General features: G+C 42.1%; 3 protein-coding genes across 3 annotated transcripts; 2 read left to right on the plus strand and 1 right to left on the minus strand.

The window, feature by feature from the left end:
* Positions 1-40,814: 40,814 nt before the first annotated feature.
* LOC133785788 (uncharacterized) lies at positions 40,815-41,771 on the minus strand. The gene is made up of 2 exons (XM_062225004.1): positions 41,169-41,771; positions 40,815-40,868 (listed from the first exon to the last, which is right to left on the minus strand). The coding sequence occupies exons 1-2, from the start codon at positions 41,769-41,771 to the stop codon at positions 40,815-40,817; spliced, it is 657 nt and encodes a 218-aa protein (XP_062080988.1).
* Positions 41,772-61,231: 19,460 nt separating this feature from the next.
* Positions 61,232-62,822, plus strand: LOC133784368 (brefeldin A-inhibited guanine nucleotide-exchange protein 5-like). Its single transcript, XM_062223745.1, has 4 exons — positions 61,232-61,405; positions 61,570-61,730; positions 61,975-62,056; positions 62,286-62,822. Exons 2-4 carry the CDS (start codon positions 61,619-61,621, stop codon positions 62,578-62,580), a joined length of 489 nt encoding a protein of 162 aa, XP_062079729.1. The 5' UTR covers positions 61,232-61,405; positions 61,570-61,618; the 3' UTR covers positions 62,581-62,822.
* A 596-nt stretch (positions 62,823-63,418) lies between these two features.
* Positions 63,419-67,760, plus strand: LOC133785789 (7-dehydrocholesterol reductase-like). The gene is made up of 5 exons (XM_062225005.1): positions 63,419-63,584; positions 63,683-63,748; positions 63,998-64,111; positions 64,598-64,724; positions 67,699-67,760. Exons 1-5 carry the CDS (start codon positions 63,438-63,440, stop codon positions 67,758-67,760), a joined length of 516 nt encoding a protein of 171 aa, XP_062080989.1. The 5' UTR covers positions 63,419-63,437.
* The last annotated feature ends 4,329 nt before the right edge of the window (positions 67,761-72,089 follow it).

The raw sequence follows: 72,089 nt of genomic DNA on the forward strand, positions 1-72,089 counted from the left end.
GTTTTGGAACCTGGTCGTGTCCAGGATATTTAATTAAAAACTTAGTTCGCATTAGTTTTATTGACACCTCGCATTTTTTAGAAAAACACTGGTTAATTAATTTAACCAACTTCTAAGTTTCGGAACCTGGTCGTGTCTAGGATATTTAATTAAAAACTTAGTTCGCGTTAGTTTTATTGACACCTCGCATTTTTTAGAAAAACACTGGTTAATCAATTTAACCAACTTCTAAGTTTCGGAACCTGGTCGTGTCCAGGATATTTAATTAAAAACTTAGTTCGCGTTATTTTTATTGACACCTCGCATTTTTTAGAAAAACACTGGTTAATCAATTTAACCAACTTCTAAGTTTCAGAACCTGGTCGTGTCCATGATATTTAATTAAAAACTTAGTTCGAGTTATTTTTATTGACACCTCGCGTCTTTTAGAAAAACACAGATTAATCAATTTAACCAACTTCTAAGTTTCGGAACCTGGTCCTCGGGTTGTCTGCTCCCCAAGTAATCAGGAAGTGGACTTTCTGGGTTACTTTGAACTAACATGCAGACGAAACCGTACAAAGATACAAATATACCATAAACATTTTTTTTTATATATATTTCTAAAATTAAATGGCTTTTATATTCGAGCCTTACATAGACAGGTGGTTTGATCACTGATAATACTTTTTCAAATGCATAGCATTCCAGGTCCGCTGTATCGTTTCTCCACTAAGTCGGGCCAATTTAAAAGTACCTTCCTGTATGATTTCCACTATTTGATAGGGCCCTTCCTAGCTCGGGTATCTTTGGGGTCCTTGCCTGCTAAAAATACCCTTCGGAGTACCAGGTCTCCTAAACCAAAGACACGCTTTTTGACCTTTGAATTAAAATAACGAGTGATTTTTTGTTGATATTGCGCGAGCCGTAGCTGTGAATCTTCTCGTTTCTCATCAATTAGGTCGAGAGACGCGCTGAGTAGTTCATCGTTCTGCTTCGGGCTAAAGGTCTGGAGCCTATATGTGGCTACCTTTATTTCGACAGGGAGGACGACTTCACTTTCGAAAGTTAAGGAGAAATGGCTATGCCCCGTGGAAGTTCGGTGGGAGGTCCGGTAAGCCCACAGGACCTGCGGAAGCTGCTTGGGCCATACTCCCTTGGCCTCGTCCAACCTCTTCTTAAGGCTTGCTTTGAGGGTTTTATTCACAGCCTTGATCAACCCGTTGGCTTGCGGGTAGGCCACCGAGGAGAAGCTTTTGATTACGCCATGTATTTCACAAAATTCGGTGAAGAGATCGCTATCAAACTGCGTCCCATTGTCTGATACAATCTTCCTTCGCAATCCGAATCAACAAACAACATTCTTGACCATGAAGTCGATGACTCTTTTTGCGGTGATTGTAGCCAGGGGCTCTGCCTCCGCTCATTTTGTAAAAGAATCGATGGTCACTACTGCATAGCGAACTCCTCCCTTCCCCGTGGGCAGGGCTCCAATTAAATTGATTCCCTATACCGCGAATGGCCAGGGGGATGATATCATTTTTAGCTCGACTGGAGAAGCTCGGGTGATGGTGGAAAACCGCTGGCACTTATCACACTTTTGGACACAAGAGATGGAGTCCTTTGATAACGTGGGCCAAAAATACCCCTGCCATAATATTTTCAAGGCCAGGTTTTGCCCCCCAGTGTGATCCTCACAGAAGCCTTCATGCACCTCCTACAAAATAGTTTTGGCTTCCTTTGGCAGAACACACCGTAGCAGAGGTAAGGAGTGGCCACGTCGGTACAACGTCCTGTCTATGATTGTGTACCTTGGAGCTTGATAGAGTACTCTCCTCACGTCTTTTCGCTCGCCAGGCAATTTTCTTGTCGTAAGATACTTTATTATGGGAGTCATCCAGGTTGATTTGATATCGATAATCTCGACCTCCATCATGCTTTCTGCCACGCTCAGACTTTCTAAGAATTCCATTGGTACTATGCTCAGAGTCTCGACTTCTTTGGAGGTAGAGAGTCTAGCCAGAGCGTCGGCATTGGCTTTCTGCTCGCGAGGGATCTGCTCGACTAGGCTATATTAAAACTCTGACAGCTCCTTCTTGACCTTGGCTAGGTAAGTTTCCATTTGGGCCCCTCGAGCTTGATATTCCCCAGATACCTGGTTTACCACGAGCTGGGAATCGTTGTAGCAGTGGACGACCCTGGCCTTCAACTCATTTACCACTCTAAGCCCGGCCAATAGGGCTTCATATTTGGCTTCATTGTTGGATGCCACGAACCTGAAACGCAGCATGGTGTGGAAATGATGCCCTTCCGAGGATAATAAGATGATCCCAGCTCCGTACCCGTTCTCATTAGATGACCCGTCTACGAAGATTCTCCATAATTCCCGCACTGGTTCTCTCAAGGGCTCTTCCTGGAATCCAGTGCATTCAGCCATGAAATCAGCTAAGGCTTGGATTTTTATCGTAGTTCGGGGTATATATAGTATCTCAAACTGGCTGAGCTCAACCGCCCATTTCAACAACCGTCTCGATGTCTCAGGTTTTTGCAGTGCCTGCCTTAAAGGCTGATCGGTCATGACGTGGATTGAATGGGATTGGAAATATGGCCTAAGCTTCTTGGAAGCAATAATAAGGCAGAACGCCATCTTTTCCATTAGAGGATACCGAGATTCTGCTCTGAGAAGTCTTTTGCTTATATAATATACTGGCTTTTGAACTCGGTCCTCCTCCCAGACCAACACGGCGCTGACCGCATTTTCGGTCACGGCTAAATAGAGAAAAAGGGGCTCTCCTGCCGTTGGTTTAGATAACACTGGTGGCTCGGCCAAATGTGTCTTCAGGTCGATGAAAGCCTGCTCGCACTCCTCAGTCCACTTGAACTTTTTGTTCCCCCGAAGCAGGTTGTAGAATGGAAAACACTTATCGGTGGGTTTAGAAATAAACTGATTGAGGGCCGCCACCCTTCATGTCAGACTCTGGCCATTTTTAAGCGACCTGGGCAAAGGCATCTCTAGTAGCGATCTAATTTTGTCCAGGTTTGCCTCTATCCCCCTAGTGTTGACTATGAATCCCAGGAATTTTTTTGATGCCACTCCGAAAGTACATTTATGGGGGTTTAACCTCATATTATACTTCCTTAGAATTCCAAAACATTCCTTCAAATCGGAGACATGGTTATCGGAAGTCTTTGATTTGACTAGAATATCATCAACATACACTTCCATGTTTTTTCCGATCTGGTCAACGAACATTCTGTTGACCAACCTCTGGTTGGTCGCCTTAGCGTTTTAGCCCGAAGGGCATGAATTTATAGCAGTACACGTTGGTTGGAATCATGAAGCTAGTATGTTCCTGGTCCGCAGGGTTCATGGCGATCTGGTTATATCCAGAGTACGCATCCATGAAGGACATGAGCTCATGCCCTGCAGTGGCATCCACCAACTGGTCAATCCTTGGCAAGGGGAAGCAATCCTTGGGACAGGCTTTATTTGGATCGGAGAAATCGATGCAGGTCTGAAATTTTCCCTTTGGCTTTAGGACCAGGACAAGATTGGCGACCCATATCAGATACTTAGCCTTGCGGATAAAGCCGCACTTAAAAAGCCTAGCTACTTCTTCCTCCAGTGCCTCAGCTCGGGTTGTACCTAGACGCCTCTTTTTCTGGGATTTCGCAGGCATGCTTTTGTCCAAATTTAGCGTATGCATGATGACACTCGGGCTGATTCCTATCATGTCTTCATGGGACCAAGTGAAAATGTCTAGATTTTCTTGTAAAAAACTTACCAGCTCCGCCTTTCTTTCGGTGTCAAGATTTTTCCCGAGCTTAACGACCCTCGAAGCATCTTTGGGATCAATGTTTACTTCTTCGATGTCTTCAATAGCCTGGAGCTCAGATCTATCTTCACCCATTTGAGGATCAATATACTCACTCGGGGTGGCTCCCCTGCAACTGACTGGCTGAGGTTCTTCCATCCAGAATTATCTCTGACTTCCTAGGATTCCTCTCCTCGATCCTGCATGGCGATCGTCTGCTGCCTGGGTTGTGATTTTCCCTTCATGGAAATGCTATAGCATTCCATAGTAGCGAGTTGATCACCTCGGACAGTACATATTCCAGTGGATGAAGGGAATTTTATTGCGAGGTGGCAGACAGAAGTTATAGCTTCGAATGCCATCAGCGTGGGCTTACCCAAGATTGTGTTGTATGCGGTCGGAAAATCTACGACCACAAATTCGAGCAGCTTAGAAACATTTCATGGTCCTTCTCCTAGGGTTATTACCAACTCGATCGTTCAGATAGCTGTCGAAACTTCTCCGGAAAATCCATCATCACGGAGGTTGCCTTTAGTTTGGCCACAGACAATTCCATTTTCTCCAATGTGGACCTAAATAGCAAATAGCAGGTTCACAGAGCTCCCGTTGTCGACCAAGGTCCGCCTAACTCTCCGATTGGCGAGCTGGATGGTTATGACTAGAGGGTCATTATGCGGGAACTAGAGATGACTAGCTTCTTCTTTAGTAAAACTGATCAGTTGTTTCTCCAATCGTTGCTGTTTAGACAAACGATGTTCCGGGACGAAGTCAACTCCATTATGAGACCTCAGCTCATTGACATACCTCTTCTGGGAATTTATGCTCGTGCCTACCAAATGAGGGCATCTAGAGATGGTGGTTATTTCTCCCCCTATTATCGAAGGAGGGGTTTCTTGACTTACCTGGGCTTCGGTCTGATTTGCGGGGGCTTCCGGAGTTGATTGAATGTTTTGCCCAGTGGGCTGATTAGGAGTGACTCGATTTCGGGCATACTGAGCCAGGGGCCCGGCCCTGATGAGAGTCTCGATCTCATATTTCAAATGCCTGCAGTCATCGGTGTTGTGACCGATGTCATTGTGGAATCGAATTTTTTTTTGAAGGGTCTCTCTTCGCCCTTTGATTTTTTAGAGGCTCCGGCTTCTTCCACAGAAGGGGGGAAGAGTTCACCAAGAAGATGTGCTCCCTGGTATCCGTGATGTCGGCGTAAGTCGCGTAGATTGGTTTGAATTTCTCCACGGGCTTATTTTTCTTTGAACCATTCTGGCCGCCTTCGCCATTTCCCTTCCTCTTGCTTCCTCCCCCATGGTTATTCTGGGTAACGGTTTGAGACGTAGCTGCCACGTCCGTTACCTCTCCAACGGGTTGGGCAGGGACTTGGCTGGTTCCTGCGACTGAAGCCCGTGCCTCTTCCAGGTTGATCCATCTCTGAGCCTTGTTCAGGAACTCGTCCACTGTGTTGAGGCCTTTTCTCTGGATCTCTTTCCACAGGTCGTCTTCGACAAGGATTCCTATTCTCATCGCCATAAGCCTAGAGCTTTCATTCGCGTCTCTAGCTCGCGCAGCGATGTTGGTAAACCTACTCAAGTAAGCTTTCAGAGGCTCTCTGGGTTGTTGCTTTACGTTTGCCAGGGAGTCTGCCTTTATCTGAGCTGCTTGAGAAGCCTGGAATGCCCTCTTGAAGTCAGCGGAGAAGCTCTTCCATGAGCTGATAGAATGCTTCTTGTATTGCTTGAACCATTGCCTGGCCGGTCCGACCAGAGTCGAAGGGAATACTAAGCATCTTAATTCAGGTCCGAAGTTATGGGCCATCATTAGGGTACTGAACATCCCTAAGTGGTCGGACGGATCTCCATCTCTGTTGAATTTTGATAAATGGGGCATCCTGAAACCTGGTGGGTATGGTGTTGCTGCGATGTTGGGGGAAAAAAGCTCGAGCTCGTTCCCTGAGTCGTACTCATTTTTTTCCTTTTCTGATAGAAGTCTTTTCATCAGTTCCTCCATCTGGGCCAGCCTCTCGAGGGTTGGGTCCTTGGTTCCCTGGGGTTGTTCAACAGCTCCCATTCGACCTTACGCATTTGACGGGTTATTGTCCCTCCAAGTTCGAGCTTGGTTTGGTGGGGCATTCCCTTTGTCGCGTACTTTGGAAGGACTTCCCTTGTGATGAGTGCCGCTGACTCCATCGTGAGCTGGATTGGTCATTTGTGAGTTTAGGCGATCTCGCAGATTGGTATGTGGATTAACCCGAGGGTTTTGAGCTGAACTCAGCTGATTCTTCAAATCTGCACTGGTCCTACCACTTCGATGATCCTCCGTCCAATAAATTCCATTAGAGAAGCTCAAAGCTTGCGGTCGAGGATGAGGATCTGGAGCGTTCCCGTGTGCTCGTGGGACATGAGCAGGGGCATCGATAGGAGAATTCCTCCTGCTATTTCAGTAGGCAGGGATGTCTCGAGCAGAACGAGGTGAGGACGGATGCCTGATCGGCGATGTAGGGTGTCTGATTGTATAGCTCATTTCTAACTTCTTCTGTATATTTATAATATGTACTCTATCAATTGTGTAATGAGAATCAGTTCGTACCTTTCATATTCCTTATTATTTACATGGTTTTAGAGCCTTTTTGATTCTCAATCGATCCATTTCTTTGCTTTTTTTTTCCAAATCGTTTCCACTCTCTCTCTTTCTCCTTGAAGCTTTCGATCGTCTTGTTCTCTTTGTTTCTTTGTGTTCATCTATGGTGAATCCTACTGGTTCATCAACTCCGTCGTTCTCTCTGGTGGTGTTCTCCCACAATCTCTCCGTCAAACTTGACCCCCACAACTTCCTTCTATGGTGTTCGCAAGTCTATGCAGCTATTCGAGGTCATCAACTCTAGGACTACATCGTTCCTGAGAAATTTCTCTCCGATACTGATCGCACTGCGAAGAAGGTTAATCCAGAATTCAACAAATGAGAACAACATGATCAAATGTTATATTCCTGGTTGCTTTCATCTATGTCTGAAGGAATCCTTACTCATGTCATCGGTGGCAAGACTTTAGCTCAGATGTGGACCATTCTTGATGCCTATTACACTTCTCAAACCACGACCAAGGTAGATCAGTATCTAACTCAACTAAAAAATATCCAGAGAGGATCTCTTTCTTTAAATGATTATCTTCTTCGTGTTAAAACTCTTGTTGATAGGCTTGAGTCTGTTGGTCAAACCATTTCTTCTAAGGAACACATTAATGCCATTTTCAATGGTCTGCCTTGAGATTATGATGTTTTCATCATTTCTATTGTTGACGCGGTTTTTCGCCAACAGTGTATTACGAAAATTAGCTGGAATAAACTAGTGCTTAAGGGTAAACTGTAAGGAGAATAATCACTCTTCAAGCTACTTAGAATGATATAGTAAGAGCACTCGTTCCTTTTTACGTGGTTTGGAGGTTAAAATCCCCCTAGTCCACGAGTCAATATTATTACTGTATGTCTCTCTCTATTTTGACAGAATATTTGCATTACACAGAGAAAACACCACCCTTTTTCTATCTAAGGTCTTGGTATTTATAGGAGAATGATCCCTGGGTAGGTGTTGGGGTCATCCCGTGATCCCTTGATCCCTCACATCATCTATGTGACACTAATGATTAACATTTACATTTTATATTGAAGTGTGGTCTAATCATTGGGTAAAATGGATCATGGCTAGCATGGTCTAAATCAAGCGTGTGATGTCTGATCATGCACATTTATATTGCGTATCTGGGAATTCGGGAGTAAACAGACACGTGATGTCTGTTTACGCACGTTTATATTGCGTGGTTAACTTTATAAAGATCCTGGGGTATGTCAGACCTCTGGCGTACCACGAGCTAGCGTATCGTCAGCTCGTGCCTTTTGATGCTGTACTCCACAAATGGTTCCAGGCAGTATGTTGCTTTGAACTCATCAGCTCGAGCTATTTGTCTAGGGAATCGTGCTAAATTCCCCCGGATGAAAAGTGAACACGTGGAACATCGATTATAGCCTTTTGCTAGCCAGCTGTACCCGAGCTGCCTAAAAAGGTACGTGCTGATTTTCAGGGCGTACATCTATTAACTCTCGAAATCAATCGTATACTGTTGCTGAGATAGAAGCACTCCTCCTGGCTCAAGAAAATCATTTGGAGAAGAATAGTCAAGAACTGGATTCTTCACCAGCGATGTCCAATCTTTCTCAATCTCAGGTCCTCAATGCGTATCCCCATCAGTTTGCTAATTCTGTAAGATGAAATACCAACAATAATTCAGATTGAGGCTATTGGAATCCTTATGCCACAAGAGGTAGGGGTCAAAACCACAACCACTACTCCAATATGCCTGCTCAATCTGCTGGTTATAATCGTGAGGGTTTCAACAACCTAGCAACTCCTCGCCCTATATGTCAGTTGTGCTCCAAACAGGGTCACTTTGATTCTAAATGCTACATGCGGTTCAATCCTAATTTCCCTGGATATGGAGCTCTTTCAGTTGACAAACAACAGTCTAATATGTCTGCTATGATTGCTTCTGCTGATATGCACAATGACCCCTCCTGGTACCCAGATTTTGGAGCAACAAACCACTGTACTAGTGATGAGTCTAATCTGATGCAAGAGCAAGATTACAATGGTTCAGACAAGCTCCATGTAGGTGATGGTACTGGTTTAATGGTATCTAATGTTGGCAAGACAATTTTTCAATCCCATTTATCTCCTAAATTCTTTGTCCTCAATAATGTTCTTCATGTTCCTCACATAACCAAAAATCTGATTTCCGTCTCTCAATTTTCTAGAGATAATAATGCTTTCCTTGAATTTTACCTTGATTATTGCCTTGTCAAGGATCAGGTTTCCAAGGTGGTGTTGATGCAAGGTCATCTCAGTAATGGCTTTTATGCTTTCCCTCCTTCCACCTTGCGATTCACCCAACCAGCACACTCCTCTACTTCAACCTCCATGTTGCAGTCCTCTTCACTTTCACCTCATTCATTTGTTACATCTAAACAATCTCTAGTTTCTTCTTGTAATTCTGAATTTGTTGTACCTCATTTTGATTTTCACTTGTGGCATAGTAGGCTTGAGCATCCAACTGCTAAAACTGTTAAAAATGTACTCTCATTGTGTAATCTTTCAATACCAAGTAAATCTCATTCTGATTTTTGTGATGTTTGATTTCAAGGCGAAATTCATAAATTTCCATTTCCAAATTCTGAAACTACATGCTCTTCTCTTCTCCAATTGATCTATTCGGATCTTTGGGGTCAAGCTCCAGTTCTATCCTCTAGTGGCTACAAATACTACATCCACTTTATTGATGCATATTCAAGATTCACATGGGTTTATTTGTTGAAAGCAAAATCTGATGCATTACAAACTTTCATTAACTTCAAAACACAAGTGGAAAATGAATTTAATTGCAAAATAAAATCTTTTTATTATGATTGGGGGGTGAGTTTCAAGCATTTTCCTCTTACCTTATTGATAATGGCATTACTCATAGACTTTCTTGCCCAACTACACATGAGAAAAATGGTGTAGCCGTGAGGAAACATTTCCATTTAGTAGAACCATCTCTCACTCTTCTTGCAAATGCATCAATGCCACTCAAATTCTTGGATGAGGCAGTTCGAACTTCTGCCTTCATTATCAATTGCTTACCAACCACTGTTCTTAATGGTCTCTCCCCATTTAAGGTATTGTACAATAAACTCCCTGACTATACTCAACTCAAAGTTTTTCATGATAAAGGAGAAACCAGATGGTTCAACTTTGAGGCACAAGGCCAGGCTTGTTGCCAAGGGGTTCAGTCAGCAGTTTGGTTTTGATTTTACAGAAACATTAAGCTCTGTGGTGAAACCAACCACTATCCGTGTTCTTCTCACAATTGCTCTGTCCAAAGGCTGGGTCATTCGACAGTTAGATGTTAACAATGCGTTCCTAAATGAAGTGTTACAAGAAGAGGTCTATATGAGCCAACCTCAAGGTTTTATTGCTCTAGGAACTGCCTCTAAAGTATGTAAATTAAGCAAGGCTATATATGGCTTAAAACAAGCCCCTCAGGCTTGGTTTGAGTGCCTTAAACAAGCCTTGCACAATTTTGGTTTCAATGGAGCTAAGTCAGATCAATCACTTTTTCTTAGAATCACTCCCTTTCATACTACATTTATTTTGGTATATGTAGATGATATTCTAATACTTGGAAGTTCTAACATAGTGATTGATGAGATTGTTGCAGCACTTCATGCTACATTCTCTCTTAAAGATCTTATAGAGGCTCAATACTTCCTTGGTATTGAACTCATCAAAACAACTACAGGCCTTCATCTATCCTAGTGAAAGTATCTCATTGACATCCTTGGCAGAGCCAAAATGCAACATGCTAATGGTCTTCCAACCCCCATGTGCTGTGGTGATAAACTTTCTGCTCAAGGTAGTGAATCCATTGAAGATCCCTCCACTTATCGAAATCTAGTTGGAGCCTTACAATACGCCACCATCACCAGACCAGAGTTGTCTTTTGCTGTAAACAAGGTCTCTCAATTCATGCAGGCTCCTTTGCTGTCTCATTGGAAGACTCTTCGAAAAATACTCAGATATATTAAAGCTACTCTTGACTATGGTCTCACTTTACATCCGAGCTCTTCACTTGATTTGGTTGGTTTTTGTGATGCTGATTGGGCTTCAGACCCGGATGATAGGAGTTCAACATTAGGCTTCTGTGTATTCTTTGGCCAAAATCTTGTGTCATGGTCCTCCAAGAAACAACACACTGTGTCTCGATCAAGTACTGAAGCTGAATATCGCAGCCTAGCTCATCTGACTGCAGAGCTTTCCTGGCTCCAATCCTTGTTGTCTGAACTACAAATTCCTTTGCCCTCTGCTCCTCTTGTTTGGTGTGACAACCAAAGCACTGTTCTAACGGCAGCCAACCCAATTCTTCATGCAAGAACTAAGCATATTGAGCTAGATATGTACTTTGTACGTGAGAAAGTCTCCAACAAGCAGCTCATTGTCAAGCATGTTCCCTTGGCTGATCAAATTGCAGACATCCTCACGAAGCCGTTGACTACTGCTAGATTTTCTTTACTTAGGCACAAACTTAGAGTTTCCTTTCTTTCCCCTCTAAGTTTGAGGGGGGATCTTAGGATTAGTTAGAATTCTGTTTAGTCTTAGTTATTTGTTCAACCTTCTCTAACTAATTGTACAACTCATTTCTAACTTCTCCTGTATATTTATACTCTGTACTCTATCAATTGTGTAATGAGAATCAATTCTTACTTTTCATATTCCTTATTCTTTACAATATAACATGTACAATACAATAGTTGTGACACCATAAACTATATTGTACTCAACCTAAAAAATAAAAATAAATAAATAAAGAATATACACGCAAGAGATATGAAAGAGCTTCACTAATGATTAGTTATTAAAATGGAAAAGAATAATTAATTCCATTTTTATAAATGGTAAATAGAATTTTAACTTCAAAATTAGAAGATAAAAGTAGAAATTTGTACTTTGATAATTTGTTAAAACTTTATATAGCTGTCACAAAAAATGTAACCACGATATTGACATAACTATTAAAATTTATTTCATTTATATATACAGCTAAGTATTTAATGATTACATAAAATATATACCCATAGATTAGTTATCATTTGTCATAGACCCATAATAAAAACAATCTAGTCACAGAACCATAATCTAATGAGAAGAAAAATTCATGAATAATCTAGTTATAGAAACAATGATCAAACCAAAGAATACAAAATACAAAAACTAACCCCCAAAAAATAAGGAATAGATGTTAGAGAATATATTATATTCAATGGAAATAGAGAAATTAAAATACAATTTTAAGCAAAATGTTACAATATACAAGATGATAGATAAATAAGTGTTACAACTCTATTGCAAAAAATGCAAGTAAATAGAAATAGAGGATGATAGATATTGATAATACAACTCAAAGCATAACAATACAAATAAATATATAAGATAGAAGCAAAAATTAAAAGAGCTTAAAGAACAAAATAATAAGAAGAACAATAGATAAAATCTTACACTCACACAACCAAAGTGTAGAGTAGTGGAGATCACCAACTTGAACAAGGTTCAAGACCTTTGTCCAAAAACTTATTTCCCTCTATTCTCTAAGCACTAATGAATCTCTCAAGGAAATAACTCTCTAGAATTATCAAGCCTCTATGGTGTATTTTCCAGCAAAGTGCTTTGTGGATAGAAAATGATGTGTCTTACAAGTGAGCATTAGGTTCATATTTATAGAGTTTGTGATACCCTTTTAATTTTAAATTCCACCAACCTCATGAATGTTACCAATGTTTAATTGGATGTTTATGGAATTAAAATGAATATTTGAGAGTTACTTGGGATGTTAGAACCATTCAAATTGGAAAAAACTGAAAAATGGTTTTGGCTGTCAACCTCTCTGGTCGTGGCCAGGAGTATCAGTGGCTGCAGCCATCGGCCTCTGTTCCCCAACTGCGGCTAGGGATAATCAGTGGTCATGGCCACAGGAAAGTTTTAGCATCCAAATTTTCAGTTTTTCCAAAACGTCCCAAACCATTTCCCACGTGATTTTGTAACTTCCATACACCTAATGAGATTTAAAAACATGTCTCCAACAACCATATTTCATAATGACTTTGTGAAATCAAAACTCAAATGTGTAACATACAATCTACACATTATTGGGTAATATTTGGGAGTTACAAATTTGTAACTGATTTTGTAACTCCAAAATATGTCACATTTGGGCACAATATGTGTCCAATTTTGTGACTCTCAATAATATGTTACAAGGTGTGACAAATCAAATTTGTGCGACAAATCACATTTTGTCGTATTATTTAATCTAACATTATATTATTTAAAATAATATAACATTCCCCCACTTATATTAAATAATCACCATTTGTAATACTTATTTAATCAATCAAACATTATATTAAAATATAATATTCCCCCACTTGATTAAGTAATCACTCTCTATAGAAACATTTGCATTGGTGCATAAAATAAATGTCATTCGATTTGAATTTTACCTTAGTGTAATTATCACAAAGTTTATTGAAATTTTAGTTGCCGAAGCATTGAACCATTATTCTTTGATAACAAACCAGTGATAACACACACACCTTTGCTATGTTCACTTAAGACCTCAATGTCTCACTTTTGCACCGTTAATGGCCATGTGCTTATTCCATTCATAGAATTTTCTTGAGAATGACTCCCAATTCTCATGAGGGGCGAGACTACCCCTAGGTCTATATAGGTAGAACTCTTATAGTATTTTGTTACCCTAAAAATACTTGTCTTTTCAAGATCGAGTTCTATTAAAAAACCTTTCGGTTTTAACCATCATTTTGGTAACACACTAATACTCATATCTCAGTTGGGACAAAATTTGAGTACTACTACTATTCACTTGATTGACTTGCTATTACCTATTGAGCCTAATACTAGTTTAATTACTAGTATTAAGATATGTTACCATCAACCGTGAATTTCTTTAGGGAGTCTAAGTCCCACCACTTGAGATGTAGATATGATTCAATTTGAGTAATTTATTTTCTCATGTATGCATACTTAAACACTCCCATTATTTTATTCAAACTTTGTTGCTAGCTATAGTTTGATTAAGATAATTGCACCATTAAAATAGTGATTTTGGCCATAGTTAACACCCCCACTAATTTATATTTCAATATCCAAGATAAACTTTCTCTTGAATATTAATTCTAGAAACCTATTTGTTTATAAAATTTTCCTTTATGTTTTAAATTGGTTCATTCTTGAATCAAAATATTAAAACAATAACTTTAGACACCAAACATGTCTAGAATTATCCATTCTATAACACATATAACCAAAGTAATTCACATTGTGGAATTCCAAATCACCTATTTTAATAGGATGACCAAATTAATCAACCATTATGAAAATAAATTGATTAATTTTGGAGCATCACCTCCACATTTCTCACATAAAGTGAAAATATCACTTTTAAATAGAAATATCTTTATTTCTATTAAGTCTTTTATCTTCCAAGATAAATCTAGACTTATAATTCACAAAGTTCATCATGAGTCCTTTAAGCTACATGATAAAATCTAAATGGATCAAGATAAAAAATCTCAATGTTTATCTTGATTTATTTACTTGCTAAAGCAAGACACACTTTTTTGAAAGTAACTTTCACTTAGTTTCTTTGTTTTATATATTTCACAAAATAAAAAATGTGAACACAAATGTAATGTGAGAATTTTTCAAACAAATAATTACATTATGGAATAATAGATCTACACTCTTACCTATTATTTTAACAAGTTCATTTGGAAACTTTGTTAATATCTCACACAAATGTTGCATAGAAAAATAAAGAATTATCATAGAATAATACTTTAATTTTTATTGATAGCTTTCAAGAGTACAAGCTTTATTATAGGTCATTACATGAAAATAACCATTTTCCAACAAGGCACACAAACATGGTAATCATGCTAGGATCTCTTCTTCCTTTTCAATAGCATTTACCTCATTCTCATGTGGGTCCTTTCGGTACCTACATACTCTAGCATATTGCCCGGATTCTCCACAAACAAAACAATGACATCTCACGTCTTTTTATTGTCCATGATCTTTCTTTGGACCTAAAGGGTTCACACTACCCTTTTTGTTGTTGTTTCCCTTGGGATGCTTGTGTGAAACCGCATTGGCCTTGGAAGTCTCATCTTTAGGCTCATTCACACCCTTGTCTCTAATTCTTGATTCCTCTTCAATTCTAATGTGTTTTTGGATCTCTTCTAAAGTGTAATCCTCATTCTTACGGAGGATTATTTTCCTATAGCTCCTCCAAGTTGGTGGTAATTTTGCCACTATTGCACCAACTTGAAAGGTCTCGGGAAGCTCTATCTTGAGAACTTTCAACTTGTTCACAATCACTTGTGATATCCAAAAAGCAGGCACGGATGACGTGACAGGCAATTTTTGAACACGTGGCTGACACCTGGCAGAGTTCTGTTAGAGTATCGACTAGTAAGACGTTACAGGCGCGGCAGTTGAGTTTTTATCACGACCAGCATGGTCGTACATTCTGGATATTTCAAAATAATTTTTTAGAGATCATGATCAATTCCGAGATTATCTCCAATGATTCCTGATTATTCGATTAATTAGGAGAGAATATCTGTAACAAATTCATGTAATCCTCCTTGAGCCTATAAATAGAAAATGATAGCTCAAGGAAGGGACTTTTGAGCTTTTGATCAATTGAGATTATAGACTTACGAGAGAATTAGAGCTATTACATTACGATATATTGTTTATTCCTCTGAGGTTGGTGAAACTCATAGAACCCTAGTTCTTTGATCACTCCTTTGAGATCCAAAATCAATAATAGCTTAAATGGACGTAGGTCATTACCAGTTTCTGGGGCCGAACCACTATAATTTCTTGTGTCCTTTACTGTTTTTGTCATTATATTCATTCCAACACATCCATCAACATCAAGCATTTTGACTCCGTGTCAGTTGACTAAAATCAGGGTCAACATTTTGGTGCTTTCATTGAGAGCTTGATACGAAATCGTTGATATAGTAATGGCGAAAACAACAAAGAAGACTGGACAAGCGGCTAGCGCGGCACCATCTCAACCGCCTCCTCCTCCTCCGAACATGGCTGAAAATGAGCCACATTTGGAATTTGATGAGGAAGAATTAGATTCCTAGACGCTGAGAAATACCCTGGGGGTATTGCAGGGTGAACTGGCCAATCTGAGGGCCAGCCAAGAAAGTGCTGCGGAGATTATGGAGCGGCAGCAACAAGAGATTGAGCGACAGTGCCAGGAACTGAGTGAAAGACAGGCGGAGATGGACCGTTGTCAGAGGGAGACCATGGCAGCCCTCGAAGCAGCCCTGCAATTGGCTAGGAATCAGGCTGCACTTTCCTCACAGCCTGATCAACCCGCAAGTGGACCGCCCCAAAGGGGTCCCAATCCTAGCCTGTCGATCCAGCTGTCAAGCCCCTAAAGGCCCGAGCAGCCACCAATGCCTCAGGATGATGTCCCGCCAAGGGATCCTGAAGCGTAGCCTCCATCCCAGGCTGGTTGGGGTAATCCCCCGCAGCCAAGGTAGAATAGGGCCGGGCATCAGCCCCGCAGTCCTAGACGCCATAGGGGCGAAGAGCCGAACCCACCGAGCAGAGGGTAGCGTCCTTCTGGCAATAGAAGGAACTCAGAGATAAGCTCTGTGGTCCAGGGCCCCCCACGACATGATAATGAACAGGGACCTACCGACCAACGCAGGCCACCCTCTAAAGCTCGGGAAGTTCCAGCCCGAGGAGGCAATTGAGGGGACAGCAGGTCCCACCATAGCCAATCAAGATTCAGAGATGGCCATGGTTACAATGAGGCTGACTCAGGCAGATGAAATGCCGGTCGGAGAAATGAAGAGAGTGGTAAGGGCAGAAGCCCACCACCTAGGGAAGACCAACCCGAGAGACGTAACGCTGGGGGGCAGCCCAGACAAAATAACGTCTTTAAATGGCTCGAAGCAAGCGAGCAGCAGCGAAGAGACGAAGACTTAAGAGATGTACTCAACGACCACCGGGAACGACATGATGAGTACATTCCCCCAGCAGAAGAGGCCCCGGCGAATCCTGCCACTGTGCAAGCCCAAATAGATGCCCTTAACCAGGCAGTACAGCAGCTGGTTGGGGGGAGGATGTCTCATATCGAGTACGACAGGAGACGAGGCACTCCTTTCGTTTAAAGGATAGCTATGGCAGAAACTCCTAGCAAGTTTAAGATGCCCACGCTTCCAAACTTGACGGGTATGGTGACCCGGTATCTCATGTCAACAAGTTTGAGATACAGATGGACATTCAGAAAGTGTCCGAAGACGCTCGGTGCATGATCTTTCCTGCAACACTTTCTGATGCTGCCCAGGAGTGGTTTTTCAAATTCCCTCCTGCAAGTATTGTTTCTTGGGAGATGTTCGTAAAGGAATTTTACGGACAATTCTATGCGGGTCATGTGCACCCAACTGAGGCGAATCAGCTGGTGGAGATACGCCAGCAAGAAGGAGAGCCATTAAAGGATTATGTCCAGCGCTTCATGTGAGCAGTGGCTGGAGCTAAGATAGTGGGAGATGAGGGCCCTAACCGCGGGAGTTAGGCGCCACACGCCTTTGTGGAGTAGCCTCAGAAACATGGAGTTAAGACTACTCAAGAATTTTTGGATAGAGCTGATCGATACATCAAGCTCGAAGATGCCATCGCTAGCGAAGGAAAACCCCAAGCAAGGATAAGGGGACTGCCGAGCCTGCCAAAGCCGCCAATGGGTCAAAGCCCAACGGCAATGGCAAAGGCAACAGGAACGGCAATGGCAATGGCAAGAATGGGGGGAAACGACCGCATAATGAGCCTTCCACCTCTGAAAATAAACGCGCCAAGGGCAATCGTTATGAACCGCGATTCACTAACTACACTGCCCTTATCGAGTCTCGGGAAGAGGTGTATCAGGCCACGAGTTCTAGTGTGCCTTACAAAAGACCTACTCCCATTCAGAAGGATATTTCGAAGAGAGATACAACCAAATTCTATCATTATCATAACGACTACGGACACAATACAAACGATTGCAACCAATTAAAGGATGAAATCGAGTTCCTTATCAGACAAGGACACTTGAGAAGATACGTACCGGCCTCGGGAAATTCCCAACGAGAGGCTCTAGATGGCAACGAGCAGGCGCCTGCACGCCAGCGCTCGCCACCTTTGCAGCCTGATCCCGTAGCTAACACTTTGCTAACTATCTGTGGAGGCCCGCACCTTGCGGGAAACAGCGGAAAGGCAAGGGGACGATATGCTTGGACCCTACGCCACGACCAGGACATCGAGATGATGACTGTGGAGGACCGGGCATCAAAGAAGGCTTGGTCAGAGGAAGGTGAAATAACCTTCTCTGATGGCGACGCCCAGCGTGTCCGGTTCCCACATTCCGATCCGCTGGTCGAGGATGTTCAAATTGCCAACATGATGGTAAAGAGAGTGCTAGTCGATACAGGAAGTTCAGTAAACATCCTGTACAAGTCTTCGCTGGAACGCATGAAGTTGTCCATCAAGGACTTGGAGCCCTGCAACCAAACAATTTACGGATTCTCTGGTGAGGGACTCGCCCCAGTAGGATCAATCAGACTTCCAGTAACAGCATGTACAACGCCTACTACCAGGACATTACTCGCTACTTTCGTAGTAGTCGATTTTCCTTCGGCGTACAATGCTGTCATTGGAAGGTCCATACTGGATGACCTTCGAGCCGTCACCTCAGTATGGAACTTGGCCATGAAATTCCCGACAGACGCAGGGGTAGGATGCGTGTTGGGAAGCCAGAGGGAAGCAAGGGAGTGCTACAATGCCTCAGTCACGAAGGCAAAGAAAGGAATGTCGAAGAACACTCCCCAAGATAGGTTGCAGATGGCTATCGATACACAAGCCCAATCCGGTGATGGAGTCACCAAATAGGGTGTTGCCCAAAGTGAGGAAAGGGATTTAGATCCTCGCTTTGGGGATTTTGAGGAAGATGTTGGACCCGTCGAGGACCTTGAAGAGGTCCAACTTGACGAAAAAGACCCGACCAGAGTTGTAAAGGCCGGTAAAAATTTAGAAGCAGCAACGAAGCACGCACTGGTGGAATTTTTGAGAAAGAACCAGGAAGTTTTTGCCTGGTCACATAAAGACATGGCTGGATAAGGATAGATCGAAAGCCTTAAAAGAGGAAGTTGAAAGACTGAAGGAGAATGGGTTCATCAGGGTGGCGTTTTATCCATCGTGGGTCTCTAATCCAGTACTGGTTCCCAAGCCTAACGGCAAATGGAAAACCTGTGTGGATTTCACAGACCTTAATAAAGCCTGCCCAAAACATTGCTTCCCACTCCCAAGGATCGACCTGCTGGTCGATGCAACTGCAGGACATGAGATCCTCTCTTTCATGGATGCATACTCAGGATACAATCAGATCAATATGCATCCCCCTGACGAGGATCACACTAGCTTTCAAACTGATACAGGGTTATACTATTATAAAGTAATGCCCTTCGGACTGAAAAACGCTGGTGCGACTTACCAGCGATTAGTTAACCACATGTTAAAGGAGTTAATCGGAGTAAACATGGAGGTGTACGTGGACGACATGCTGGTAAAGTCAAAAAAGGCAGAAGGACATGTGAAGAATTTACAGGAGTGTTTCGATGTTCTAAACAAGTACCAGATGAAGTTAAATCCTCTCAAATGTTCCTTCGGAGTAGGACCAGGGAAATTTTTGGGGTTCATTGTTAATTCAAGAGGAATCGAGGCCAACCCCGAAAAGATCAAAGCCTGATCGACATGAAATCGCCGGTGAAAATCAAGGATGTGCAAAGTTTAACTGGAAGGATTTCCGCACTCAGTAGATTCATTTCCAAGTCGACGGATAAATGCGTCTCTTTCTTTAATCTACTTAGAGGCAACAAGAAGTTCGAATGGACTGGAGACTGCGAACAGGCTTTCTAAGCCTTAAAAACCCACATGGCACAACCTCTTGTTTTATCAAAACCTATAGATGGAGAAACTTTGTTCATTTACCTGGCGATCACCGAATTTGCTGCTAGTGCGGTGCTAGTACGAGAAGAAGAAGGCGTACAAAAGTCAGTTTATTATGTTAGCAAGAGGTTAATCGGTGCCGAATTGAGGTATCCTCCCACAGAGAGATTATCCTATTGCTTAATCTTGGCCTCAAGGAAGTTACATCCTTACTTCCAAGCCCATCCCATCACAGTCTTAACCGACCAGACCCTTCGTAAAGTTCTGCAAAAACTGGAAGCGGCTGGATGCTTGTTAAAATGGGCGGTCGAACTCGGGCAGTTCGATATCACATATTCACCGCGAGCAGCAGTAAAGGGACAAGTCTTGGCTGATCTTATCACTGAATTCACTGAGCTCCTAGATAACGAGCCATGCGAAAAACCTAGTGCGCCTGAGCCCCAAGTTGAAGCTCCTTCGTGGAAGTTATTCACGGACGAATCATCCAACGAATCTTACGCTGGAGCAGGAGTGATATTGATAACGCCAGAAGGGCATCGATTTCACTGCACTATTAGGCTCGATTTCACCGCATCAAACAATGAGACCGAATATGAAGCATTACTCGCTGGACTAAGGTTGGCCAAAGACATGAGTATAAAAGTGCTTGATATTTATAGTGATTCACAGCTGGTAGTAAATCAGGTCTTGGGGGAGTATCAAGCACGGGGCCTGAAGATGGTGGCCTATCTAAATAAAACCAAAGATCTGTTGGCACAATTCGAGAAGTACACCCTCCAGCAAATACCTCGGGATCAAAATTCAAACGCAGATGCCTTAGCCAAACTCGCGAGTGCAAAAGATGCTGACACTTTAAATATAGTGCCAGTGGAGAGATTATGCGAGCCGAGCATACGAGCGGATGAAACCAATATGGAAATTCGGATAGAAGATACATGGATGGCACCGTACTTGGAGTATCTCACGAATGGTGTACTACCAGCAGATAGAAACAAAGCCAGGACTCTTCAGAGACAGGCCGCTGGGTATATATTGGCCGATGGTGTTCTTTACCGAAGAGGATACTCCATGCACTGCTCATATGTATTACACCAGAAAAGGCTAAAGAGCTGATGAGGGAAGTACATGAAGGCTTCTGTGGGGATCACACTGGGGGGCAGAGCTTGTCGAAAAAGATTCTGAGGCAGGGTTATTTTTGGCCGACTATGAATGAAGACTCAATGGAGTTTGTGCGAAAATGTGATAAGTGCCAGAGATTTTCCAAGATCCCACGCGCAGCTCCCAACGAGTTAAAGCAAATGCAAAGTCCATGGCCCTTCGCAGTATGGGGTATCGATTTAATTGGATCCTTGCCAACGGGAAAGGGTTGAGTAAAATACGCAGTCGTAGCAGTCGACTACTTCACCAAATGGGCCGAAGCTGAGCCGCTCGCTACCATAACGACAAAGAAAGTTCTTGCTTTGTCATCAAGAACATTGTTTGCCGATATGGTTTGCCTCGAAAAATTGTCTCAGACAACGGCACCCAGTTTGACAGTGACCTATTCACAGACTTCTGCGAAAGGCATGGAATCCTCAAAAGCTTTTCTTCAGTTGCGCATCCACAAGCAAATGGGCAAGTCAATGCAGTGAATAAAACACTTAAAGATACCCTGAAGAAGCTAAAGGAGCATGGCCGGAACAGCTACCCGAAGTACTCTGGTCGTATAGAACTTCTTATTGAACAGCAACAGGTCATACCCCATTTTCCTTAGCATACGGGTATGAAGCCATGTTGCCAGTCGAGTTAGATCCGCCCTCACATCAAAGAATCACATACAACTAGGACCAGAATAGCCAACTGTTGATGGAGTCCCTAGACTCGTTTGAGGAGAAATAAGAAAAAGCCCAACTCCGAGTAGCTGCGTACTAGCAAAAATTCGCCCGGTATTTTAACTCAAAAGTGAAAGAAAGAAAGTTCAACGTCGGAGACCTAGTACTTCGACGAGTTTTCTTAAACACCCGCGACCCAGCTGCTGGAGTACTCGGACCAAACTGGGAAGGACCTTACCAGATTGAAGAAGTCCTTCATCCAGGAACATACAAACTTGCACGCTTAAATGGAGATCTCGTTCCATGCTATTGGAACGGAGAACACCTGCGCAAGTATTATCAATAAATAGTCCTTTTTAAAGGACTAACTTGTATTAATTTTTACTTTTTACAAGTTTTAAAAAAGGGTTAGCCATGTTATATGGCTAATTGCTTATAAGTGTAAGATCTTTTTAAGATCACTCTTAAAGACATGTTTAGTCCATTTTAATACGAGAATTATAAGGGACTGCGCGCAGCCAGTCATTCTTGCCAACCTTTGTAAATTTTTTTTTACAAGTATTTGTTCATTACGTGTGTTGTTTTGCGGTATTATAAGTGTTGCATTTCCTACCGAGCAGTAATGTTCGTACAGGTCATGGTCAAGGCAAGTGACCAAGGACCTAAAGCTCCTTAGTCACTTGGGGGGCATATAAGGTACATCGATAGCAAAGCATACCAAGAGGTATGTAAACACATGAACAAAATAAGTGAAAGTATGCTACGGTACTTAGAGTATTTTTCAAAATTTATATTTTGTTAAATCAAGCCAAAGTACTATGCTAAGTTCGGTCATGCGATCAGATGTTATAATAAGCAGAAATATTATAATATCAAAAGGAATTCTTTTACACCGCAAGCAGTACTGCTTGGATGTAATTGTTCAAAGTAGGAAAATATGCTGCCCATGCAGCAAAATTAAAAAGAAAAAATATAGTCTTTACATCACGACCTGTAGGTCGTGTGATTAAAGAAAAGTAAAAGAACAAAAAATCCTAAGGAGCCTCAGGAGCAGGAGGATTCTCTGGAGCACTCTGGTCGACCACGTCCCCTCCAGCTTCTCCTCCCTCCACTTCGGCGGCTGGCTGAATGCTTGGGGAGGCAGGGACCCTAGCTCTTTCTTCGGCAGCTAGCCGAGCAGTGCAACGAGCTAGCTCGGCCTTCCTAGCATCTTCTGGGAGGTAACTGAAGTCGGCACCTTGGTTGTGTTTCCAAAAATCGTAGAAACACCGAAGTGTCACGTTCTTATACCTCTCTAAGTCCTTGGCATTAGTGAGCTTGAGCTGTTCCACCTGGCTTTTGAGAACAACAATGGTCGCATCCTTAGCGAGATGCTCCTCCCTAAGTTTCTTGACTTCACTCCAGTGGATTCGGTTGGACTCCAGGTAGTCATCCCTCTGCTTCCTCAGAGTTTCCTGAGAAGCTTGCTTCTCTGCCAGTTCTGCCACTGCAGCATCCTTCTGCTGGGTAACCACCTCCAACTCCCCAGCATGCCTAGCCTCCGCGGCCTTAAGCTCCTCAACAACCTTCGCCTGGGACTGCTCGATGCTAGCGCTAGCGCAAGTACGAGTAGCGGTCATTGTCATCATGGCCTGCAGTCAAAGAATAAAAGTTAGGCTATATTACAAGAAGGAAAGATAAAAGCCAAGAGAAAGAGTACTTACACTAGCCACTTTGTTAAGAGCCCTCCTGAGGATCTGATCGACCCCCATGTTCTCAGCCTCAGCCATTGCTTCCTTGCAACGGTCATGCTTCAGGATGTGAGCAAGGTGATCTTTAGCTGATCGCAGAGAACGGCTCGAGAGTCTGGTCCCAGGAAGTTCGGCTTGTTGGGCCTGTTCTTTTTGAGCCGCAGGCGGAGGGTTGGTGGCGGAAGGTGGGGCCTCCTTCTCAGCAGAGGCATGTGTTTGAGCAGAAGGTTGGGCAGAGGGCCCATCCTTGGGAGGATCAGCTGCTCGAACCTTCTTGACCGAGGGTGCTTGGCTAGATTCGCCATCGTGTCTCCTAGACGATTTCTTCCGTCGGACCAGGGGGACCTCCTCTTCCTCTTGAGTCTGGTATAAGTCGAAAACATTGGGGGAAGCCATCTCTGCAGAAATAGATAAGCATGCAGACAGTAAGACAAAAATAGATATAAAATCATGGCATATCAGAAATGAGGTAAAGGAAATCACAAAGTTCAATACCCGAGCTACAACTACTTGTCACTACACTACTAACTCTATTAGTCATACACTCACTCTCTGGCATGAAGAAGTCTGGCCCTAGATTTGGAGTATACGTAAAATTGTCGTCCCCGTCAAACAAGTAACAGGGAATTGGCAAGTTATTTAAAAGAAAAATAACAGTACCATTTTCATCTGAAGACTCATCCAAGTCTATGACAGACTCTGTTGCCTTTTGTTTCCCTTTCCCTTGGGGCGTAGAAGGCCTCTCTGCTGAAGGGACGCCAGTTGGTTCCCTGATCGTAATCCCTGTTGGCCTCCTTCGAGGAGGGGACGTTGGGGGTTGTTTCTCGGGATGCCCCTCGGCAGTGGCATCTGCCATCACGGGTTCCCTCGTTTCTTGACGAGGAGCCAGGAGGCCAGACAGCCTCAGGTTTTCATCAGTGACCAGAGACTTAACGCTTTTTTCAGCGTCAGCCATCCTGGCCAATGTGTTGGACCTCAACACCATGTCAGGTGTTGGGTTCGGGCGTAACCATGGTCCTGAAAGGCACAAGATACTTTAGAGAAGTACAAAAGAATTTGTTAAGAAAAGTAACGACCAGTGGAAAAGGACATTTACCTCCTCGAACGAAGGCCAAGTTGTTTGTAGTCATGTCTGGCGTGAGGAAATACTCCTGATTGTATTTCCCCACGTTGGAGATATGGGTAGTGTCACTCAGGAAAGTGCGGTTTGTTTCCTGGTGACAAAAGTGAAAAAAGCCCGTCTCGTACTGTTGACGGTTGAACTTAAGGTCAAAAGGAAAGTTGACCTCATGGGGAGTGGGCTCTGGCCATTTTTTGAGTTTGTAAAGGACATAGAGTGCCACGAGCATTCTATATCCATTCGGAGTAATTTGAAAGGGGGCAACACCGAAGTAGTTTGCCACCCCCTGATAGAACAGATGTAGAGGAAGGGTAGCTCCCGCCTCTATGTGGTACCTCGACCAAGCGCTGTAGACGCCCCCAGGCAGATTAGCCCTCTAGTCAGCAGCAGGGATCTTGAGATTGACCTCGGTGAGAGGATACTTCCTAAGGTAATTGGCAAGCATCCGGGGAGTCACTTGACTGGTGGGAGAAAGATACCACTCGACATCAGGAAGGTTTGAATGTCGAGGGCGAGCCCTGACCTGAATGCGCGGGTCAGGGGCAATGTTTTCTCGACCACTGGTCGAGGGAATCCTGGCCTTCGAATCAGGCTGGGCAGGAGAATTTGGATTGTTTTTAGGGTTTGGTTTCTTTTTACCTGGAGATTTAGAGCGGGCCATTTGAGGTAGTGATGGTTGAGGTATGGAAGAAGAAACTCTTGAAAATGGAATCTCGTGAATGCGATGGGCCGGCTGTTCTTCGCCTTCAAGCAGTTGTGCAAGAAGATCGTCGTCGATTGGCCGCTCACCTCCCCACAAATCTGGCATTAAAATCTGCAAACAGAAGAATGGGGAGGTGAGGATGAAGAATCTAGAAAGTTTTTTAGAATAACGCTGGTCGTGTTTAAAGGTCAAACTTTTATACAACAACATTCTAACAAAAAAATAATTTTTTCACATGAACAATTTGAAAAACAGATCAAAAAGTGAAAGTAAAAAGTTTTTTTAAAAAGCTTTTTCGACTCCTTTAAGGGCGGGAAAAACTCAGTTTTTCAACTAGCATAAAAATCAAATTTTTACTTCGGTTTCACGTCCTAAATTCATGATCTCGGCTATCAAACTAACTCGTAACTCCTAAATGGCAAAGAAATATCATCCTATCTAGCATCACTCATTAAACCCCCAACTTTCATGCATCTCACCCAGGAACACAGACAACACAAGAACTTAACGGTTAACCCACAGAGGCATGCACGGCAAAAATGAAGAGCATAAAGGTTTTGAGACTTACCAGAGAAAAGATTGTGGAGGTTTGAAAGAGTTTCAAGCGTTGACGAACGCACAGCTGGGCCTTGAAACATTGAAAGATGGTCTTCGGAGAGATTGAAGGTTCTGGTTTTAGGGTTTCTTGAAGGAGAAATAACTTGCGTAAAAAGGAAAAGAAGACTATGAGAAGGCTATATATATATTTTTTGTTCGTGGCATGAAAGAGGAAGTAATCATCAGTTTCCTCTTTTCGAAGCATGGGGAAGGGTGATAGGCGTCAATAGGATACTTGGGAACCGAAAAGCCGTGATTAGACAAGGGTAGGTTACTTTTCCCAAGGATGCACGAATTCCTCTGACAGATCTGGTGGGGTAATTTTAGGGTCGTTTCCTTAAAGTTTATTTATTGTTGGTCGTAATAAATAAACTTGGGGGGAAAATGTTATCCAAAAAGCAGGCACGAATGATGTGGCAGGCGATTTTTGAACACGTGGCTGACACCTGGCAGAGTTATGTTAGAGTATCGACCAGTAAGACGTTACAGGCGCGGCAGTTGAGTTTTTATCACGACTAGCATGGTCGTACATTCCAGATATTTCAAAATAATTTTGTAGAGATCATGATCAATTCCGAGATTATCTCCAATGATTTCTGATTATCCGATTAATTAGGAGAGAATATATGTAACTGTTATCCCCAAAATTTGAAAATGATGACGTGGCAATCAGAAGTGACAAGTGGCAATACATGGTCCGTAGACGACACATTAATAGTCAATAAATGTATTGGCTCTTTGGAGTTGTGATAAAGTGATCTGACTGACCTGGTAGAGTTTCTGTCTAAGGATTTTTGACTAGCCAGTCAAGTGGCATGACCGACCAGGCATGACCTTGTCCGACCAGTAATAGGATTGTCTGCCCAGGCATGACCTTGTCCGACCAGTCATATGATTGTCTGCCCAGGCATGACCTTGTCCGACCAGTCATGACCTTGTCCGACCAGTCATGACCATGTCCGACCAGTCATGACCATGTCCGACCAGTCATGACCATGTCTGCCCAGCCAAGTGCATGTCTGCTCAGCCAAGTGCATGTCTGCCCAGTCAAGTGCATGTCTGCTCAGCCAGGTGCATGTCTGCCTAGTGAAAGTTTGGCTGACCAGCTTGATTGTGATAAGGATCGACTAGACAGAGTAGGGCTACGTAAAAAATCCCAGAAATGGCTTCAACAAGAATCGGTCTTGGCTTGCGCGGGAATCTCTCAGATATCCTAGAATAATAGCCATATTGTTGTAATATTAGATTTATTTATATTTTATTAATTAAAGTCTGTTGAAAGAACAAATGACCCGGTAAAAGGGAGATATTTATGTACGATCTATGAGCCTATAAATAAATGGCTCATGGCATCATTTGGGGATCTGATATTTTTGGGGGCTGAGAAAACTCTCTCGTTTTGAGATTTTGGGGACTGTTACTTGGGGCATTCTTGGGGCATTTTCTGAGAGGTTAGAGAGATAAAGTTTGTATTCTCTAGAGAGAAACTCTATATTTTTCTACTTGTATTCTTGTAATCTGTACTAAAGAAACTCAGTTGACTCAGGTTCATCTGATCTTGAGTGTAGATCTATAATCATAACTCTAAGTGGATTAGGCTATTACCAACACATTGGGGCTGAACCACTATAAAAATCATCTGTGTCATTTATTTCTCTTGAAGGTTTTTGTCGTTTGGACGTCTACACGTCGTTGGCCAAAAATGCGATCAACATTTTGGTGCTTTCATTGAGAGCCTGAAGAGAAGAAGCACATGACTATCATATCGAAATGGCGCCCAAGAATACCAATGTGGCATCCAAAAAAACAGGCACGTCAAAGGAGCCTGCTATATCAGAAGAGTCTGGACCGCGAAACCCAGAGACTGAGCCCAGGGTGTTTCTCGAGGAGACTACTCCAGAAGTTGAACAACTCCAGGAAGCAATAGGCGCTTTCCAAGAGGAGATGATGCAATTCAATGCTCGGCAGGAGCCTTTCGCTGAAGAGATGGCCAACCAGAGAGCTGTGTTAGAGCAGCAAAGGCACGATATGGAGGCCAGGAGCGAAGAGCTCAGACAGGAACAGGAGGAAGTCGACCGGAGACATCATGAAGCAGCGCTTGCTCTAGAAGCGGCTACCCAATTGGCCCAAGACAATGCTCAAGTCGCAGCACGAGCAGCCTCCCAGGGAGCAAGAAATAATAATGCTGATCGGAGGACCACTGACAGAGTCAATTCTCATGGACCAGACAGAAGTAGGAATAACCCCCTTGGTTGGGAAGATGATGGGAACCGATCCAGAACTGCCTCGACGCAAAGGGAGCACTCTAGAACCCCCTCCAGGAGCCAACGATCAGAAACTTCGAGGTCAGAAAGTCACCGATCAGGCAGTAAAAGGACTCCATCTAGGCAGGATCAGACCAGGACTCCTCGAGATAAGAGGACTTCACAATTCAAAGATGGGCATGGTCGTGATGAGGCTGATAGTCATCACACCGACCAGTCAAAGGAAAAGGAAGGCAACGACCAACAAGGAGGAAAAGACTGCACAAGGCGTACCGAAAAGCCTCCACTGCACCCTGACCAACAGCGTAGTAGGAGAGAGCAAGTCCCGCATAGTATGCCCTCTGGAAAATAAAAAATTACAGTGTTTGATCAGGCAGGAGAGCATGCTTCCTGGAAGGGTCTGAGGGACGATATCACCAACAAGAGAAGGACCGTCCCGGTCGAAGGGCAAAATCTGAACCGCCCTGCTAGTCAAGTAGAAATACTTGACGACAGTGCATCAGATGGTAATGCCCGACCAGGCGGTCAAGATCTTGGAACTTCATTAGTTGCACCAGCCATCCAAGCCCAGCTTGATGTGCTAACAGCTTTAGTGCAAGGTTTGTCAAAACGACCTTCTGGGATAGATGCGATAGACCACCGGAGTGGCAGCCCATTTTGTGCCCGGATTAGAGCAGCCCAGCCACCGGCAAAATATAAAGCACCAGTTCTGCCAGTATATACAGAAAAGGCAGATCCCATCAGACATGTTGGGAAGTTCGAGGACCAGATGGAATTGCTCGGAGTGAGTGATGATTATCGGTGTAGAGTTTTCCCGACTACTTTGTCGGATACTACCCAGGAATGGTATTGGAAGTTTAAGCCAAACTCCATTACCTCTTGGGAAACATTTAGGAAGGAGTTTTGTAGAAAATTCAACACTGCCCGGACTCCACCAGTTTATGCCAACCACTTGGCAGATATCAAACAAGGAAAAGATGAGTCTCTAAAGAATTATATACAGAGATTCATGAGAGAAGCCAATAGAGCAACTGCTGTAGGAGACGAGGGGAAGATGGTTGCCATATCCGCTGGGATAACTTATCGGAGCCCTTTGTGGGATAGTATACATAGAAATCCAATTTCAACACTTCAAGAATTTCTTGACCGAGCAGACAAGTATATGAAATTGGATGATGCAATTGAGAAAGAGGAGAATGGCATAAACAATCCGGGCGGATCAACTGACTCTCCTAGTAATGGTGGAAAGAAACGTGGAAATAGCGGGTCTGACCACCCTGTGGAAAAGAAAGCAAAGTTGAGTTCAAGCAAAAAGCCAACCATGTATGAGCCTCAATTCACTAATTACACCACTCTCTCGGCCAGCCGAGCGGAAATATATCTTGCTAGTCATGAAGAGGTTCCCTACAAGAAACCTCCACCCATCAGGAAAGAGATGAGGAAGAGAGACATGAATAAGTTTTGTCGTTTCCATGGAGATTATGGTCATGACACGAATGAATGCAATCACCTCAAGGACGAGATAAAATTTCTTCTCCGGTCGGGCAAGTTGAGAAAGTACCACGCAGAGACACCCCAAGGAGAAGGAGGCAGCATCAATCCTGGGTTCAAACGACAAAGATCTCCACCCTTGCAACCCGGACCTGTGGACTTTACCTTAGACACTATATGTGGAGGTCCACACTTAGCTGAGGATAGCAACGAAGCAAGGGAGAGGTAAGCTGAGCGGGAGTGCTAGGATCAGAAACCACTGGAGTGGCGAGCATCGGAGGATATATTATTTCTAAATACCGCTTTCAGAGTGGTAGCTTGATTTCGAGTTGTTTGACTTGTTATTTAAGTTTGGTTTATGATCTGGTTATTTGCTAACCAGTCATTTTATTTTTGAACAATTTTGGTTGTTTAAGACTCGTTATTAGACATGTTTTGTCCTTTTTAATTTACGAGTAATAAAAGAGACTACATGCAGCGTGGTCGATTCTTGCTACGAATATGCATGTGTGTTAGTTATCCGAGCATTGTTCAACTGGTCGGTAAAATTGGACAGTGTTCAACTGGTCGATACGTTCAAGCAGTGTTCATGTAACGCCCTAAGTCCAGGGACCGCTACAGTGTACATTGGAAACAGTGCTAAACTCGCTAATCGAGTCATTTGGCCATAAACGTGTAACTAAGCATGATTAGCGGTTTAGGGGTTAAAAAATTTGGTTAAGATATAACGTTTCACTAGAACGTTTACTGTATACATTGGGATCCCAAAAATATAATTTCGGAGTTTATTACAAGAAAGTGTTTACAACAGGCCGTTCTAAGCGGCAAAACAGGGTTCAGCTCTAGTTCCACTTTCAAACCTCGCCCAAGTATTGTTCGAGCAGCTGCATATGTACACGTCATCACCTAAGCTCTCCAACTCAAGGATGGTCCAACTTCCTCTTGCCTTTACCTGCACCACAAAGCACCCGTGAGCCGAAGCCCAGCAAGAAAACTCATATGCTCATAAACAGTCATATCATAATATCAAATCATATCTGGCATGCCTAGCAATCATAGCTCTATTCAACATGCAAATGAATTCAAGCAGATGTTGGGGTATCCAGGACAAGAAGTCCTGGCCTTCTGATTGGAGGACTATCAAGTCAATCCTAATCAGATGAGTGTCGTAACACTAGAGGTTCCGATAAACCATGCTGAGTGACCAACAAGCAAGTCACTGGGGCCTCAGTGCCCAAGCCATGCATATGATGATCAAAATGATCATGCAGAGCTCATAGCTCTGATCAGATGAGTGAATATCACTTGAGGTTCTAGTAAATCATACTGAGTGACTGACAACCAAGTCACTAGGGGCCCAGTGCCCATTTCCCGCAATGGCTCTACATGGCTAGCCCTTGGCTAGATAAATGCTTGTTTATATTCATTGAACTTGAGGTCGGTCCTGCATTAATGCTCTTTGAGTCATTCAATGCAGAGGGTCGATTAGGTTCAATCGACATAGCTTGCACTACACACTAGGGTTGTCATGACTAGTGAGTTAGCACAGTGTGACCAGTGCCCAGCACCACTGCCGAACCTGACTAGTGAGTCACGGCTTCACAGTTGATACTAACACCTTTGCCAAACCTGACTAATTAGTCAGTGCGTGACCAGTGCCCAGCACCACTGCCGAACCTGACTAGTGAGTCACGGCTTCACAGTTGGTACTAGCACCTTTGCCAAATCTGACTAATTAGTTAGTGCGTGACCAGTGCTCAGCACCACTGCCGAACCTGACTAGTGAGTCACGGCTTCACAGTTGGTACTAGCACCTTTGCCAATTCTGACTAATTAGTCAGAGCCATGCATGAGTAAGCAATGCAATCAATGTGTATCATATGCCAATCATTCAAGAGTAGGGCATTCAGCATGCTTACTAAACAGTTGCTAGCATAATTATAATCATGCACAAACACAGAGACTCAAGCTCTGACCAATCTCATATTCATCATTCACGGCATGCCCTAATCACATGTTTCTCGTGCATCACATGCATCACACTTAATCATCCAGCATGCCTCAATAATAATCATATGCAAATGGGCAAGATTGCCAAGCATTCATTATGCTATCAATGTTCACATTCAACATCCAACATGCACCAATCATAGCCATGCATGTCACATGTGGGGTGCAGTTTTCTTACCTTGGGTCCAAGCACAGGTTACCAACAAATGAGCCACAAGAACGATCCTGATTCCAAGCCTCTAGTGGTAACCTAGTCACAACCATAATATAAAACCTCATCAAAATGAGTAAATAAAAACTTCCAAACCCAACCCAAGCCTCCAAGACATCGAATCCCACTCAACTAAGTAGTATGATCGATCCCAGGCCCTTAGAGCTAAGTTTCCATCACAAAAACACACTTTTGGGCAATTTTTCCCTTAAGGGCCGCGGCCCTACATGGCCATGCCGCGGCCCGCCCCCCTGGCAGAGCCTCCTCCATCTTCTTCAAGCTAGGGCCGCGGCGCCCAAGAACAGGGCCGCGGCCCAACCTCGCACCAGCCACTTTTCTTCGTTTTTTCCATTTTAAAACCTTCCAAAAACCCATCCAAACATTTCCAAATCATCAAATCAAAGTTCCCAAACTCCCCAACGGTCCAAAACCACCAAAACCCAAGGCTCAAACAAACTGAAAACTCAACTATTCACAAAATCCAATTCAAGCTTAAAAACTTTTAAAATCTTAAAACCTAAACTTGAATTACCTCCGATTGAGTTGTTTCCAACTAAATCCTCCAGTTAATAAGCTTCTAATTCTCCTTAGGATTGCTATGCCTCGATCCTTGCTTGATTCCGAATCCTAGAACTCAAGTTATCTTCGAAAATGCGATCGGGAGACGAAAAGGGAACTTTTAGGGAGAGAGAACGTACAGAACGTTCTTTTTATTTTCTTAAAAGGTTACTTCAAGCTTAAGTAGCTTCCAATAAAACCTAATGCTTGGGGTCCCAAAAACACCCCCGGGGACATTATAGTCAAAACTTCCAGAATTTCCCCCTGATCTTACTAACACCCAATTTATCACCAAATATTAATTCCCATTACCCAATAACCCGGTAATGCTCTAAATACCCCTTGACTTACTCCGAGTCAAGCTTAAATCCCGTTGTGACTTTCCCACTAGCTTACCTCCTAGGATCGTCTTGTTCTGGGTAACCCGGGCATAACCAAATAATAACAAAGCACCACGCCCATTTCACATATATACCAAAAATGCCCGAAATGGCCAAAATATGAAAATCACCCAATTAATCACAAATGGGTTCACATGCATATTTAATACACCTAAACATGCATATTATCATTAAATAGCATAATAAATCAATTATGGCCCTCCCGGCCTCCTAATCAAGGTCCTAAACCTTATTAGGAAATTTGGGGCATTACAGTTCAACTACTCGAATATTTTCCATATATTCTATGTGTTTCACGAGTAATTAACTGCTCGAACAGATTCGGTCAAGTAGCAAGTGACTAAGGATCTTTCTACCCTCGATCACCTGGGGGGCACATGGGGTATACTGGTATATAATTTAACACAGGCAATAAGAGCACGAGTTAATATATCTGTTTTTAGGCTGACTTGTAAATTTTTGAAGTCCAAAAAGGCCATTAAGCTAACTTGTTTGACAAAGCTTAAGTAACTTGTAATTTTTTAAAATTTCAAGTTAGGAGCAGATATTCGTGTGACAATAAACATTATGCTCATAAAATATTACAGCAATAAGAGTGTGAGAAAGTATACTTAGTACGGACTTATGAAATGTCTAAAATTTCTAAGTTAGAAAACTATGTACTCATGCAAAAATATAAGGCATACATCAGAGTGACTTTACTATTCACAAAAAACTTATAACTTTTTAAGTCTAAAAAGACTTAGAATGTTTTAAGTTAGAAAAGAAAAGTAAAGTATAAATGCCAACAGCTCGGCTGTAAGAGAAAAATATCAAAGCTGCTAAGTAACAATTGTCTTCACAAGAATAAAGAGTAAACTACTAGCCAGGTACAAGGTTTAGCTGATCAGGTGCAAAGTTTTCCTGGTCGGGAGAGCAGATACAACTTCCCTGGTCGGCTAAGCATGCATCACTAATTGAGTAGGAAACTCTGTTGTTTAGCATAAATAACATCGATGAGTCCCTGGAGTGAATCAAACAAACATGAGTAAATGAATGAAAAGTAAAAATAGTTACCACACAGTGAAAAAATTTCTTTGAGAGAGAAGTCAATTTTTCCCCAAGATTGATTGAGAGAAATCAATCTCTCAAAATACTTTTGGGAGATTAGAACAAGGTGTTTTGATGGTTTTTGGTAGGGAAAGTTTTAGGCATAGGCTTAAATGGCTATGCAATATGCCCAAGCGGATGCCGAGTGTGCTGAAGCAGGCCCCCGTGCGCGTCCGAGGGCTGCATCCGAGCGGTGTCCGAGCAGCTGGGTTGCATCTACGCGCGCGCCCGAAGGCTGCGTCCGAGCAGCTGGAGGCTGCATCAGAATGGTTGGCTGGGCATCCGAGGGGGAGAGGCGTCCGAAGGCTGCGTCCGAGCGGATTGGGGCTGCGTCCGAGCAGATTAGGCTGCGTCCGATCGAGTGGGGCTGTGTCCGAGCAGCCAGGCCCATGTCCGAGCGGACAGTGGCATTCGTCCGAGCGGCTGGGGGTGTACCTTCAAGGAGCTGCCGCACGCGTCCGAGGAGATTGGCCCATTGGCCGAGCGGTTGGTAATGGCACGCGTCCGAGGAGTCACATCAAGCAAGCTTCCGAGGGGCAGTCACGTGTTGGCCCGATCGGATGGGTGGCCAGCCAGATGCACAGCAAGGATGCATGCGTATGTCCGAGCAAAGGCATATGTCCAAGCAGCAGTCCGAGTGTCCGAGCAGATGGCGTGCTCCGAGCGGATGCGTGATGTCCGAGTGATGGAGCCCTGACGTCTGAATGATGATGCCATTACATCCAAGCAGATAGTGGCATATTCGAGCGACTTGGGAAAAAATATTTATGGTGCCCTTGGTGATTTTCAAAAAATAATGACCAATTGGCTATAAGGTCCGAAAGGACAATAAATCTCAAAGGCATGGGGCATAAACATGTTTTCTTACTCATGGGATACTACCACAAGATCAAAATATAGAATTTGAAGAAATCATAAGACAAGTTCAATCGTGGGTTTACGTGAAAGTTATCGACCGAATGGAAGCTTTTGGATGACCTCAAAAGCATTTTGCTAGAAGAAAAGTTTATCATACGAGAAAATCGTATAATAAACTTGGGGGGGAAATGTTATCCCCAAAATTTGAAAATGATGACATGGCAATCAGAAGTGACAAGTGGCAATACATGGCCCGTAGACAACACATTAATAGTCAATAAATGTATTGGCTCTTCGAAGTTGTGATAAAGTGATCTGACTGACCTGGTAGAGTTTCTGTCTAAGGATTTTTGACTAGCCAGTCAAGTGGCATGAACGACTAGGCATGACCTTGTCCGACCAGTAATATGATTGTCTGCCCAGGCATGACCTTGTCCGACCAGTCATATGATTGTCTGCCCAGGCATGACCTTGTCTGACTAGTCATGACCATGTCCGACCAGTCATGACCATGTCTGCCCAGCCAAGTGCATGTCTGCCTAGCCAAGTGCATGTCTGCCCAGTCAAGTGCATGTCTGCCCAGCCAGGTGCATGTCTGCCCAGTGAAGGTTTGGCTGACCAGCTTGATTGTGATATGGATCGACTAGACAGAGTAGGGCTACGTAAAAAATCCCAGAAACGACTTCAAAAAGAATCGGTCTTGGCTTGCGCGGGAATCTCTCAGATTTCCTAGAATAATAGCCATATTGTTGTAATATTAGATTTATTTATATTTTATTAATTAAAGTCTGTTGAAAGAACAAATGACGCGGTAAAAGGGAGATATTTATGTACGATCCATGAGCCTATAAATAAATGGCTCATGGCATCATTTGGGGATCTGATCTTTTTGGGGGCTGAGAAAACTCTCTCGTTTTGAGATTTTGGGGACTGTTACTTGGGGCATTCTTGGGGCATTTTCTGAGAGGTTAGAGAGATAAAGTTTGTATTCTCTAGAGAGAAACTCTATATTTTTCTACTTGTATTCTTGTAATCTGCACTGAAGAAGCTCAGTTGACTCATGTTCATCTGATCTTGAGTGCAGATCTATAATCACAACTCTAAGTGGATTAGGCTATTACCAACACATTGAGGCTGAACCACTATAAAAATCATCTGTGTCGTTTATTTCTCTTGAAGGTTTTTGTCGTTTGGACGTCTACACGTCGTTGGCCAAAAACGCGGTCAACAGTAACAAATTCATGTAATCCTCCTTGAGCCTATAAATAGAAAAAGATAGCTCAAGGAAGGGACATTTTAGCTTTTGATCAATTGAGATTATAGACTTACGAGAGAATTAGATCTATTACATTACGATATATTGTTTATTCCTCTGAGGTTGGTGAAACTCATAGAACCCTAGTTCTTTGATCACTCCTTTGAGATCCGAAATCAATAATAGCTTAAGTGGACGTAGGTCATTACCAGTTTCTGGGGTCGAACCACTATAATTTCTTGTGTCCTTTACTGTTTTTGTCATTATATTCATTCCAGCACATCCATCCACATAAAGCATTTTGACTCCGTGTCAGTTGACTAAAATCAGGGTCAACAACTTGCAACTCATGAATTTTAGGTAAGAGAGTATTTCCATCAATGAAAGAAAATTCAAAATATTGAGAAATTAAGAACTTTCTTGTACCTTCTTCCTCGGCCTTGTACTTACTTTTCAAGACATTCCAAATCTCCTTCGCGGATTTCGTATTGGTATAGAGGTCATATAGCCTATCAGACAGGTCATTAAAGATATGACCCCTACAAAGAAGGTTGTCATCTTCGCTCTTCCTTCTTTCTTCTACCACCTCGGGAGTGTCTTTGTCAGATGGCTCGACTAGAGGTGCCAAGGATGATTCAATGATGTAGGCTATCTTGAGTTTTTTCAAAAAGAATTTCACCTTGTCTTGCCACCTAATAAAATTGGATCCATCAAACCTATCCAACCTCACTAGGTCTTGGTTCATGATTTTTATTGTCTTTCCTTCTATTGAAACAAAGAAGGGGTAAAATAAGTTTTTGATTGTTAGAAAATATATTATTTTCAATGGGAATATAGAAACCAAAATAAAATTCTAAGCAAAATGTTACAATAAACAAGATGATAGATAAATAAGTGTTATAACTTTATTGCAAAAAATACAAGTAAATAGAAATAGAGAATGATAGATGTATTGATAATACAACTCAAAGCATAACAATACAAATAAGTATATAAGATAGAAACAAAAAGTAAAAGAGGTAGAAGAACAAAATAATAATAAGAACAATAGATAAAATCTCACACTCATACAACCAAAGTGTAGAGTAGTGGGGATCACCAACTTGAACAAAGTTCAAGAGCTTTGTCCAAAAGCTTTTTTCCCCTATTCTCTAAGCACTAAGGGATCTCTTAAGAAAATAGCTCTCTGGAATTATCAAGCCTCTACGGTGTATTTTCCAGCCAAGTGCTTTATGGATAGAAAATGGTGTGCCTTACAAGTGAGCATTAGACTCCTATTTATAGAGTTTGAGATACCCTTTGAATTTCAAATTCTACCAATCCCCATGGTTGTTACCAATGTTTAATTGGATGTTTATGGAATTAAAATGGAGATTTGAGAGTTGCTTAGGATGTTAGTTCTGTTCAAATTGGAAAAAACTGAAAAATAGTTTTGGTTGTTAGCCTCACTGGCTGCGGCTAGGAGTATCACTGGTCGTAGCCACTGGCCTCTGTCCCCCAGGCCGCGACTAGGGATAATCAGTGGCTGTGGCAACATCAATTTTCAACGTCCAAATTTTCAGTTTTTCCAAAACGTCCCAAACCCTTTCCCACATGATTTTGTAACCTCCATACACCTAATGAGAGTTAAAAACATGTCTCCAACAACTATATTTCATAATGACTTTGTGAAATCCAAACTCAAATGTGTAACATACAAACTACACATTATTGGATAATATTTGAGAGTTACAAATTTGTAACTAATTTTGTAACTCCAAAATATGTCACATTTGGGCACACACGTGTCCAATTTTGTGACTCTCAATAATATGTTACAAAGTGTGACAAATCACATTTTGTCACATTATTTAATCTAATATTATATTATTTAAAATAATACAACTATAGATTCATACCTTACTAGTAGAAAAATCCAACACCTAAGAATTTGATTTACTCATTACGCCATTTTTAAATGGATTTAAGAACATTTATAATGCAAATACAAAATATCCAATATTAGAGAAAAAAGATTCTTATTGAGAAATAGAATAAAAAAATGGATCATTCATATGGAGACGATAAAATGATACTTGAAGAAATAGCCATGAGAGCTAATAGCAGGTAATAATTGAGTAGATAATAATGGAGTCTCTGAGGTGAACATAAAAAATAGAGTCGGCGAAGGTTGGAGGAAAAACTCTTTAAAAAAATATTGAAAGTATAAAAATAATATTTTCAAAATTTTAATTAAAATTTAAAAAATATATAAGAAACAAAATGAACTTACCAACGTGTTTTTGCATTTTTCTTCCAATTTTTTGTTTTAAAAAATATAAAATCATTTTTAATAGTTATCGAACAGACTCATAATATATATTTATTTCTTTTTTGTGAAATTTAATATTTATCTTTAAAGGTTAATATAAAATATTTAAAAAGGATGAAAATCTAAAATCTAAAATAATTAAAGAATCTTACATGTAAAAAAAATTAATAAAATAAATAAATAAATTATTAATTACATAATTATTGCATTAATAAATAATTAATTTAATTTTTCTAAAAAAATAATAATTAATTTAATTTTTAAAATAAAAACTTAAATAAAAAATAACAGTTAACGTACTAAAAATGTAACTTCCACTAAAAACTTTTATATATATATATATATATATGTATAAACTAGCAAAAAGTAACGTGCAATGTACGTTTGCTTAGTTGTATTGAGAAAATGTGTGAACTTAGTTTTATTTTTTAACTTTCCACTACAACAAAAAAGGTCATTCGCATTAGTTTATAAATGCCACAATTGATTTTTTGCGTCAGTTTGATATGTAACGCAATTTCCCATGACGCAAACCAGAGTGGCATTTGCGTCAGTGGGGCACTGTCACAAACTGACATTTGTGGCAGTACCCCACTGACGCAAATGCCACTCTGGTTTGCGTCAGTGGGACACTGCCACCAATGTTAAAAATGAGTATTTTTTGCATTAGTTGGGCACTGTCACATAAAGTATTAACCAGGGAAATTGCAAATGTTTATGACATTTTTCCTGGCCTATTTTGATAAAAAAAAAATCAGCACCAGAAACAGAAAAACAGTAGCAGAAACAGAAAAACAGCAGTATGAACAGAAAAACAACAATATAATTTCTTTTAAACATTTATCTAGAGTTAACATTTGTGATCAAAACTATACAAGTAATTCATATATCAAAGTTAATATATGTACTCTTGTGTTCTAAATTTCTAAGTATTAAACCTCCTTAAACTAAAATTTCCTCACCAACTTGCTCATTTGCTAATTGAGATACGCCATAATTGATTCAGTCCACTCATCCCGTATCTCGTTGATTTCGTCAGCCGAATATGGACTCGTATTCGTAAACTACTTAAAAGATATTTAAAATAATAAGTTAGAAATCATCCAAATAAAATCACGAACGATAGTTTAAATGAAAATTAAAAAGTAAAACAATACCTCATTTTTCAAGTAGGCCTTCAGTCTAGGCTGTGAAATCAAGTCTCTAGCAAATTTCATAATGTAAAAGCCACACTCGGTTGGCCCAGTCTGGTTTCGACACTATTACAACATAGTTATCCAAATTTAAGTATTATATTTAGCAAGTTATTATAATTTAAAAAGTTAATAAAATATAAACAAAAATTTACTAATAATAATCAAACTAAACAATTAATAAAATTGAACTTATACAAAATATATACATTAATATATATATATATACTCATTTACATAAGTAAATTCGAAATTAAATTAAATTAAAAAAAATTAATAAAAAATAAAGAAATTATAATAAAAAAATTCTAGAAAAATAAAATATTGAAATTCAAAGTTTAAACCTAAACCTAAAACAATTACATAATCATTAATATAAAACTATCCAAAAATTAAAAAATCCGAAGTATAGTCAATTTATAAAAAAAATCACAAAAATTAAATTAAAATCATAAAAATTAATAAAATTGCACTTATTTGTGGTAATTGAGCAATGTGGGTTCTTGAAGTAGAAAACCTCAAAAAACCAAGAAAGTTTATGGGTTTTCAAAAATACAAAATCTATACAAAAAATTCAAAAAAAAAAAACTATATATAAGTTTCATAAACATATACAAATCATTATTTTTACATTAAAATTGAAAAAAAATGTATAAAAACGTACCAAATAGAGTAAAAGTCGAAGGGGGCGCCGCTGGTTTCTTGCTTTTTCGTTTATGAAACTTTAGGTAAAATGGGGTCTGTTGGGGATGAAGGGCTGTTTATTTTTGCAAAAGGGCCGTTTGTGTCAGTGCCCCACTGATGCAAACTGGCTGTTACCGTCAGTGGGCCACTGACGCTGTTAACGACCCGTTTGCGTCAGTGGGCCACTGACGCAAACGACCCCATTAAACACTGTCAGTGTTTGTTATGACACAATTGCCCCCTCATTTGTGGCAGTGCCCAACTGTCACAAATGCTAATTTTTGGTCAACAATGTCACTCAACTGCGTTGACTGACGCGTTTGAATGACACAATTGCCATTTTTTGTAGTAGTGTTCAAATTAAATTTTATTATTTAATCAAGGGTAGGTAACCATTTGGTACAGTATATTTTTGTGAAGTATCATTTTGGTACCCTATATTTACATTAATAGTCATTTGGTACTCTGTATTTAATTGATATAATTTTACCAATTTAATAAAACTTCTCTCAATTATAAGAGTTCCAAATATAAATTTAATTACTTAATTACATATAACTGATGACAGTTTAGTCATATTGATAAAAAATGTATTTATGAAATTTGAGTTTATGGTACCAAATATCTATGATTTTGAAATACATGGTACCATATGATTGATTATTGAAAAAAGAGGGTACTAAAACGATAGTTTGCAAAAATACGGGTACCAAATGAGTAAATTTCCTATAATCAGTGTCATATATTTTAAAAGACAATATTAAATATAATGTATGACATAAAGATATTACTAAAAATATTGTTGGAATTCAAATAATAACATTGTTGATATGGATTTGGTAGTTTTGTTTCCGAATAAGAGATTTTGCTATTGAATGGTTTTAAAGGCTAGACCTTCGTAAATAAAAATATAAAAATAAAATTGTATATAGTTTAATAAAGAATGTGATTTTGTCTGAATAAATAAATAAAGTAAAAAAAATGAAGAAATGGATTAATTTGTATTTGTAATTTAGGATGATGATTCATCCTTGTTGTTATCTTGTTTGGCTTCAATGGAGAATAATGAAATGTTTGTATTTCACATTATTCATTTTTTCTTCATCTCCAGACAATTTGATTGTCTATTTTTTTGTTGCTAATTTATTTGCAACAATTTCAATGTGTTGAGGAATTTCCTGCAAGAACAATTTAGAGTTAGTTTATATAAATTATGGTTTTTTTTCATATGTATTATTTTGAAATGTAGTAATATTTATTCTTACCTATGTAGAATTTTCCATCAACTGGATTGCAGAACTACCAAATGTCTCTTCTACTGCTTCTCCGAACATAACAACATCGAGCTTTCCAGTATCATCTTCTAGTTACACATATGCCCTAGCACTTAAAATTTATTTAAATATATTAGTTTTAATTTGAATATTAGTTTTTAAAAATTTATAATTTATTTATAAATTTAAATAAAATGTACTCACTGTGGTGTGGGGGTGTTGATCCTCCAGATGTAAATGCAAACTATACACTACTGGGGACATCTCATTGATAATAAATCCATATATTCTCCACATTGCTTTTGGGGGAGCAATCCATCGGGCTGACTGGAATTGTTGGATTTCATCAACTTGTTGATTGTTTGTTTCAGAAACCAAGTTGAAAGCGACATGATCATGACCTTTATAAATGTACTTGTAAAGATATTTCACTGCTTTTATTGTAGAACAAATCTCTACATTAATGTGAGAGTCAAATGTTGCAAGGAGATACAGGTTGTATGGAACAACCCAACGATTGTCTAGATTTTGTCCTCGGACCTTCATAGTCATTCCATTGTTTGAGCGCCTATATATTGGGAAGCAATCATTTCCAACAGTTGTTGTAGATGCATAATTCTTTGGATAATTACTTTTGCATCCACGATTTCCTTTCATGCAAACATTTGATGGATTCAATACTCCACATGATCCATGCATCATGTGCTTCACAATAGCGTTATGGAGGTGGATGTTTGTATTTTTTATCAGGTATCTCTGCTGATACAATCTCATCAAAAGATTCTGGTGCATGGAGTTTCCACTCATTTTGTAAGATAATTAAAAAGTGGGCATGCGGAAGACCCCTTTTTTGGTGCTCAATAACATAGACATATGCTGACACTTTTTCGAATATTTGTCTTTTGAATAACTAGTCCGTTAATTCTTCCAATTTCACATGAAAGACTCGAGCAACCAAATCAAGTCGATTTTGACTCTCCCCGTGTGGACTTAGTTCATTTGTAATTTCTGGCCAATTTGGATTGCATGTCATCGTTAAGAAAATGTCAGGTTTGCCGTAACGTTGAACTAAAACCATTGCTTCCATATATCTTTTTCTCATGTCTCTTGGACCTCCAATAAAAGAAGATGGGAGTTGTTACACCCAGATTTCGAGACAAGAGGTTATGACCCTGAAAACTGGGCTCGTCAGGTGTAAGCTCGAAGAATGCATGGTCGTCATATGATCCTTCAGTCAGACAGCTCTGCTGTAATTAGCGACCTTGAAAGCTCGAGGGGGTGTAGCCTCGAGTATGTTCTGAACTCGAGCAGCATGACACTTAACACCAATTGCCTTCAGGCGAGATAGCCTGAACTCAGGAAGTACAGGCTCGGGTGTACATCTTTGACAATATCTACCTACTTCGAGCATGGCCTGAAGTTGGGTGACAAGTTCGTAATGGTTCTGTAAGTCTTGACAGTCACAATGCTGATTGCTGATCTCGAAGACCTGAGGAGTCACCTGGGATAGCCTATTACGTGTGAACATATTTATTGTTGTGTAATCCCAATATTTAAGGGATACCATCTAAACTGTTATCCGTTCCCGATTTCCATGGGACGTTTCCATGTATATAGGACATATGACATTTAATATCATTATTTGAATTGACATACAGAATATCTTCCCGAAATATGTGGGAACGAACTCTGTAACCTTCCCTATAAATAGAGAAGGAATGACCACTTGTAAAGGACTGAATTCTGATTTCTGATTCCTTGAGAGAAAACTCTTGGTAATTCTTTCTTGAAGAATTTCTAGAAAACTCCAAGTCTTAATAAGATAGACTCGTGAACTAGGCAGAATTAACTGCTGAACCACGCCAAAACCGTTACACTGTGTGTTTATAAAGGTGCAAGACTTGCTAATCAAGTCATTTAATCAAAACGTGTTACTAAAACTATAGTTGAACTAGGGTTAAAAGATTTTGGTCTCAAAAGCTGCATTTCTTATAAATAAACATTTTCTATTTACATGGGATCCCAAAAGTAATAAGTTAAAGACTGTTTACAAACGATTCAAGAACTAGATACAATGGTTAGCCACTCTAAGGCAAAACAGACGGTTAAACATTTTTCGTCCTGTTCCACTCCTCGGCCGTGGCGGCTGAACAGCTGACTATGTACATTCAACCCCGCAGCTCTCCATCTCAGGATTGGTCCAACTTGCCTTTGCCTTTACTTGCACCACGTAGCACTCGTGAGCCAAGGCTCAACAAGAAAACACAATAATAAGCACAATCAATCAATAGACAATCATATATCTCATACTGCATAAGCATGTTCTCATCTGTAACGACCCAAATTCGCTAATAAGGCTTAAGGGCCTTGATTAGTGTGCCAGGAGGGCAGGTTGGGATTTATGTGTGGTTTTAGGAATTAAATGCATGATTATGATTTAAAGCATGTTATGTGACTATTTTGATTATTTGATTATTTGAGATGCATGACTATGTATATTAGTATGCATGTAGGCCCGGATTGTGTTTGAAGGGCATAATTGTAATTTTGGCCATGTTGGGCATAACTGTATTAATATGTGATGATTGTTGAGACCACAGTGGTATGTGGGTATTTCCGTGATTGGTAACTTTCGGCACGAGGCGATCCTAGAGCTGAATAGCGGGGAAAGTCACAACGGGGCATTATAATTGACTTTGGGCAAGTCAATGAGTATTTTTGATATTGGGTTATGAAAATAAATAATTGGAGATATATTTGAGGTTAGGATGTCTAGGCGGGAATACTGGGGGATTTTACCATTTTTGCCTCGGGGATATTTTGGTACCCCGAACCTTGAGGTAACCAACTTAAGTTATAAAAACAAAACAAATAAACCATTTGGAGACTTAGAGAAATCGACCCAGCCTCCACCCTCTCCTCTTCTTCTTTCTTTCCTCTTTCTTTCATGAAATCCACAGAAATCTTAGGAGAAATCAAGCTTGAATTTCTGAAAATTGATGGTGGGATTTGGAGGTTTAGCTCAAGAGTTAACCAAGAACAAATCAGGGTAAAGGTAAGCAATTAATTCTTTTTCTCAAGTTAAATTTATGAGATTTTGTTGGGTTGTGAATGTTTGTGGGTTTTTGATATTCAAGGTGGAGTTTGAGGCTTGAAACTTTGAAGATAGGTCATGGGATCCTTTGGGAAACGATTCTACAACTGAGGTAAGGTTTAAATTAAAGTTTGATGGTTGAAATTGAGAATTTCTATGGTTGGTTTTGAGTTTTAGGTTTGAAATTTCAGAAATTTGGAATTTGGATCTTGGTGAGTGTTAGGTTAAATTTTTGGTGGAATTGTGTTGTTTAAACCATCCTAATGTTGTGATTATTAATTGGTTTTGAATTGGGAGCTTTGGGATGGCTTTAGGTGAGGTTTTAAGCTTGAAAATGGTGGGTTTTTCTGGGTTCGAAGGGTCGGGCCGCGGCATAGTTCTTGGAGGGCCGCGGCCCTTGAAGGCTAAGTTGTTCTGAGGATGGAGGGCGGGCCGCGGCATGGTCCTTGTAGGGCCGCGGCCCTTACCTGTTTCTGGGCGTTTTTGTGGCCCTGTTTGGGGGCCATGCCGCGGCATGGTTGGGCCATGCCAGGGCGCTTAAGGAATTTTGGGATTTTGAGAATTTGGGCTTGGGAATTTAACCTAGGGTGCTCGGGGTTGAGTCTTTTACAATGTTTGGTGAATTTCAACGTTCCGAGTACTAGAACTTGGTTTAGAAACTCATTGGAGATTAATCTTATTGGTATCCATTATCTTGGTTGTGACTAGGTGTTAAGCTAGTGCTCGGGAAGTGGATCGTGCTCGGGGGCCGTCATTTTTCTATTTAAAGCATTTGGAATTAAGGTAAGAAAACCGTAACACCCGAGAATAGGGCATGGCCCCACTGTGTGATTGTAGGGCATGGCCCCAGATTGTATTATGTGCAAATGTTTAAACCTTAAATGAATCATGATGTGTGTGAATGATTATTTCAAATGTACTATATGTGTGATTATGATGAAATGAACGGCAAGGGCCGAGTACGGCGTAGGCTGGGGCGGCAGTGGGCCGAGTACGGCGTAGGCCGGGGCGGCCGTGGGCCGAAAGTAACACCTAGCACATGGGATGCTATAATCAGGGCGGGGCCCGGTGGATACATGTGTTTGCTTAGTCTAATGGTTGACTTGTTTATCTGTGGATTATCTGTTATGATAAAACTGTATACATTGCATATGTTATGTTCTGCATGGGTTTTCTTGCTGGGCTTCGGCTCACGGGTGCTCCGTGTTGCAGGTAGGGCAAAGACCGAGTCAACCAACCATGAGTACGGAGAGCGTGAAGCGACGCGTACATGTTTGGCCTGCCCGACTGCTTTGGTTGGGGGTTTATTTGAAATTGGCTGTAATAATCTATGATTTTATAACTGATCAACTGTAAACTTACTTCAAGATGTAAATGGTTTTCAAACCTTATTTTTGGGATCCCGATTGTTTAAAACTAGAAGTTTTTATTGAGTCAACGCATTTTCAAAGATTACAGCCTTAACTTTTATTAGTCACACTTTTGCCTCAAAACCTCGGTTAGCGAGTTCATTGCACTGTTTTGTCTTAAAAATTCACTTAGTAACGGCTCTAAGGGAGTAGGGCGTTACATCATCAGTTTAAGCATCCATGATAATCAAGTGTTCAACATACCAAGCATGTCATTTCATATCAATAATCAATTCACAAATGATAACTAGGGTTAGCGCCCTTAGGTCGTACCCTCTGTTTATCTCACTGACTCCGGCCCGCTTAAACTGAGCTCAGTGAATATTAAGCTGTCCTCGGCTACCAGTGGATGAGCTGCGCCCTATGCGCAAGTATAATTTACGGCACCCTTAGGCCGATTATCACATGTCCCATGGCGTAATACCAACTATGACATTATACAGTTATCGGGAGCACTTAGTCCCATCACAAACACATAACTGGGTGCAACTTTCTTACCTTTAGATTTGCTGGCTTTGATCGATTGATCCTCAAGCACGATCCCTCTCGATCCCTAGTGCATACCTAGTCACAACCATAAGTCAAAATCATCACCAAACCTCAAGTCCAAAACCTAGCCTCGAGGTCAATCCCGAGCCCTCAGAAAGCTCTAATTCCACCAAACGGGGTAGTGGAATGAAACCCCGAACCCCCGGGCAAAAACCCTTGAAAATAACCCAAAAACCCCTTTCTGGAAATAGGGTAGCGCTACAACACTCTTTGGAGGTGCTACAGCTCTACAAATAGAACCCAAGAACTACCCAGAGCACTTAGCCTAGCGCTACAGCGCCCAAAGGCTAGCGCTGTAGCGCTAGTCACAGAACAACAACCCTGCATTTTCCCTCCTTCGACTTCTCCTAAGCCAAACCTTACCAAAACTGTTCCAACCTTTAACCAAACTTAAAAACAATCTTATCAACATGTCTAGCTCATCCCAAATGACCCAACCACATAAAACTGAAGCACATGCATTCCAAATCCCAAAATTCACCATGGTTGGACCTCAAACTCAGAAACTCAGCAAAACAACTAAAATCTCAGGATTTCAAATGACCAAGTTCAAAGTTTCTTACCTTTAGTTGGAAAGTTCGATGTTAGGATATCCTATACACTTCCTTGGCTTCCTCCTCCTCAAACCCTTAGCTTTAATTCCCTAGAATCCCCATCAAATCCAGCTTAGAAATCTTAGTTCAACATCACAACCAGAAACTGAAGAAAACCTTGAAAACTTACCTTAAATGGATGTAACCTCTGCTAACCCTCAAGCTTAACCTAGGAACCCAATTTCTAAGCTTGACCTAGCACTCCTCTGAACCTCAGCTCCAAAATACCCCAAGAAATGGTGAAGAAATCCCAAACCGAGAGAGAGAAATAGTAGTCTTCTACTTCTTTTTCCTTCCTTCCTTTCTTTTCTTCAGTCTTCTATTTCTTTCTACACATCCCACTAAGGCATAAAACAATAGTTATACTTATCCCAGATTTTGACTCAAATGACCAAAATACCCTCACTTTATTCCTAAACCTTTAAGTCAACCTAGGGGCATTTTGGTCATTAAACCCAATTCCCGCTAATTCCTCGAATTCCTCTAATATTTACCACTTACTTCCCGACACCTAACTAATCACCAATTATATTCCTCAATGTCAAAATTGACCCCAATATATTCTCTAAATTCCCAGAAATACCCCCAGGCTCACCCCGAACTGGGTATAGATCCTCGCCGTGACTTTTTCGCTGAACTGCTTACTAGGATCGTCTCGAGTCACATATTACAAATATATCCACATAATAATGTGGTCTCGACAATTTATCACGTATATATACAGCTATGCCCTCAACGGGCCAAAATTACGATTATCCTCTTCTAACCTAATCAGGGCCTACATGCATACTAATACACATAGTCATGCATCACAGATATTCAAATAGTCATATAACATGCTTTTAAATCATTAAGTCATATATAATCCAATTATGCCCTCCCGGCACACTAATCAAGGCCCTTAAGCCTTATTAGTAAATTTGGGGCGTTACAACTATAATCCAGAACGATATGTCCCGATAGTGGAGCTCGAAAATTGTCAACTGCGAAAGCAGTTGGCAGAAGCTAAGAAACGTAATGAGGAGCTGGCTAGATTGGCTGCCGAGGCATGGGCGGCTTAGGCCCCGCCTCAGCTAGAGGCCCAAGTTCCTCCTTCACGAGATGTTCATGTTCCACCACGCAGGCCTCGCGGGCGACCGCACAAAAACGCCGCCACCCGGAGAACAGAGCAACCTCCGCCACCAGCAGAACAGCTTGCTCCGTCGAGGCCCCGGAGAAGTACTCAGGCTGGAGCTCCTGCCAACTCAACTGCAGAGGTACCGACCGAGATAGGGAACAACCAAGCCCCCATAGAGGCTCGGACCCAAAATCCTGGTAACGCAAAGATCGTTCCTGAACCGGTTCGAGCAAACTCGGGACCTTCTAGGCCTCGTAATGGATGGCAGCCACCATCACCCATAAGGCACCCACCATCGCCGATAAGGTATCCCTCACCAACTTAGAGAAACACGCAACCGACTAAGGGTGATAGAGAAAGGCGAGCTGGGCAAAGACATGGGAATGGGGAGACTTCTAGGGAGCATAGAGGTACCCAACCCACGGGAAGCCAAATATATCGGTCTCATATTGTTGAGACGAGGCAACAAGCAAGGAACCCATCTCGAAACAACCGCGCAACAAGCCATGTCAATGAAGGCTCGGGAGACACTAGATCGGCCAGTATGTATGACCAGGGACACAAAAATACTGGGAATCAAAGGGATCACCCAGATTTACGAGAACACCTGAACCATAATCGGGGTAATGATAACCCCCCGAATCCTGACCTGAGGGATCATCTCAATGGACGCAAGAATCCTATGCGGAGGCGTGAAACTGGGGTTATGATCAACGATAACTAGTTTTAAGTCAGACCTCCCATGGATCCAGTTCAAGAAAGGATTAAACAACTGGAAAGAGCATTCAAGATCTTACAAAATGAACGAGGTCGGGATCGAGACGAAGAGTTCGATGAAGAACTCGAACCCTTCGCCCCTCATATTTCTAGCACCCGTTTCCTCAAGGATTCAGAATTGCTCATGTCCCACCATTTGATGGGAATTCAGATCCATACAATCATTTAAGTACGTTCAACACAATCATGCGAGCCAGTAATGTGGGCTACGAGCTCAGATGCATGTTGTTTCCAGCCTTGCTCACAGTACCAGCAAAAAACTGGTTTGAAAAATATAAGAGGCATTCGATTGCTTCTTGGGATCAATTTTCTAGAGACTTCAAGAAGCAATTCAAGGCCATGGTCGGTATTAGGCCCAAGGCATCTGCCTTGACCAATGTCTGACAGCAGTCGAATGAAACGCTAAAAAGTTACCTCACAAGGTTTAATCTGGAAGTCGCCCGAGCTCGTGACATCGACGACAGTGGCCATTTAATGGCTGTCTGAGCTGGGGTAATGCCTGGGAGTCCCCTCTGGGAGGATATGCAGAGGAAACCCGTAAGGTCCTTAACCGATTTCAATCGACGAGCTCAAAGGTTTGTAAATGTAGAGGAGGCGAGGTAAGCGCTAAACATGACCTCTCAGCCCATAACTACAACAACAAATATAAACTCCTTGACCTCGGCGGACCCTACGACCTCGAAACCCCCCAGGGAAAACCCTTCTAAAAGAAAGAAGAACGAAGGGAGTAATCCCGAGGCAGATGGGAAGAAGAAGAAATGGGAGAGGTATTTCTCCATATACAAGGTGTATACCGAGCTCAATGAGTCTCAGGAGAATATCTACCTGGCTAATGAAAACCAAGTCCCTTTCAGACGGCCCGACCCTATGAGGAGCCAAAAAGCGAAAAGAGACACCAACAAGTACTGCATATTTCATAGAGATATCGGACATACAACCGATGAATGCAGGCAATTAAAAGACGAGATCGAAGGATTGATCTCGAGAGGATACTTCAGACAGTATGTTAGGAACCAAAACCCTAACCAGGCTACTACCAGCCAGAGGGCAGCAGCAGCACCACCACCTCTGATTGATGGAGAAGATGTCATAACCATCTCGGGGGGACCACATATTGCAGGATTGGGCAGGAATGCCCATAAACGATATGTGAATGAGCTGAAAATAGGTGACGGGTTTCCTTACGAACCCGAGCCTAGAGCTCCAAAACACCAAAGGGTTGAATCTCAACCCATAAAATTTATTGAGGATGATGCGTTTCATGTACAATTCCCTCACAACGACCCGCTGGTCATCACCCTTCAGCTCGCGAATAAGAGGGTGCACAGAGTCTTGATTGATAACGGGAGCTCAGTAAATATCCTTTATAAGGCCACCTTAGAAAAGATGGGACTCTCGCTTCACGACCTAAAGGCCTGTGCAACGATGTTGTACGGTTTTTCAGGAGAAGGGATTTCCTGTGTGGGATCCATCAAAATCCCCGTAACCTTAGGAGACTTCCCAGTCTCAACAACCAAGATGATGGAGTTTGTAGTAGTGGATCTTCCATCGGCCTACAACGTACTGCTTGGGAGACCCACCTTAGTAGGACTGGGGGTAGTTTCGTCTGTAAGACATTTGGCCATCAAGCTCCCGACTTCTAGTGGCATCGGGACACTGAAAGGAGACCAACTTGCAGGGAGGGAATTTTATAGTATTTCCATTAAAGGAAAGAAACAGACAAGTGCACAAACACTTGTCATAATTCAGAAGAAGGATCGGGAAGTCTACGAGATAGACGAAGAAATTGATCCTAGAATAGAGGAAAGAGCTAATCTCGAGCCGTTAGAAGAGCTCAAAGAGGTCAAGCTCGAAGAAGTAGACCCCCCGAAAATAGTGAAGGTCGGAAAAAACCTTCCAGAAGAAATGAAATAACAATTAATTTACTTTTTGAAGAAGAACCAGGACGTTTTCACATGGTCACATTCGGACATGGTAGGGATAAGCCCGAATGTGATAAGCTACGCTCTTAATATTGACAAAAGCGTCCCCTCGAAGTATAAAAAATGAAGACTCCTGGATGATGACAGGAAGAGAGCCTTAAAGGAAAAGGTCGACAGGTTAAAGGCAAATCGATTCATACGAGATGCCTTCTACCCGGATTGGGTCGCCAACCTGGTGCTAGTTCCGAAACCTAACGGAACATGGCAAACTTGTATCGATTACTCTGATCTCAACAAAGCATGTCCAAAGGACTGCTTTCCCCTACCTCGGATTGAGCAGCTCGTAGATGCCACAGCCGGGCATGGAGTCATGTCGTTCATGGACGCCTATTCTGGATATAACCTGTAATGCCCCAACTCCAGGGACCGCTACAGTGCACATTGCAAACAGTGCTAAGCTCGCTAATCGAGTCGTTTGGCCATAAACGTGTAACTAAGCATGATTAGCGGTTTAGGGGTTAAAAACTTTGGTTAAGATATAACGTTTCTCTAGAACGATTAATATATACATTGGGATCCCAAAAATATAATTTCAGAGTTTATTACAAGAAGGTGTTTACAACAGGCCGTTCTAAGCGGAAAAACAGGGTTCAGCCCTAGTTCCACATTCAAACCTCGCCCAAGTATTGGTCGAGCAGCTGCATATGTACCCGTCATCACCTAAGCTCTCCAACTCAAGGATGGTCCAGCTTTCTTTTGCCTTTACCTACACCACAAAGCACCCGTGAGCCGAAGCCCAGCAATAAAACTCTTATGCTCATAAACAGTCATATCATGATATCAAATCATATCTGGCATGCCTAGCATTCATAGCTCTATTCAGCATGCAAGTGAATTCAAACAAATGCTGGGGTATCCAGGATAAGAAGTCCTGGCCTTCTGATTGGAGGACTATCAAGTCAATCATAATCAGATGAGTGTCGCAACACTTGAGGTTCTGGTAAACCATACTGAGTGATTGACAAGCAAGTCACTAATTCAAATGGAGGGGTGGCTGTTGGGTAAGCCTCTAACCTTCAACAGGTTCTGGTAAACCATGCTGAGTGACCAACAAGCAAGTCTCTGGGGCCTCAGGGCCCAAAGCCATGCAAATGATGATCAAAATGATCATACAGAGCTCATAGCTCTGATCAGATGAGTGAATATCACTTTGAGGTTCTGGTAAACCTTACTGAATGACTGACAACCAAGTCACTAGGGGCCCGGTGCCCATAGCCGTGTAACAACACCGTTACCTAGGCTTTCCTGCAATGGCTCTAAATGACTAGCCCTTGGCTAGATAAATGCTTGTTTATATTCATCGAACTTGAGGTCGGTCCTGCATTAATGCTCTTTGAGTCATTCAATGCAGAGGGTCGATTAGGTCCAATCGATATAGCTTGCGCCAAACACACTAGGGTTGTCATGGCTAGTGAGTTAGCACATTGTGACCAGTGCCCAGTACCACTGCCGAACCTGACTAGTGAGTCACGGCTTCGCAGTTGATACTAACACCTTTGCCAATTCTGACTAATGAGTCAGCCCTGTGTGACCAGTGCCCAGTACCACTGCTGAACCTGACTAATGAGTCACAGCTTCACAGTTGATACTAGCACCTTTGCCAAACCTGACTAATTAGTCAGTACCATGCATAAGTAAGCAATGCTATCAGTGTGTATCATGTGCCAATTATCCAAGAAAAGGGCATTCAGCATGCTTACTAAACAGTTTCTAGCATAATTATGATCATGCACAAACTCAGAGACTCAAGCCCTGACCAATCTCATGTTCATCATTCATGGCATGCCCTAATCACATGTTTCTCGTGCATCACATGCATCACACTTAATCATCCTTCATGCCTCTGTGATAATCATATGCAAATGGGCAAGATTGCCAAGAATTCATTATGTTATCAATGTTTACATTTAAACATCCAACATGCATCAATCATAGCTATGCATGTCACACATGGGGTGCAGTTTTCTTACCTTGGGTTCGAGCAAGAATTAGTAAAATAACGACCCTTGAGAACAATCAACTTTTAGTCCTTTAGCAGTCACCTAGTCATAACCAATTATAATCCATTAATAAAATAAATTAATAAATGGTTCACAATCTAAAACCACACTCCCGGGATCAATCCCCCACTCTCGGGAATCTTAATATACTCAAACGGGGTAAAGGAACCAAACCCCGAGCCTTAAGGATCATTCCGAGCCCTAAAATAGGTTTGTTGAAAAATGGACTAGCGATGCAGCCCTACCAAATGGCGCTGCAGCCATATCAAGTGGCGCTACAGCCCTAATAAATGGCGCTGCAGCCCTATTTCCAAGTCAGAGAGCCCAGCTCTGAGCCCTGCCTAGCGTTGCTGCGCCCTAAATGGCGCTGCTGCGCCAATAACAGACCAGAAACTTCCTGGTTCATCTTCTTTGCAATTTCTCTTGAAACCAAACCTCCAAACCAATCCCAAACATCATTAAAACATCAAACTCAACCCCCAAACCTCATCTACATTACACCCTCATCAAAACCCAAGAAACCAAACTCAAGAACTTCCATTAATTCTCAACTAACACATCAAAATTACCAACTGAGAGCTTAATAGAAAAACAGGGTATAGCTTAAGTTCTTGGATGAAACCTTACCTCAAGTTGGATTTAGACCCCCTTCAATGATTGAACCAAAGTCCTAAGCCCCCACCTTTGATCTCCTAGCATGATACCTCAAGTTGGCTCTCAAAAATTGAAAGGAAGATGGAGGGAAGAACATGTACGGGAGGGAGAGAAAGAGATGAGGTTGATGCTCTATTTTACACTTTTCCACAGCCTTCCAAACTAAATGAGCTGATATAAATCCTTAAGGTCAAAAGAACATAATGCCCCTAGGCCAAATAAATCCCTCTAAAGGCTTCCGAGGTAAAACCGCCCTTTCCAACATATACCGTTAATTATAATTAACGCTCTCCAATTCCCGCTAATCTCAAAATTATCGGATACCAATAAATCATATCCCATTACCCTATAATTCTCAGTAATGTTCTAATCATCAAAATGACCCCGAGACCCATCCCGAGCCTCGAACTTAATCCCGTTATGACTAGACCGAAAACTTGCATTCCCATGATCGTCTCATGCCGAATGGCCCGAACCAATCCACATATAATGTGGTAAAATTATAATTCACCCATATGCATGAAATCACACAATCACGCCCCCAACGACCAAATTACCAAAATGCCCTTGCAATTAAAATATGAGCCCATATGCATGCATTCACCATCATATAATAATATAATTCACATAAACATGCATATAATCATTAAATACCATAATAAATCAATTATGGCCCTCCCGGACTCCTAATCAAGGTCCTAAACCTTATTAGGAAATTTGGGGCATTACATAACCAGATTGCCATGCATGCCCTGAATCAAGATCATACGAGTTTTGTAACAGACAAAGGGCTGTAATGCTACAATGTCATGTCGTTCGGGCTCAAGAATGCGGGAGCCACATACCAACGGCTTGTAGATATGATGTTCTCAGAGCAAACAGGTAATAACATGGAAGTTTATGTTGATGATATGTTGGTCAAATCTAAACATAACAATAACCATGTGGACGATCTTGAAGAATGCTTCGCCGTGCTACGGAAGTACAACATGAAGCTCAACCCCTATAAATGTTCTTTTGGAATGTCATCGGGAAAATTCCTGGGTTTTATTATGAACGCACGGGGAATAGAGGCTAATCCTGACAAGATCAAGGCTCTAATTGACATGCCTTCACCTCGAAAGCATAAGGATGTCCAAAGTTTAACTGGATGGATGGCGGCACTGAGTAGGTTTATCTCGAAATCTATAGACTGTTGTCTTCCATTTTTCAACCTTTTGAGAGGAGGCAAAAAGTTCGAGTGGCAGAGGAATGCGAGCTGGCATTCCAAGAGATCAAGAAGCATCTCGTGGAGCCTGGTATCTTGTCGAAATCAATCACAGGAGATATTTTGTACCTATATCTCGCTACAACCGAGCACGCCATTAGCGTCATGCTTGTCCGAGAAGACCAGAAGGTACAAAAGCCAATATATTATGTCAGCAAAAGGTTATTAGGGGCAGAATCGAGATACCCCATAATGGAGAAGTTGGCTCTCAGCCTAATTCACTCGTCTTGAAAGCTCCGCCCTTACTTTCAAGCACACCCTATCCATGTGTTGACTGACCAACCACTACGACAAGTCTTGTCAAAGATAGAAACCTCGGGATGTTTGCTAAAATGGGTTGTTGAGCTCGGACAATTTGAGGTTACTTATCATCCGAGAATAACCATCAGAGGACAGGCCCTCGCAGACTTCATAGTGGAATGCACTAGAATGACTGACGACGAAGTTATAACCCCAGCCTGCGAGCTGTGGAAACTTTATGTCGATGGGTCTTCCAACGAGAATGGATTGGGGTCAGGAATAGTACTGATCACCCCAAATGGGAGTCTATTTCACTCCACTTTAAGATTTGACTTCGAAGTGTCAAATAACGAGGCTGAATACGAAAATCTACTGGCAGGACTTCGAATAGCCAAGGAACTCAAAGCTAAGGCGATACATTATTATAGTGACTCTTAGTTGGTGGTCAACCAAATCTTAGGGGAATACCAGGCTTGTGGGACAAGATTGACTACATATCTAGAAAAAGCAAAAGCAGCACTCGAACATTTCGAGTTTTACTCGATAGAGCAGGTACCTCGAAAGAGAAATTCGAATGCAGACGCCATAGCCAGGCTCGCATCATCCTCCGAGGTCGACGAGCTGAACGTTGTGCCAGTCGAACATCTATCGACACCTAGTATAAGCAAGCCTGACCAGGAGGATGCCTGCATGATTAACTCTGAGCTAACCTGGATGACCCCGATAGTTGAGTACCTCGAAACTGACATTCTCCCAGCAGAACGATCCAAGGCTCAGAAACTGATGTATCAGGTTCCTAGGTACACTATTGTGGAAGGTAGGCTATATCGACGAGGATACTCTATGCCATTACTCTGGTGTGTAACTCCACCCGAGGCTAAGAAAATCATAGAAGAGATTCATGAGGGGTTCTGTGGGGACCACACTGGGGGGCATAGCATATCTAAGAAGATTATACGCCAAGGGTACTTCTGGCCCACCATCAAAGCAGATTCATTTGATTACGTCAAAAAATGTGATAAATGTCAACGGCTTGCCACAATTCCTCGAGCTCCACCCTCTGAGCTAACTATGATGACCTCCCCATGGACATTTGCGATATGGGGAATCGACCTCATAGACTCGTTACCAACTGGCAAAGGCGGAGTCAAGTATGCAGTAGTCGCAGTAGATTACTTTACGAAGTGGACCGAGGCCGAACCTTTGGTGACAATTACCTCAAAGAAAGTCCTGGACTTTGTGGTAAATAGCATCATCTGCCGATATGGGATGCCAAGGAAGATAGTGTCTGATAACGGTACCCAATTCGATAGCAACTTGTTTACCAACTTTTGCGAAAAAAACGGGATAATGAAAAACTTCTCCTCTGTGGCCCATCCCCAAGTGAATGGCCAAGTCGAGGCTGTAAATAAAACCCTGAAGAGTTCTATGAAGAAAAAGTTGGAAGAAGCTAAGGGAAAATGGCCCGAAGAGTTGCCCCAAGTTTTGTGGGCATATCGAACCACAGCCCGTACTTCAACAGGCACACCCCTTTTTCTCTAGCATATGGATGCGAGGCTATGCTGCCAATCGAGGTCGAAATACCCACCATTCGAACCCACGCTTATGACCAAGCCTTGAACCACTCCTAGCTCGAAGTAAGTCTGGACCTGATTGAAGAAAAAAGGGACGAGGCTTAGCTAAAAAATGCTGCATACCAACAACGAGCTACCCGGTATTTCAATAAGAGGGTTCGGCGTAGACAATTTAGTGTGGGCGATTTGGTGATGAGGCGTGTGTTCTTGGCTACACGAGACCCAGCTGCTGGCGTGCTCAGGCCCAATTGGGAAGGACCTTATCATATCAAATCAGTTATCTGACCTGGCGTCTACAAATTGGCAAGGTTGAATGGGGATTTGGTACCACGAGCATGGAATGGTGAACATCTATGACCTTACTATCAATAGTGTAGGGACGATGACACCAGTAACCATGCTTGTTTATCTTTGCTATGTTTCTGTTAATCAATTATTCAATTTTGAATAAAGTTCGTTTTCGTTTCAATATGCTGTATTTTTTTGCAAACTCTCTTGATTTAATAACCTATTGTCACACTCATAGGATATTAAGGGGGCATTTGGGGTATATATACCATAAGCTTGAAAAAATAAAATAGCATATACGAAAAGCATAAAAGTGTTTGGAAATAACCAAATACGCGAGCTAAGATATATTGGACATAACCAAATAAAAGTGTTTGGAAATAACCAAATGCGCGAGACAAAATAATTTGGATAAAACCAAATGCACAATCTAGATATAACTAGATCAAAAAATATTTGTGTATGGATTACAAACCAGCTAAAATTAATCGACATAAAGTTGGAATAAACCTACTTCGAGTTATTTCGAAATCGAGGCTGGAGTGTCTTGCAAAATGATAGTTTCGACCTCATAACATTGGGGAGCTACCCGAGGACAAGGAAAAGTAACTAGAAAAGCAGGATATAACTAAACCACCTATATCACATGCCATATAAGTACTTCCGGGTGCATGGTAAAAGTGAGTTCCGACCTTGACGTGTAACGAGATCGGACACGGATACGTCGAGTAAACTATGCATGAATGCATTGAAGCTCGAGCTTAAAATCCACCACATGTTTGTACGAATAAACTGACATAAGGACTCTTTAATATAAATTGCTTGAAATATTTCATCTTAAGAAATGGAAATCAATATTAAAATAAAGTCAAAAACGGTATTATAAACATCATAAATAAAAGAAGAAATAGCTCCTACACGAGCTATAAATTGTCTTGGCCCCAGGGGCATAAAGAACAGAAAATAAAAACTATTACAAAAGGTTCAGAGGGACGCAGCCCCGGGACGAGATTTAGGAGGGATGAGCATCCTCCTTCGCCTTCTCAACATCCTCCTTGGCCCTCTCTGCCTCCTCTCGAGCAGCTTCCTTCGCGTCGAGCCGAGCCTGCCATTTGGCCACGAGTTCTACCTCGAAAGAGCCTAGGAAGCTTGTATCGAGGTCAGAATTATTGGCCTAGATCCTATACATGGCCAAGTCGACTGCCCGATCCTTCTTCTCCTTAAACTCTGCAAGTGGCAGCTTTCTCCTCCTCAAGCTTAGCATTGATCCTCTCAAGCTCCGCAAGCCGGGCATTCACCTTCTCGAGCTCGACTGTCTTGGCCTTCATCTGTTCAGCTTCAACCTCCATCTTTGCCTATGTGGCCTTGAGCTCGCCAGTAAGCTTAAGTTGGAGATCCTTCGACTCTTGGGCGTAGGACATGCTCGAATGGACCTCATTATTCAACTTATAATTAAGCTGAGCAGAGACAGCAAGAGCCTGACACACAAAGAAATCGATTTAGAACATACACTAAGCACAAGTACAACTAAAAATAAGATGAGAGAAGTTACTGCAGCAGTGAGCTCGATACTCTTGTCGTAAAGTGTATTGCAGTCCCGAGCATTGTTCAAAAACTGCCACTGAGGGGCGTCAAAGTCGCCAAAGCTTTGGCCCACCCGGGACTGAATGTCCGAACCAAGTGTGGCCCCATGGGGCCCGACAGCATTATCGACTATATACTCATCGACATGTGTAGAAATCGACAACATGCGTATTTTGGAGGCTGAGGGCTATTTCGGGGGTGGGCCGAGCATTGAGTGAACCATGATCGGAGGACTCAAGGGAGGAACGACCGTAGTTGATGCTTTGACCTGAGGAGTCAGATCCACAACTGGGCTCGTAACAGTGGGAGCTGGTGGAGGAGAAGTCTTCTCAGTCCTCTTAAGGACCTTGGCGGGTCGGTCTGACTTTCGCGAGCCTTTCAGGCTCTTACTCCTTTGAGCCCCCTCGCCACTGGCGAGCACAGTGTCAAGATCAGATTCCATGGCACCTGCATAGTTACACCACATTATAAGGAATTCCAAGACAAAAGTTAGCATGATGCAGACAGGCAAGGAATAAAAGGACAAGTAAAGAGAAACCTAATTGGAACTCTCCCGCGAGCTCGTGCTCGGCGACCACGTAATTCCCCCATCTTCAGAGGAGGCAGGGGGAGTACCTTCCCTATACGTGAAAGTCAACCTCGATAGGTCTCTATAATCGTTTGTCCCATATTGAACGGCTATTCCGTTCCATGCCTCGTTCAGACTATACATAGTGTCATATTTCCCTAGCTAACTATCGAACCTATGTACTCTCTTATCTACCCAGGACCATACATAAAAGTGGTCCCTATCATCTTCACACAAGACTAATCTATCTGGCTTATGCTTAAGTAGTGAGGGAGACCATAATTCTGAGCTAAGGATGATTGTACCTCTGTCGCTTAAGCTCGAAGCCTCGTCGTTGGCCTCGTTCCCCGATTGCGGGCTCCTGGGATGTCGAGTTGGGAGTTGTGGCTTAGAAATGCGCCTCGGAGGGAGGCTTCTTGTTGGGAGAGGCAGAAACTCCCACTTGGTATATTTCTTGTTGGAATAGTCATTTGTAGACTGATCCTTTTTCAGGAGGCCATAAGCTCGAAGCATATCATCATGAAGAAGATACAAAAGGGAGCGCCTACTGTAAGGTAATTGGAGCAAGGCCTCCTTGTGCTCTTTCATCTTATCAGAGGGAGAAGGCCGATGATAATTGGCTAAAGAAATAAACATATCATGAGTGATTCAAGCCTAAGAAAAATATTCGAGCACAAAAAGAAGAGATTTTTTATACTTACGAATTCGTCTGAACGAATAGTATCTGGAAGGGGCCAGGCCATCTGTCCAAAAGAAAGTCTTCTTGAAATCGGGGGGATGGTTTGGTAAATCCTCAAAGATTTTATTCTCCTTGGGATAGCTCGAAAGGGAGTAGAAGTCGTCTCCTCCCCGAGCTCGGGAGGGATTGCTTTTCAAACAAAAGAGATACAGGATCTCCTGTGGTGAAGGTCCTTCCCACTTTAGCTTGTGGTAAAGCGACCTCAGGGCTGACAAAAGCCTGTAAGAGTTGGTGTTGAGCTTGAAAGGAGAAAGCTCGATGAAATCCAAGAAGTTCTTGAAAAAAGACTTTAAGGGAAATAATGCCCCTGCCTTCATGTGTTTATGACTCCAAGCCGCGTATCTTAGCTTATTGTCGGGATTACCATCTCCCAGGGCACGACAACTTCGTTCGTGGGAGGTTGGAGCTCAACACCTTAGCGAGCCTGATAGTCCAATATTCTGAAGGGCCAAGATGTTGGAGATCTGCCCCAATGAAGAAATCGAGCTCTAGTAGTGCTTAGCCTCGAAGAATTCTCTCTTCGAGGTGGGAATGGAGGTTGACTATGAGGTAGAAGGGGGGTTTGATGGTTCTCCCATCAGTGAAAATTGAAGGTCCCTCGGCTTGAAGGCGATTGTTACTCTAAGAGTGGGATCGATGGGGATTGGTCTGGGCTCGAGGTCGGGATCTGGGTGGATGGTGACCCTAAGTCTCTTCCTTTTCCTCTCCTTGACCTCGTCGATTTGACGTCGAAAGTGATCTCGGGTATCTTCTTGCTCATGCCTTAGTTGGTGCTCCCGAATCAAGCGCTGATTCTGGGTGAAGGGTGACTCTGGGCTCGGAGTTTTTGGTGAGTAAGGAATTGCGAGCTTTGACCCCCAACGCTTCTCCAAGTTGCATCTAGAAAAAGAGTAAAAGGGTGATTGTCAGGCGAACAAGAAATCAAGAATGAAAATCAGGATGACCTAAGCTCGAATAGTCGAGGCTACGGGGCAAACTCGATCCAAAGGACGAGGCTAGTCTCGGAGCGTGTGTTCCACGGAAAGGAAGGAAGATCCCGATATTTCAGGGCAAAAAGTTGGCGGTTACTCAAAAAGTAATATTTTTGGGAAGCGTGCAATTTGAAAACCCTAATCTTGTGCCCAGTATCTTGGTGTACACGATATGTCATCCGAAATTCAAAAACTCAGTAAAGAACCGTATTTGGATCTATTACACAGAATTTGGGTTTGGAACCCATGATATTAGAACTTAAGAATAATACTTATCGGCTAAACACTCTAGTGCGCAAAACTAGTAACACTACAACAAATTTGACTAAATATTACATTAAAATATTACATAATTTAAAAAACGCTATTATTGATGATTAGCCAAATGGGTAGAACACGGAAGAGAAAAAAAGGGGTGGCAGATGAATTTTTTTGTTAAAACACCCGCCTTTACTTTTTCCCCAACTCTTAACTCACATTTTCATTCTCTAATATCATAAAACCAAAGCAAATGCTCTCCCCTCTGTCTCTCTCTCTCTACCATAACCTTCTCGCCTCACGCCTCTCCCCTCGGTCTGCCTCTTCCCTCGGTCTCTCTCTCTCTCTCTCTCTCTCTCTCTCTCTCGCATCGCCAACAGATGAATGGAAGGGTATAGTGCCTCACGCCTTTCCCCCTCGGTCTCTCTCTCTCTCTCTCTCTCTCTCTTGCATGGCCGACGGATGAATGGAAGGGTATAGTGCCTCACGCCTCTCCCCTCGGTCTCTCTCTCTCTTTCTCGCATGACCGACGGATGAATGGAAGGGTACAGGTGCTTCTATATGAAATTTCCCTCTCAAAAGTCCCTCCTCTCAATCCAGCCAACGGTGGCAATTGGAAATGTCCGAGGCTTCGCTCCGAGCTCCGCGAGAGAAGACCAGTAGCCAGTAGGAGAAGAAGAGTGAAACACACTCTATAACCGTACCAGATCACCAGATCTAATACACTCTCCTCTCCTCCTTTTCAGATCTCTCTTTCGCAACTTGCAAAAGTCTAAGGTAAGTGTCTCTTTCCATGTCTCTGCAATTGCTCATCTATAGCTGTTCTTTCCTTTATCGGATCTTGGCTCAATGGCTTTCGATCTGAGTTCTCTGCATTTGTTTCTGGTTGATGCTAATTTCAGTCAGGCGTCCTTTTGATTCACATGCTTTTTTGGTTTAAGATTGGGGAGAATTGCGGAACGAGGGGAATTTTGATTGAAGAAAGTAAAAATGGCGGGTGGTGCAGCTGGTGGTTTTGTTACACGGGCATTTGAGTCGATGCTGAAAGAATGTTCGGGGAAAAAACATCCAGAACTTCAGAAGGCTATTCAGAATTATATAGGTTATGCTTCTTTACAATTTGAAAGTGATAATGTCGATTTTTTCGAATGCATTTTTTTGTTTGCGATTGAAATTAGAGGTGGCTGTTATTGACTAGAATTAGCAATGAACAGTTTTGTTTTGGTTTGTACATTTCACCATCATCACAAACATCCGCTTACTATGTCAATTGTCCATTAAGCTGGAGATGAGAAAATTCAAGGTGTAACTCACTAGTTTGTTTTGTTGTAATAATTTTTTCTCAGATGGTACGAAAGAGGTCAATCAGGTTCAGCCTTCCGCTTCCAGTGAGACAAACAAAGCTGCATCGGTTGCTGGTGATGAGAGGTTTGTACTTCTTATTCCCCCCCACCACCCAAAAAAAATAATAATAATAAAATAAATATTAATGTAACTGTTACAATCTTTAACTTGTTCTTGTGTAATTTCTGTTGATTTTTTTTTATGCAATCAGGTCAAGTAGCACATCTTTAACATGTAAAACTTTTCTTATCAAATCCTCTGTAACAATAAGATGTCCTTTAATTGTTGTGTATGGTATCTCTTTCTGTTGCAGTTCACTTGAAGATGGAGCTGCAAAATCTGAAACAGAGGAAAGCCAGTCACAAACAGTTCCTCACGATGCCGAGGCTATTCCAGTTGCTAAGCCAGTGAGCATAAGTGCAACTATTTCCACTGTCTTGGCAAGTGCTGGGAATACTTTGGAGGGGTCTGTGGCAGAACTTGTGTTGAGTCCTCTTCGACTTGCATTTGAGACAAAGAACTTGAAAATCTTAGAATCTGCTTTGGATTGTCTTCATGTATGTATTTGTCATGTTTTTTATTTTCATGCTCTGAATTTTATAGGTTAGCATTGTGTTTAAAATTTTCCATTTGGCTCTTGATATCAGTTCTCCTGTGCGAAAGATTGAGGAGATTGATAGATGGGAAGTGAATTTTGAGTTTAATTGAGAGATGTAATATGGGAACGGTAAATTTGCAAAACAAGCTTGAATTGTTGGTTTTTGATTTGCATGATCATGGAAAAAAAATATGAAATTCTCTTTTACTAGAGAAAGATATACAAAAAAAGAATATTAGCATTTTGTTGGAAGTGGTTGGATTGAGATGAATGGAATTGGTTGGATTGGAAGGGTACGGAGGAATGGACTTCCAGGACTGAAACTGCTAATGTGCTGCATGAGCCAGTATGTCTCTTTTCATCTCATCTTGCAAGTCATTTATAATTTAAGTAGTTTCTTTTTCTCTAGAGTTAATTATGAGAAATTCATAAACATTGTTTGGTAAATGAAAATTGTATTGTTCTGCTTTACTAACTCTGTTAGATCATTCCTTTTAGAGCCTGCAGTTATTATAGTATTACTCAGTTGTGTAGCATCTTTTTCATTTAAAACCGATGTCTTAGGTTTTATTCATCTTATTTTGTTTTTTAGACTTCACCTTCTGAATTATTGCAGTGATCACTAATTCACTATGATTAATGTGCATCATTATTCATTACAATGTTATTAATTAATTTGTCTGTTTTACTCTTATTTACAAATTCTTTGTGAAATGTTGGAATTTATTAGCTGATGAGATATTCTGAAATTTCATAATGTTCCAAGTGAAATATTTCTTTGTTTTAAGTTAAAGGACAGTGCTGCCGGTTAATTACTGTTTTGAAAGTTAGATGCTTATATTGTTCAGTTTGGGATTGATATAAGCAATGTGCTATATTATATCTTGGTACTTTTTTTTGGCTGTCTTCAGGTTTGGCATATTCAATCCTTCAACTGTTTATGATCATTTGGGAGAAATATATTCTGCCCTTATTTTCGGAAGCTTGGTTTTTTGCATTTTATTATACATAAAAGTAAGGATTTTGAATTGTTATGTAATACAATTGTTGTTCCCCTTTCACAAATATGAACTTAGAGATACATTTTTGAGACTCTTTCTTTCTGTTTTAAGGGCCATGTGGCACCGTCTTCCACTGATTCTGGCTCGTCTGGGAACATCATAATTGATTTCTATTGGGTAAGTGTGATTCTTCTGGGATTTCTGCTTTTCTTGTTTATTAAATTTGGATTTTTGGTGGTGGATTTTGTTACTTGTTTCTGTTAGTTTTTTGTTGTTGTCATTTTTACTATTTCAATTTTGCTAGAGAGTATGTGTTTTGTAGCAGCTTAAACTCTGCTGGGTTACTAAGTGTATGCGGTCATTATTGAAATTTTCCCAAACCATAACTTTTGAATATCCTTTCGAATTTCGATTGTCTTTTTGCAGGGTATGGAACTCTATCCTCGCATTGGTAAAAACTTCGACATTAAAGTTTTTACAAATTGCAGATTTGGAATGATGTCTTGGGCAGTTCTAGCTGTAACCTATTGCATAAAGCAGGTAGCGTCTATGGGATAGTTGTGAATTATGCCTAATTATGTCAGTAATTCAGCATCACTTTGTTTATGTCCATGGTGTTGGTTGATGTGCCAGTTGCAATATGAATTGCATTTTAGGTTTGAAACTTGGCTCGCTTACAATTTGAAATATGTGGCAGCAGTGTAGCCATTTGATTGTGTGAACTTAGACTGTTAAAATTTTATTAACGAATCTGAGTTGCTTTGCCACAAAATCTCTACAATCCATTTCCAGCGGCCAATCATTTTCCCTCTTGTTCAAGGATTGTTTCTCTGTATAATTCATTTGAACAAAAAGAACACTTAATCTTACTTTACTGTGTGCCCGTGCAGCTGGCCTGGTGGTTATTTCTTACCTCTAAATCAAACCCGACCTTCCTGTTTTACACTTCTACAACAGATTGCTTTGTGGACACACTCTTTAGCTCTTTTGCTAGTATTTAACGTCTATCTTTTTTCTTTTTACCAGTATGAAGTGAACGGCATAGTGGCTGATTCAATGCTTGTTAATACCATATTGATGCTGGTGTATGTTACTAAGTTTTTTTGGTGGGAAGCTGGATACTGGAGCACAATGGATATTGCACATGATCGAGGTTCTACATCCTTTTATTTTAACTTTCTGTTGACTGCGTTTTTAGCCAACGACGTGAGAACGTCAAATACGACGAACCTTCAAGAGAATGTAAACGACAACAGACGGTATAAACAAGAAAAGTAAATAACACAGAATTTTTATAGTGGTTCAGCCCCGATTGTCGGTAATAGCCTAATCCACTTAGAGTTGTGATTTATAAATCTATACTCAAGATCAGATGGACTATGCCAACTGAGTTTCTTCAGTATAAATTGTGAAAATACAAAAATTCTCTCTAATTTCAGCACTTTCTCTCTCTAGAATAGACAGACCCAATTTTATCTCTCTAGAAAGAATAAGCCGAAGGGGCCTCTCTCATCTCATAAGCTCTCTATTTATAGAGATGGGATCCTCAACTGATATCCCCTCATAATAGGGATATTCTATTATTTACCTAATATTTATATTACAAAATAAACATTCAAAATATAACTGATCCCTAATTTCGAGTGAGGATTGAGTGATTCCCGGATGCTTGGACCGATTCTCACTGAAGTAGTTTTGGGCAGTTTGACGTAGCTTCTCATGCATGTTGACTATTCTTCAATCAAGGTCCAATATGACCTTACACTTTGCTCCTCGGACCAACATGGTCCGAGCCATCTTCTTCCTAGCATATCCTCGGACCAACATGGTCCAAGCGCTCCTGCAGGTGTCTTGCGCGATCGGGGGAGGTCATGTGCGATCGGGGGAGGTCTTATGCGATCGGGCATAATGCCCCTTGGACCTAAATGGTCCAAGCTTCCTTTGCTTAACCAAGGTCCGATCGGACCTTGGTCCTCTCTCTTCGGACCTAGGTGGTCTGAGCCACCACCTCTCCTTGATCAAAAATGGTCCAAGGGCTCTTGCAGGTGTCTTGCGCGATCGGGGGAGGTCATGTGCGATCGGGGGAGGTCTTATGCGATCGGGCATAATGCCCCTTGGACCTAAATGGTCCAAGCTTCCTTTGCTTAACCAAGGTCCGATCGGACCTTGGTCCTCTCTCTTCGGACCTAGGTGGTCTGAGCCACCACCTCTCCTTGATCAAAATGGTCCAAGGTACTCATAAGTACCACGTCCGATCGGGCACACATCCTTCTCCTTAGGCCAACAAGGTTCGAACCTCTTCGCTCAACCAAATGCTCGATCGGGCATTAGGCTTTTCTCCTTAGCTATTTACCTTGGACACGTTCGAGCCAACACTTAGAAAACCTTGGGAGGCTTGCCTCCTACACACCCTTGGGGTCTCCTAGGACCACACCCTCCTTGGGGTCTCCTAGGACCACACCCTCCTTGGGGTCTCCTAGGACCAACCCTCTTAGCCCTCCTAGGAGGCACTCTCCTAGATGCATTCTCCTTAGCCTCCTAGGATGCATTCTCCAATTTTTGGGTATAACATTTGCCCCCCAAGTTTATTATACGATTCCCCTCGTATGATAAACTTTTCTTCTAGCAAAATGCTCTTGAGGTCATCCAAAAGCTCCTATCCGGATGATAACTTTCACATAAACTCCCATGACAAAACTTGTCTTGAACTTGCCTTGTGATATCTTCAAACTCTATTTTCTTGACGTAATGAAAACATAAGCTCCCTTTGAATATGTTGCAAAATCATCATGGTATAGAGATAGGTCGTTGAATATCCTCGATTTGGTTGCGCTAGGATTAGAATTTCGGTGATCGAACTCCTCGGACTGAGCTCTATTTTTTTTTTTTTTTTTTTTAAGCATTGTGATCCGATCGGACCATGGGTGAATTCCTTGTCTTCTCCTCCGAGGCAATTTCTTGGCTTCTCAGACTAGGGTCCGATCGGGCATATTTTTGCAATCTCCTCGGACCAAGGTGGTCCGAGCCACACATCTTGGAAGTTCACCTCGGACATGTCCGAGCCAAACGCACTAGGCTCCTCCAACTATGTCCGATCGGAGCTTTCATGATATGGTCCGATCGGAGCTTCCATGGCCTTTCCTCGATCTAAAATCTAAGCCAATGACTTGGCTTCTCTTCGGACACGGTCCGATCGAAGCTTGTCCAATCTCTTGGTATCTTCAACCATGCCCGATCGGAAGAACACTCTTCTTGGCATCTCAGATCATGTCCGATCGGACATTGCATACCCTTGGCCAAAAACTAAGTTCATCTTTTGGGTATGCATGGGACTTCTCCTTGGACTTGGTCCGAGCCAACCATCTTGGAACGGATGCACGGTCTCCTCGGACTGAGCTTTCATGACATTGTCCGATCGAACACATGCATTAGGCTCCTTGGATATGCTCGGCCTGCACCATGCAAAACATGGTCTCCTTGGATGTGATCCGATCGAATGCAGGCACTCTCCTCGGGTATGGGTCCAGGGCAATCACTTTGGCTCTCTTCAGACATGTCCCAGCTACATATTTTTGGAAGTTCAAACTAAGGTCCGATCGGACACCTCTTGGCTCCTCCAATCATGTCCGATCGGATGCATATACTCTTAGACACAAGGCAGGCAGGCAGGCATGCACTCTTGAGTTTATCTTTTGGGCATGCATGGGACCTCTCCTTGGACTTAATCCGATCGAAGCTTTCATGACCTTTCCTTGAACCAAGGTCCAAGCCAATGACTTGGCTTCTCCTCGGACATGGCCCGAGCCAAACATTTGGCTCCTCCATCAAGGTCCGATCGGGTACCTTGTCTCCTCTTGGTCGAATGTAGCACCTTAGGCACACTTCTTGTCCGATCGGACACTTCTTTTCTTATGGTGCCAAAGACCTAGGTCCGACTGGATACTTCTTGTTTCCTCTTGATCGGATGTAGCACCTTAGGCACCAATATTTCTAGCCTAGATCCTTGGACGTAGGTGAGATGCTCCTTGGATCAACATGCATCCCATCGGCCATCTCAAAGTATGCTTGGACACCCAATTTTTCAAACACTTTAAGCACCTGTATTGATCGTGAGCATGGACAAACAGGCATAAGCCGTGTTAACATGAATGCAATGCAATGCAATGCAATGCAATGCATGGAACAGTAGCCAGCCTTCCAAGCATTCCTTCTCCGATCGGACATAGGAAGCATCACCATTTGGACGCTTCTCCTTGGAACTAAACACATCACCTCAGACGAATGCCCCCCACTCCGATCGGATATAATGTAGCTTCCAACCACTCAAGCGTGTTTCTCCTCCTCAGATGCAGTACCTTAGGCACCAATATTTCTGGGCCTAGATCCTTGGACGTAGGCGAGATGCTCCTTGGATCAACATGCATCCGATCGGCCACCTCAAGGTATGCTTGGACACCACATTTTTATGCATTTGCTTGGGCACTCTTAGGTACTTTTAGGAAAAACCATCAAAGCACCTTGTTCGACCCTCCCAAATTTATTTTGAGAGATTGATTTCTCTCAATCAATCTTAGTGAAAACTTGACTTCTCCTCCCAAGGACAAATTTTCACCATGTAGCATCTATTTTGCATGCATTTGTTTGATTCACTCCAGGGAATATTGATCGATGATACATGCTTAGCCGACCAGGGAAGTTGTATCTGCTCTCCTGAGCAAGAAAACTTTGCACCTGGTGAGCTAAACTTGTAGCTGTTGGCATTTAGACTTTACTTCTCCTTGTTAACTTAAAACATTCTAAGTCTCCTCTAGACTTAAAAAGTTATAAGTTTCTTGTGAAGAGTAAAGTCACTCTGGTGTATGCCTTACATTTTCGCATGAGTACTTAGTTTTCTAACTTAGAAATTTTAGACATTTCATAAGTCCATGCTAAGTATACTTTCTCACACTCTTGTTGCTCTAACATTTTATGAGCATGATGTTTATGGTCACACGAATATCTGCTCCTAACTTGAAATTTTAAAAATTCCAAGTTACTTAAGCTTTGCCAAGCAAGTTAGCTTAATGGCCTTTTTGGACTTCGAAAATTTACAAGTCAGCCTAAAAACAGATATATTACCTCGTGCTCTTATTGCCTGTGTTAAGTTATATACCAGCATACCCCATGTGCCCCCCAGGTGGTTGGAGGTTGAAAGACCCTTAGTCACTCGCTACATGACTGAATCTGTTCGAGCAGTTAACTACTCGTGAAACACATAGGATATATGGAAAATACTCAAGCAGTTGAACACTGCTTGAACACATCGACCAGTTGAACACTGCTCGGATAACTAACACACATGCATATTTGTAGCAAGAATCGACCACGCTGCGCGTAGTCTCTTTTATTACTCGTAAATTAAAAATGACAAAACATGTCTGACAACGAGTCTTAAACAACCAAAATTGTTCAAAATAAAATGTCTGGTTAACAAATAACCAGTTCATACACCAAACTTAAATAACAAGTCTAAAAAACTCGAAATCAAGCTACCACTCTGAAAGCGGTATTTAAAAATAATATCTCCTTCGACGCTCTATGTGCACGCCACTCCAACGATTCCTGCTCCTAGCACTCCTCCTCAGCATACTCCTCCTCTTGCTTCGTTGCTCTCCTCAGCTAAGGGTGGACCTCCACATATAGTGTCTACGGTGAAGTCCACGGGTCCAGGCTGCAAGGGTGGAGATTTTTGTCGCTTGAATCCGGAGTTGCTTCTACCTCCTTCTCCTTGGGGTGTCTCTGCTCGGTACTTCTTCAACTTGCCCGACCGGAGAAGAAATTCTATCTCGTCCTTGAGGTGGTTGCATTCATTTGTGTCGTGACCATAATCTTCATGGAAGCGACAATACTTGTTCATGTCTCTCTTCCTCATCTCTCTCCTGATGGGTGGAGGCTTCTTGTAAGGAACCTCCTCTTGACTAGCAAGATATATCTCTGCTCTACTGGTTGAGAGAGTGGTGTAGTTGGTGAATTGAGGCTCATACTTGGTTGGCTTCTCACTTGAATCCATCTTTGCCTTCTTTTCTTCATGGTGGTCAGACCCATTACTTCTACGTTTCTTTCCACCATCACTAGGAGAGTCAGTTGGTCTGCTTGGGTTGTTTATGCCATTCTCCCCTTTCTCTATCGCATCATCCAAATTCATATATTTTTCCGCCCGGTCAAGAAATTGTTGAAGTGTTGAGATTGGATGGCGATGGATGCTATCCCATAGAGGACTTCGATAAATTATCCCAGCAGATATGGAAACCATCTTCCCTTCGTCTCCTACAGCAGTTGCTCTATTGGCTTCTCTCATGAACCTCTGTATATAGCTCTTTAGAGACTCATCTTTTCTTTGTTTGATATCTGCCAAGTCGTTGGCATAAACTGGTGGAGTCCGGGCAGTGCTAAATTGTCTACAAAACTCCTTCCTGAATGACTCCCAAGAGGTAATGGAGTTTGGTTTAAACCTCCAATACCACTCTTGGGCATTGTCCGTCAAGGTGGTGGGGAAGACTCTACACCGATAGTCATCACTCACCCCGAGTAGTTCCATCTGGTCCTCAAACTTCCCAACATGTCTTATCGGGTCTGCCTTTTCGGTATAAATTGGCAGTACCGGTGCTTTGTACTTTGCTGGTGGTTGGGCTGCTCTTATTCGAGCAGAGAACGGGCTGCCACTCCGGTAGTCTATCGGATCTATCTCGGAAGGTCGCTTTGACAAACCTTGCACTGCAGCTGCTAGCATGTCAAGCTGGGCTTGGATAGCTGGTGCGACTGATGAGGTTCCAAGGTTTTGACCGCCTGGTCGGGCATTACCATCTGGCACGCCACCGTCAAGTATTTCTACTTGACTGGTAGGACGGTCCAGATTTTTCCCTTCGACCGGGACGGTCCTCCTCTTGTTGGTGATAACGTCCCTCAGATCCTTCTGAGAAGCATGCTCTCCTACCCGATCAAACACCGTACTCTTCGATTTCCCAGTGGGCTTACTACGTGGGACTTCATCTCTCCTGCTACGCCACTGGTCGGGGTGCAATGGAGGCTTCTTGGCACGCTCTGGGCAGTGTTCTCCTCCTTGTGGGTTGTGGCCCTCCTTTTCCTTGGATTGGCTGGTTGGATGACTATCAGCCTCATCCCCACCATGCCCATCTTTGAACTGAGAGGTCCTCTTCTCTCTAGGAGCTTTATTTTGCTCCTGCCCAGGTGGAGTCTTTTTACTGCCCGATCGGTGACTTCTGGAGGGGGTTCTAGAGTGCTCCCCTTGGGTTGAGGTAGTGTGCGATCGAACTCCATCTCCCTCACTAGGTGGGTTATTACCACCCCTCCTTGGTCTATCATTACTCCTACCACTAGCTTCTGTGGTCCTTACTCCTGGAGTGGTTGCCCCTCGTGCTGTAGCTTGGGCATTGGCCTGGGCCAACTTGGTAGCAGCCTCCAAAGCAAGCGCTGCTTCACGATGTTTCCGGTTGACCTCCTCCTGTTGTTGTCTGAGCTCCTCACTTCTGGCCTCCATATCGCGTTTTTGCTGCTCTAAGGCAGCTCTCTGCCTGGCCATCTCTTCAGCAAACGCCTCTTGCCTAGCGTGGAATCGTGCCATCTCCTTCTGGAAGGCCCCCATGGTCTCTTGGAGCTCTTCAACTCCTGGAGTCACATCCTCAAGCATGACCCTAGGTTCATTCTCATGATATTGTGGGCAAGGACCTTCAGATCTAGCAGGTTCTTTAGAGGAGTTCGGCCTCTTGGAAGCAGCAGTGGTGTTCTTAGGCGCCATCTTGCTTCAGGGACCGTCTGTTCTTCTCTTCAGGCTCTCAATGAAAGCACCAAAATGTTGACTGCGTTTTTAGCCAACGACGTGAGAACGTCAAATACGACGAACCTTCAAGAGAATGTAAACGACAACAGACGGTATAAACAAGAAAAGTAAATAACACAGAATTTTTATAGTGGTTCAGCCCCGATTGTCGGTAATAGCCTAATCCACTTAGAGTTGTGATTTATAAATCTATACTCAAGATCAGATGGACTATGCCAACTGAGTTTCTTCAGTATAAATTGTGAAAATACAAGAATTCTCTCTAATTTCAGCACTTTCTCTCTCTAGAATAGACAGACCCAATTTTATCTCTCTAGAAAGAATAAGCCGAAGGGGCCTCTCTCATCTCATAAGCTCTCTATTTATAGAGATGGGATCCTCAACTGATATCCCCTCATAATAGGGATATTCTATTATTTACCTAATATTTATATTACAAAATAAACATTCAAAATATAACTGATCCCTAATTTCGAGTGAGGATTGAGTGATTCCCGGATGCTTGGACCGATTCTCACTGAAGTAGTTTTGGGCAGTTTGACGTAGCTTCTCATGCATGTTGACTATTCTTCAATCAAGGTCCAATATGACCTTACACTTTGCTCCTCGGACCAACATGGTCCGAGCCATCTTCTTCCTAGCATATCCTCGGACCAACATGGTCCAAGCGCTCCTGCAGGT

The sequence above is a fragment of the Humulus lupulus genome, chromosome 6 (assembly GCF_963169125.1).
Source record: "Humulus lupulus chromosome 6, drHumLupu1.1, whole genome shotgun sequence".
NCBI classification, from domain to species: domain Eukaryota; kingdom Viridiplantae; phylum Streptophyta; class Magnoliopsida; order Rosales; family Cannabaceae; genus Humulus; species Humulus lupulus.

Excerpts from the sequence above, each read along its gene's own strand:
- LOC133785788 (XM_062225004.1), bottom strand. The coding sequence starts at position 41,771 with ATGAGTGGAAACTCCATGCACCAGAATCTTTTGATGAGATTGTATCAG. Across the intron at positions 40,869-41,168 it reads ATCAACACCCCCACACCACA|GAAATTCCTCAACACATTGA; the intron begins GTGAGTACATTT and ends TTGTTCTTGCAG.
- LOC133785789 (XM_062225005.1), top strand. The coding sequence starts at position 63,438 with ATGTGCTATATTATATCTTGGTACTTTTTTTTGGCTGTCTTCAGGTTT. Across the intron at positions 63,749-63,997 it reads TCATAATTGATTTCTATTGG|GGTATGGAACTCTATCCTCG; the intron begins GTAAGTGTGATT and ends GTCTTTTTGCAG. Across the intron at positions 64,112-64,597 it reads TAACCTATTGCATAAAGCAG|TATGAAGTGAACGGCATAGT; the intron begins GTAGCGTCTATG and ends TCTTTTTACCAG.
- LOC133784368 (XM_062223745.1), top strand. The coding sequence starts at position 61,619 with ATGGCGGGTGGTGCAGCTGGTGGTTTTGTTACACGGGCATTTGAGTCG. Across the intron at positions 61,731-61,974 it reads GGCTATTCAGAATTATATAG|ATGGTACGAAAGAGGTCAAT; the intron begins GTTATGCTTCTT and ends ATTTTTTCTCAG. Across the intron at positions 62,057-62,285 it reads TCGGTTGCTGGTGATGAGAG|TTCACTTGAAGATGGAGCTG; the intron begins GTTTGTACTTCT and ends TTTCTGTTGCAG.